This window comes from Pleurodeles waltl, chromosome 12 (assembly GCF_031143425.1).
Source record: "Pleurodeles waltl isolate 20211129_DDA chromosome 12, aPleWal1.hap1.20221129, whole genome shotgun sequence".
Taxonomy (NCBI): domain Eukaryota; kingdom Metazoa; phylum Chordata; class Amphibia; order Caudata; family Salamandridae; genus Pleurodeles; species Pleurodeles waltl.
The window spans coordinates 526,288,997-526,361,085 of NC_090451.1; the positions used below are offsets into that span (position 1 = coordinate 526,288,997).

The 72,089-nt window shown below is 43.3% G+C and overlaps 1 protein-coding gene and 1 long non-coding RNA gene across 2 annotated transcripts; one reads left to right on the plus strand and one right to left on the minus strand.

Moving 5' to 3' along the window:
• Window positions 1-26,700: 26,700 nt before the first annotated feature.
• Window positions 26,701-27,933, minus strand: LOC138268095 (uncharacterized). Its single transcript, XR_011199923.1, has 2 exons — window positions 27,802-27,933; window positions 26,701-27,652 (listed from the first exon to the last, which is right to left on the minus strand). It is a non-coding gene; the product is annotated as an uncharacterized lncRNA (long non-coding RNA).
• On the plus strand, window positions 27,776-55,683 carry CMTR2 (cap methyltransferase 2). The gene is made up of 2 exons (XM_069217469.1): window positions 27,776-27,908; window positions 49,804-55,683. Exon 2 carries the CDS (start codon window positions 49,818-49,820, stop codon window positions 52,104-52,106), a length of 2,289 nt encoding a protein of 762 aa, XP_069073570.1. The 5' UTR covers window positions 27,776-27,908; window positions 49,804-49,817; the 3' UTR covers window positions 52,107-55,683.
• Window positions 55,684-72,089: the final 16,406 nt, after the last annotated feature.

The following is a 72,089-nucleotide window of genomic DNA, read 5'->3' on the forward strand; positions in this document are numbered from 1 at the left end:
TCTGTAGGCCTCACTCCAGTAACACAGGTAAAAAGGAACTGTTCACTCCTAATGATCACTACACTGTATGGTGTCAGCACATCACTTGTGCTGCTTTACTTTTGGCAAAGGCAGTAGCCTTTCACTGCTATGAGGGTAGCTGTTTGGGCACCCTTACCGGTCCAAAAAGGCCGTGTGACAGGCCCATGTCATAAAGCACACGCATGATCATTGTTTGCCAAGGACAACAAAAATCAGCATGGGAGATCCCAGTGTTAGTACAGTTGGGGCACTCAGGGCAGGAGCGCACTCCTATCACCATGCAAGGGACATTTCCGTCCAACAAATTATATGATATTAATGTACATTTATTATGCTAAAGTTCATGAGCCAGACACGCACTGTTGCATCACTTTGAAGGTAGATAGCTGTAGTAAGCAACACACAGTATCTAAGATTATCATAAGCATGCTATAAACGTTCTAGTTAGGTTTAAGGTCTATGTAGACACAGCTTTATTCAACCATAGAGACTTGGAAATATATAGTTTGTCAAAAGCTATATCATACCCTACGTCAGATTTTGATGTTGTAACTATGTTCCAGCAGGTGGCTAGTTTAGTGAAGTCTGAGAATGAGGCTCAACATTCAGAATTAACTGCAGTGGCACAATTGGACAACGGCGATTTACAATCGCTGGTCCTGCCCGGAAGCCCTGCTCGCAAACGGCAACTGCCTTTGCTGTTGCAGAATGCGCTGTGGTATTGGCGCTTAGACTAACCAAGACTGTGGTGCCATATGCGCCCAATATCCCTTTAAGCGTTTTCCCACCTCATCTGGAATTCTTTCCATGGCATGGCTGAGGCACTGGGAGGAGAATGTTTTTTCCACCCTGAGGGAACTATTTGAGGAGGGCCACCTATTGTTCCACAGAGGATTTATAGCCCAGATTCAGCTCCCAGGTATCCGATTTCTAACGCATGCCAATATATTGCATTTCATATGCCGACAATGGACTCCGACTGACGAGGAGCCCCAGACACATGCTCTAGTACAGGCACTTTATGATATGGAGTTAGGGAGGCATCTTGTTAAATGGCTGTACACAGCGCAGCGCTCACATTATCGTGTATCTTTGACACCTCTCCGGGACAAATGAGAAACAGACTTGGCACACCCATTACACGATAAAGAGTAGAAATTCCTGTTGGAACATGCATCACATATACCACGCAATGCACAGCTTGCAATATTCCACAAAGCCTACTTGACTCCTCAAAGAGTACACTCTCTTTTCCCAACCACTAAATCTACATGTCCCCGTTGCCATGCTGAGGAGGCCGACGTCCTTCACATGCTGTGGGCCTGTCTGCCCGAGACAATATTGGACTGGCATCTGTAACACACTTCGCATATTCACCGGATCCTCCGGTTGGGACATGGCAGATCACTGCATTCTAGACCTTTATCCCAGACAGAGAAGGCTGTAGTAGCTCCTAGATTTGTAGACCTAGTACTTATACTAGCCAAGCGACTAAAAACCATCCGCTGGAAGTCCCCGACTCCACCATCAGATCTAACATGGAAAACGAACTTGCTCCAGTGGGGGGAGGCTGAAGGTGTGGCCCTACGTAAGGCAGAATATAAGGGACTACAGAAACGTCCCATATCAACAGAATGGGGGGTGTTGCTGGAGCACCTTTGACAACCTGGTTCAAATGACACTCGGGAAATTGCAGATATCAATAGGACTGGCTGAAATGCAGTCCCCTGATTTTCACAACTCACGAACCCTATCCTAACACATTATTATACCTATTCACAATACTGGGGGGCGGAGCTAGATTGTTGGGGTCCCCCTCCCTTCCCACACAATGCTACGTTTACTTAAGCAGACCCATGAGGAGCAGAGAGCAGGTTAAAAATTGTTTTTGGGGGGAGTGGGGGAAATGGGTTTACTACTTCGTCCTCAGTTGGCTGCAGGCACTGTGAGAAGCCCATGTGTCAGGGATTAGAGTGCACCTAGACAGCAAGGAGAATATAAGTGACAAATATTCCACTCTACTTCACGGATGGGTTGATGAATTGTTCGGCGAGTCTAGCCTGCAAAAATACTGTGACAACATGGCGGGCCCACTTGCTGGCAGCTAATTGTTTACTACAATATTTGATAACGTTTGTTTTGGCTCCACACTGGTAAGATATGCAACGAATGTTATGAAAATGGGATTGCGTTAATTACTGCTGTCTCTACTTACCTTAGGTTCACAATTGTGCTTGGCAATCCTACACTGCCATCCAGGTGGTTATCAGTTGTCTCCGCTAGTTTACCTGGTATAAAGTTTCTAACGCCATTCGAGCCATAAAGCTGAGACAAGACTGTAATATCTGTTTTAAAAATGCTAACAAAAAATGTTAAACAAAATAAAAAAGTATTAACTGCAGTGGATCAGGAGATAGAGATTATGTTTAAAACAGATATGAGACTCCTGTCAAGTGTCTTTGCCCACAGATTCAAAGAACATTGTTTCGTGGGCATTAATGCCTCCTTTAGGAGGCATCAGGTTTTTTCCACATCTTAGTTTTATGGTGACTCCAATCGGACCCTTAGGACCCCCAGAAAGATTTTCTAGAGACCAAAGTCTGCCCTGTTTCTTAAACAACATCAGTTGTGTAAGCCTATGTGAAACAAATAGAAGGATGGTTGGCCCAAGTGGTAAATCCTCTTACTCACTGAGCTCATAGAGTTTTTGGTTTAGTTAGATCATCATTTATCTGAACAATGTATGGAAAAAATAAAATGATTAGTTGTCCAGCTTAAGCTAGAGGCTAATGAAGTGACAGAAACTACAGAACCTATGCAATTAGACAGCCTAAGTGGATGTTTATCTAAGAGAGAAAGAGAAAATATGTAATGTTCAGATTGTGGCAAGACAGGTACATTTTTTTAAAGATTTCTGTGAGGAAATGGGGTATATTATGTGTTGTGGTTGTGAGACCTCACCAGGTAATATACTTACCAACCTCTTTAGGACCCTTAGGTTGCATTTGTCAAACCTTCTGCTCAGCCCTGGGGAGCTGTGGCTCAGGGCAGCAAGGGTTACATGCAGGAGCATGTGTAAAACACCGAAACAGTGCCAAAACAATTGAAAAAGAAATCGAAAAGACACCAATTCATAAAAATAGACTGTATTTTGAAGTATTTTAGACACCACAATGAAAAAGATCCACCGGAGAGCTCCGGAGACACAGAATTTTTATGATATAGTAAATCAAAGCATTTCACGCAACCGTGAACAAGCAATGACGAATTCAACTAATTTGACACTAATAAACTTTTTCACTAAAAACTTGGGGCTGTTGTAATGCGGTCACTTGGGGTCACTTTAGGTGACCAACTCCAGTAGGGAGCCAGTCAGGGGGACCACAAAGGTTACCTCAGCAGGTAAAGCAGTCTTCAGTCAGTTACAGGCACTTTTATCCTTTGTAGGGCATTCCTACGGAAGTGGTCCTGAGCAAGAGATGAAGGATGCTCAAGATGCTTACATGATGCCATGGATAGCGATGCGGTCGATGAGGGGGTTTTGTTCCGACTACTCCTCTGTTCATGAAGGGTCACAGGGCCGATGTCCCTTTAGGTCCTCTTGGTGCTGGCAGAAGTCTAGTCACCACTAGGCTACCAGTCTCCCAGTATTCTGGTCATGGGCCAATCCTATCTGGGTTGATGACTCGTCTTCTGGTGGTCCCAACTGCACTCTTGACAACTCTCCCAGGTTCAGCAAACTTGAGTGTAACTTTGTGCATTGGGTCCTGCTGCCTGGTACTGCACGGTGGCAGTGGGCTGAGGATTCTGGCCTACCAACTTGCTCAGCAGGCTTCTTAGCTGTTGTGTCCCTGTGAGTGTCTCTTGCCTTTGGCTGGCCTCTGGAGACAACTTCTCCTCAAGCAGGATACAGCAGGCACAGTCCTTCTCCATTGCTAGCCACCAGGTTCAGTAGGTGCAGCCTCTGCCGGTTCCAGGGTACAGCAGGGCAGACGTTCTTTGGTCTTTCTTCTAGTCCAATCGATATTTGATTTTGAAGTGCCAGGGATGCCCTAATTATGCTCAGAAAATTTCCTCAGGACAGGATATGGTTGGTAGCCTATGGGCAGGGCCACCATAATTATGCGCCATGGGAAGGCCAAATTGTGCGACAGGGTTGACTAAATTATGAAGCAAGAAAAGGAAAAATATGCAGCCTAATGTGTCACATTTTGTGATAGCATTGTTAAATTATTTTGTCATTTTTATACCTGCTAATAGTGTCTGGGCATAGGTTGTACCACATTGGTACCAGTTTAACAACTAAATATAACATTAGGTAACAGAAAGGTGACTGGTCAACCTTTTGAAAGAGCCTTCCAGTGTGCCTCAACACGTGAAGCTTTGTTTTTAGTAGTTTTTGAACTGTTTAAGCTAGAAACAATTTTTTTGTTAAAATCTGTAGACTATGCAGAAATAATGGATTACATGGCAAGCACAGCAAATCCATACTTAAGGTAAATACTCCACTGCCGCACAATCACGTAATTCCAGTGGCCCTGCCTATGGGCTACCAGGTTCCATCCCACCTGATGACCACTTATTGTGAAGTGTTGCACCTGGGCATCCCTGGATGCACCATTCTGACACTTTCAAGATGGCAGGTGCCAGGAGCTCCCTAGCGCAACTCAGAAGTGTAACTGCCAAGGGGCTACACACCCCTGGAAAACCGGTTTGACAACAGGCTTCCCCTTCCCTGTGTCTAGTGCCAGTCTCTTTAACTAAACAATACAGAAGCCCCTCTCCAAATTGTTCCCCATTTGCCCTTCAAAGGTGGCATCACCTTTGAAGCGCATCTTTTGGGCTAACGCCTATGTGGTTTTCAGCCTGGGAAAGGCAAAACCTCCTCCAGTGGCAGGCATCTATTGTCACAGTTCCTGCAAGTTGTCAACACATCTATCTGCCTGTGAGAGAAGAAACCTGATTCGGTGACCGGGCCCAGTGTAAAATGAGTGTGGGCACTGGAAACCTTGGCCAACTAAAGTGGCAACTTCTAGACTTGCACTTTGCCCACTGGTGAGATTAAATTTGATTTAACCATTAAATCAGATTTATTACACTGATTCTTTTGATACCTTACAATACCAACTTTATTAGTCCCATCCAGAAGTTACAAGGCAGGTATGGGACTAAAGTAAGTGAGGGAACTGTAAAGGGAAAAACAAACAGGGAGTGCGAACTAAAGCAAGAACTGAAAAGCCTATGCGACACTTCACCAGGCACAGGACTAAGATAACTAAATAGGGTTTTAACCCCCGTGACACATAAATGACCACACTTCAGATACTGTGTGCATGAGAATCACTAACAGTAAGTGGTCTAGTGTCCCTTCTCAGTTTCCATCAAACCATTCACCAGCACCACCAACCTCTGTGGGTCTGTCATCTTGCCTGAATCCTGACGGTTGAGAATAAACATGTCAATTTGTGTTCAGATTTAGGAGTGCTGACAGTATGCCTGTTCAGACATTTGCCAGTTCCTCCTGTACCTTAGAATACTGGTGAATGGATTTTATTGTAGAGTTATCCAAAATTCAGGGTTGCACAGTAATTCTAGTAGTGATGGTGAAGCATTTGGCTAAGATGGATCATTTTACATCTTTGCCTGGCTTGCTGATGTCTGACAAGTCGACACACGTTTTTGCCTAACAAATTCAATTGCATGATGATCCAGACTACAGAAAGAGAGTCTGTCTTAATTTAATTAAAAATATTGATCTGCCTTGTGTGAAAGCCTAGACATGGAAGTCTGTCTGTCCACCAGTTATCACCCTCACCTTGACAAACAGACTAAAAGGTAAAACTAATGTGTTTAGTATTTAAGATGTCAAGCTATGAAACAAGAGAACCAGAGTAAGACATTGTGGATAGCAAAGTTAACATACAGTAATACTGAACATTTACCTTTTGAAATCTCGCCTTCCATTTGTATCTACGGTCGCTATCACTGCATAATTCATTTGGATAAGCCCCTATATCAGCTTTTTCAGTGCAAGAACACTTAACTGAGTTAGAGTGTATTTAGAAATCTGTTCGAAAAGTCCTAGAAAAAACTAATGATAAATATAAATTATATTCTGATTGCAAGGGAAGTCCAGCACCCTAATAGGCCATCAGTGAGAAAGTACTGTTACTAACAACAAATCTATACTGAAGAGGTCTTCTAAATCAAAACCAAAGTTTGTGATTTAATTTTATTTTTAAAATTGTGATTGCAGAGATGAAATTGCCTCAGTCTATGAAAATTCATCTGGTACTTCATGTTTCCTCACTTACGCCTCCTCAAAAGCCCATTGTGCTTGATGTCCTGTATATATTCTGGTTAATGATGTGAGTATGACATAGATAACATTTTAGAAGCAAGACTGTAAGAAAACCACCGCAATATGTAGTGGACTGAAAGTTGTTTGGCCTCGAGGAGCGATCGTGGGAACCAGCTTTAATGTTCGTGGCCCAAGTTTGGCACACGCATTTTATGCAAGACATCCTGACAAACGAGGAGCTCCACTGCTGAGACCAAGGCCTTTAAAGGGGACACTCTTGGGAGTCATGTTAGGAGGCCTGGCTTACTGAACAGAGGTACAATACTCAAAACGTATTTGCATCGAGTTCACTGCAGTGAAAGAATTGCTGTTGATCTTCACCAAGTGACTCAGCTGTCTCGTGTGGAAAATGCACAACGTGACAGCACCTTAACGAGGAACTACATTTCCCAGCTGCCCTTTAACTCCCACCTTGTTTGGTGTCAGTGGCACCCATCTTGGACCATCAAGGATAACTTCCTTCACGTTTAACAGAACCTTTGCTAGGCAATTGTGCTACAGTATCGCTTCAGCCAGGATCCTAATATGCAGATTCCGTAGTTCTTTTTGCAAACTAGCATTTGCAATGCCACAGGTCTCGCATTTGCTTGAGTTAGAGCTACTGGCATTGTAAATTCATCACTGGACTTTTCTTGCCACATAAATTGGTCAACCCTGCCTCATAATTTTGTTTTATCCTGCCACATAATTCCTGTGGCCCAGCATATAACTAAAGAACTTCCATTTACCTTCTTCCCCTATCTGCAGCCAAAAATGAAAATGTTGCCATTTAGCATCCTAATTTGAATCTGCCATGCTAATTCCAACAGAATACCACTTTCACCACCTCACCATCAGATTTGTTGGCTGGCTAACACAATTCCCAAAACAAGACAGTTATGGAGGAGTAAGGAGAGAAATAAACTAGAAGGGTCACCCAAACATACCAAGGGTGTTCAAACAGTCATAGTGTAATAAGGATGTTAAGTTGGCCTGAATCATGGCCATAATGCAATAAGGAGAGATTAATAAAACATATTCAGTTATCATATAAACCCAATAAAAACCTTTATCAGAAATAAAAAATTTGCATTAGGCTGCAATGCTCAGAACACCCCCTAGAGAACACCCCCATAGGGCATAGCCACAAGAAAAGAAAATGACTGAAAATATTGCAGTGTATCCATATATTTAGTCCCCAGAGGATGTAAGGCATTACACATTTTCAGGGCTAGCAGGCCTACTGTAAAGATATTACAAACAAGACACTTAAAATACAAACTACTCTCAGCTGTAAAACAAAAGTTCCAGCCATGATAGTGGTTAAACAGACACTGAATGGAGGGAGGGGTTATTATTTTGGGGTCCCCACTAACCTAGTGTGAGGACCCAGAGATTATCTAGACATAAAGAGCGGGTTGTGGTGAACGTTTTGAAGGTGGTCCCGTTGTCCTAGGACCACCACAGGCTGAGGTATGAGCAAAAATGCTTGGTAAAAGAATGCCCTGCAAAGCATTATGGGATGACCGAGTGCAGCAAATATTGTAGTATGTTGACTGCAATGCTCAAAACAGCCCCTGGAGCCCCTAAAGAATGCTTGCAAAGCATTATGGGGCTACTTTTCCTAAATGCAGTGAATATTGTAGTATTGACTCTCTTGCTGTGCTGGGAGAGCCTCGTTGCAGATTTCTGTGTTTTTTAGTAAAGCATTTATCAATTATAAGTGTTTTTGGGAAAGCTATGGAGTGTGAAGGGGAGAGCCAAAAAGAAATGACTATGATTATGTAACGGTGTGAACATGACCAGCGCTACAATACGGCTGATGGAGTTTGCGCTGCAAGGGCCATAGCTGCCATAGAGCATGAAGGAAAGAGACAAAAGAAAAAAATAATTCGCCCACGCTGAAGTATATCGGTGTCGCGTGGGCTCTCATTATCCTAAATGAGACTACTGGATTTCTAGGCAGCAGGATCGATAACGGTGTGGGGGACTGAGTCTGACCCACGTGTAAAGAACTCTGCCACCCTAAATCCGTTTTTTGCTCCGGCTAACTAGCAGTGCCTCATTTCTCCCACGGGGAAGAGATGATTGGGCAGCCGAGCGCATGACATCTTTGGAACTTCTCAGGGAAGTCGTGGTCACTCAGATCCAAATCAACTCTCTCATTTACAGTATGATCTCATATACAAATGACAAAGGTAGTATAGGTTTTATATAATGTTTTAATAAAACGACTGCATTTTAGATAATAAGTCATGAGCCGCAATAACCAGAACCATACAACACAGTAGGATTGAAATAGTCACCAGGAAAGTAAAACATAAGAACAAAGCTATCATAGTGTCTAATAGTTTCTACTCTCCCTCTGCCTGGTCTATTTCGAGCACAGTATGTTAAGCTTCTAACTTGCCTTTCTGAATCCCTGGGGAGACATCAGCCCTCATACCTGAGCAAAGGCCGGTGATCTTGGTTCAGCATCTGCAACGAGGCAGTCAGCGTCTAGTTGTGGTTCCCTGGTCGGAATCTCCCTCTTGCGTGTATTGGGACAAGGAAGTGTTTTTATAACTAACATGTCAGCGTGATAACAAAATGTCCCTACGCAGAAATGCCAACGACTAAACTCCTACCACGTCTATCGGCAATGTACCAGACTGTATCCTTGACTGAAGCACAGAGTGAATGTGTTATGGAGAACTCCAGTGCTGAAGTAGGCTAAACAGTGTGATATGAATATAAAACAAGACCGTAGAACTGGCTATTTGGAAAATAACAGTAGGAAGCCTAATAAAAAGTATTTAGAGCAAAGTGCACAGAGGCTCTAAGCTGCAAGCAAATGAATAAAATATATCCAGGGCAAAGTGCACAAAGGCCTAAAGCCTGAAAGCTAATGCGCAAAGGATACGTAAAACTAACCACACTACACCCTCCCCTTGTCGGTAGCAAGTGGTTCCAATAACATAAAAGTATGCCCCAGATATAAACAATACCTAAAATATATATTTCGACAAGGTCAGAGGACAACAAAGTCATAAATTTGGGAAGCATGTGACGACAAAGCCAAATAAAAAAAAATTACATTTTTGAAAATAAAAAAAAAATCCAATCGTCAGGCAGAAGCAATAGAAAGCTGGAGCTCCTCCACTTCGATATATGTCAATATCGGAAGATCCACGCCAAAAAGTACCATGGAGCAGGTGTGTTCCAAAGCCCCAAAACCATTTTGGGCGGCACCCCGTGCAGGGCCTATAAATGAGACAATACCATCTTCCTCCAGGAAGGGAATCTCATAAACTGCCTCACGAAGCAAACGCAACCGTAGTACACAAGCCTGGGAATGAGCCCTAATCGGGAACATCAACAGATCAGTATCAACCACCGGAGGGCGCTGCAGTGAGAGACAGAGAGCCAGTGCATGTTCAAACGAGCACCAAAGGCACCGAAACACGGGTTGCACACAATCCAAAACTGGTCGGAATGACAGAGACCAGTCACACTCCAAATGTCCCAGGAGTGTTGCTCCAAAATGCTGCATCATGCGTTCACGACACAGCTGCGCTGACGGGAGCAGCAACATAGGATCTCGTCGTGGCGGGACAGCCATTGCGGAAGAATAGCAGCAATAACAAGACTCCAGCCAATAACGCCAAAGTAATCGGGAAACCCCCAAAAATGCTTCCGAAAATAGAGTCTATAGCCGAAGGTATTAAACCGAATATGGAAGAGAAGGTGTGAGCAAAACCAACACCAACGGCTTTGAAAAAATGTGCACTTCCAGCAGTGCTGGACGCATTAAATATACGTCCCACAAGTTCACCAAAGTGACTCGGAAAGTTAGTATTCAAAAGGGACTGTATTTCCGCTGATGACCTTGCCACCTGTAGTGCGTAGGTCTCGCTAGCAGATGTAAGGGCCACATGCTTTTGAAACAATAAAGCCTTCAGTCGACTCAACTTGTCGAAATTAACCTTGGAAGTAGCAATATGAGGCCAGATGTCCGCTACCTCCCTAATTTGAGTGGGGGGAAACAACACATTCCCGCAGCATGTAACGGCCTTGGGGACAACGACAACGTAATCTATTCCGGCACGCATGCCACAGCAGCGTTCGCTTTTAAGAACAATGTAACTGCCGTTAGAAAGCACCTGGAAAGTGTTTTTAATAACCGGGACTGGAACTCCCTTCAGATAACAAGCTAAGTTAGCAATCGAAGCGTTACACGCTCCGTGCAAGGACAGCTGTTTACAAACCATGGAATGGCTGACAGAAGTTTCGCATTCACTACCGCTAAGAAAAACCTCCCTCAAACCATTAATACATCTGTATAGAAAGGGAAGCTCCCACACCTCGTGTATGTAACTGTCTCCCAACCGTTCATATCTACCCACCGGAATGTGTTTCAAACAAGAAGTAAACTGCAGAGTGGAGATAGGCAGATTAATTACCCCATGAATCAACCACTCAGCTGACGGAATCTCAGCAACCGTGAAAGGCAGTTTTTCCAATTTTTCAATATTCAACATGACATACGTCGCTTCCTTTTTAGCCATCAGCTGTTGTTGACGAGTTAAATTAAAGGAGACAAAGATCTCTCAGGCACGAATGTGCTGCCACGGAACGCGACCTGCCTTCAAGGTCTGAAGAGTCCAACCCAGCTGCATGATGGACCGCGTCTGACTCTGCCCATGATATAAAGAAGACATATCTGATTTAATAATGTCTATAGCAGAGGAAACAATGCTGTCAATTGTGTAAACACGGTCAGAAAGGGTATGCATGCCATTATCTACAACAGACAAAGCCTGCATCAGGTTTTCCTGATCAATTTGCCTCAACCGGGCCGCTGCCTCCTGCTGTGAAAGCTTCCAAATCTCATTATATACTTCATATAAAAAACGTTTCTTCCGTGGTACCTTAGGTCCTGACAAAAAATCTTGTAAGTCAGTATCATTAGACAGTAACGTGAGATGTGATTTAACTGCATCCAGCGTGGACGACTTCAACCATTGCTGACAAAGCTTTCCCACTTTGTATGTAGTTATGATATCAGCATGTCCTGGTGAAATGTAACGAGGGTCTGCCCTACTAGTCCTGAACCCCCCCGAAGAGGTGACAAAACGTTGATGACACTTATTAGTGTCTACAGGCCATAATGACCACCCGCCCGGATGTACCAATGAAGTGTTAAGCGTACCATTCTGGACCCAGTGTGTAAACTCACTAAACGTAGCATTAACATATCACTGCCAATTGTTCAATTTGGAAGGGACAGGTATACTTGGCAAATTTAACTCTCTAATCGTTGCCAAGCCCAAACAGCTAGTCTGTTGTACCGTGTCATTGAGGAAAATCATCTGCACAGGGATAATACATGCTCTAAATAATGTGTCCCTGCCCTGCATTTGCCAATTTTTCGTTCCCCAGACACTTTTCAAATCAACAGTCTTAAACCAATATTCATATCCCTCAACCGAAAGTTTAGACACAAACAAATTTGAATACAGTAATTTAGTATCGGTCAATAACATTTGCTTATTAGCATAAGGAGTAACTTTAAAATAGTAAGACCCAGCATTTTGTTGATTATGCCCAGAAAAGTATGCAAATTTATCATAATACGTTTTTGAACTCCCTTGTGGAGGAGTTGGGCAATGTTCCCATTGCACATAATCAAATATGGACTTAGGGCTACTTGCCTTATGAATAAAGTGGTGTCCATAATAGTTGTAGCAAAACATGTCACGATTATCTCTAAATAGGTAAACTTCTTCATCGTCATAGACAGTATAATATTGCAAATCTGTCAGCATAGAATCTACTGTCTTCACATCCCAATCATCAGAAACAATGCCTGGTATAACAATATCATTCATTGATAACTTGAGGACATACGGTATTTGAATCAATTCAGTGGGACCATATATATCAAACATTACTTTATCCCACACAATCCTATCCGGAATCGGTATTGCAGAAATGTTTACATTGGACAAGTCTCTTCGAACCATATGAGACGAAAAATGTGGTTTTAACACAGTCTCCATGTGCTCAATGTCAGATCGTTCAGGAAGAAAATGACCATGTATTACTAGAAAAAAAGTAACCACAAATCCCAACCACAAAAAAAGAGTCATTACAGCCATAAAAAGCCACAAATAGTTCCAAGGAAAAACAAAATATGTGCGTTTAAGCCAACACAGCAGCTTACATGGACCTCGGACTGAAGACATCGAGGACGAGGAGCCGGACACTGCATCATCAGTGTCGTTGAAGCAGCCAGAGGCAGTTCTTGCAAAAGGTGCAACTGTGAACAAAGAAGCAGATGGAGGCTCTCGCCTTGGCACACTATAAACCACATGTTCAGAAACATCAGTAGAACGTACAGCAACTTGATCAAAAGATTCCAAATTAATCGTTGTCTGTGGAACAATCGCAAGATCATCTTCCACCCTCCCCAAGCCCGCAGAGGAAACAGCGTTGATGTAAATCACCTTCAGCGGGACTTCTTCCCCAGTAGTGAGAGGGATTCCGGAACTACTTGGTGTCCCTCTTGGTCTGCTGTGCAGAATCGGCCACATGTTGTAACTTGACATTATCAATGGAAACAAAGCGATTTCCTTTGGCCCCTTGCAGCGGCGGTAAAATCACAGTTCTCGTGCAGCTAACCCCTAACACAGGGACAGGTGCTCGATAAGAAGGACCAAATTCTTTCTTTACTGCGACCTTTTCACGCACTAGATCCCCAATCCTGGGTATCCAACCAGTAGGAGTCACTGGCTCATCCTTAATTCCTGAGGAGGCAGCACTTGCAGAAGAGTTATCTTCACGGAATTGTTGTAAATCCTGCAAAACAGTGACACAATCATTTATGTCACAGGGTGTATCTGCCGCCTCCACACCAGGACCATCTAGATCAGGAACATACATTCGTGTTCCAAACAGGCACTCATATGAAGTACGACCCCCCAGTGACCTTCTAGGCAAGTTATTAAGTGCTCTCTGTACTCCATACAGGTGGGCTAGCTAACTACGACCCGTACCTATAACTCTGGCTGTTAAGGATTGCTTTAAATCACGATTTCAACGCTCCACGACAGAATTTCCCTCGGGATGAAATGGAGACGAGAATTGGAGTTGGACCCCCAACGAAGCCATGGTGTCCCTGAATGCCTTAGAGGCAAAAGCAGGGCCCTGGTCCGAATGAAAAGCCGCAACCTCAAATGTATCGACAAAGATGCGCAAATCTTTAATAACAGACCGAGCGTCAGCCGAGCGCTGTGGCCAGACCCACACAAATCTGGAGCACGAATCTACAGCAACCAAGATATATTTGTATGCACTGTCTGGGGTCAACGGACCACAATGATCCAAGTACACACACTGTAAAGGTTTGTTTGAAATTAGAAGGGGCGTCTGCTGCGGGCGTCTAGCCGATGAAGCTTTAATTTGTTGACAAACATCGCAACAAAGGACATATTGCTTTGTCTCTTTATAGAGACCAGGCCACCAGTAACGAGCCTGTAAAAGCGAAATAGTGGCAGCCACACCAGCATGTGCAGATGCCGCCCCCTCATGTGCTGCAGAAATTAATCGAGGTCTCTCAATTTTATTTGGTAAATCACGTACACAAATGCCTGGAATATTAACAACAGCATTGAATGCACTACTCAAGCAGTAACGATACTTAGAAGGAAATCCTTTAGGAAATGGCGTGCTATCAGCCGTAGCTTTTATGGCAGCCGAAATCTCTGTGTCTGGTTTGGAACTCGAACGAGTCACTGCGGCCACAGTGGCAACAGCCACTGCCGATTTCCCGGCTTCATCAGCCAAATTATTCCCAGCAACGTGTATCCCAACGCGCTGGTGTCCAAGTGTATGCACAACATGGACCTTAGGAAGCGTCTTTTTCAGATCCGCAACCTTACCCCACAACAATTCGTGTTTAATGGTGTTGCCCTTAGAATCTCTGAACCCATTCAACTTCAAATAGTGTAGATATTCATTGAAAGACTGAACACAGTAGTAGGAGTCACAGACCAGCAAGGTTAAAATCGCCGGATCCGCGTGCTCCAACGCTAACAATAGAGCTTTGAGCTCAGCCAGCTGTGCCGTGCAATCTCCCAAAGTTTTAGTATAAGTATGTCGGGGGCAGAACACTTCCCCCTCCATATTACCGCTCACCACCGCACATGCAGCAGAATACTGTTGTTTAGGCCCAACCGCTGGTTGCGCAGAGCCATCGGTATACATGACCATCTGATATTGGTCAATAGGCAATGTGCCAGCAGGAACTGGGTACTCCATTTCATATTGAAGAAATTCTTGAGTCTGCAGTTTAGGGTCAAATATGTAGTCTACATCAGTAGCTGTCAAAGACGTAGCCCATTGTATCCATCTCGGGTGTAAAGCTTTCGAATTAGGAACACTCGCTTTTGTAACAGCCTCTAAGGCCGGAATCAGGGAAACGACAATAATGCGCTGGCCCTGGGCAAGCGGTCTTTCTTTAATCACAGCCATCTGTACTGCAGTGAGTATTTTCTCAGTCTGTGCAAATCGTTGTTCTGCAGCAGAATACAAGTGGGACTTGTATGCAATCGGGACTGTCTCACCCTCATTAAAGGTGACATATATAAACCCAACAGCCCCAGGTATCACCCTGATGACTAAATGTGTCCTATTGTCCCGTGTGTGTAAGTGTTTAACTGCTAAGAGATCAGTCTGCAGATCCCGTAGGATATGTGTATGCTCAATCGTCCAAAATCTACTCGAAAAATTCAGGCGAATCAACTCGTATAAGGGTTTTATACGCGTAGCATAATCAGGAATGTAAGTTCTGCCAAAATTCAGAAACCCCAACAATGACTGGAGCTTCCGAACCGTATTAGGAGGCTGCAATAAAGCACATTTCTCCAAAAAATGTGGCGCTAAGCTCTTGCCCTCACTCGACAACTCATATCCCAGGAAAATGACGCTGAGGAAGGCAATCTTCGATTTCTCAAAATTAAACTTATAGCCAATTTCAGCAAACCCCACAACAATGCGCGATACACGTCTTAGATGTTGCAGAATCTCATCGTCTATCAGATATATGTCATCAACATATGATAACGCTTCAGGGTCCAACTCGTGCAGAATTTCAGTCACACGAGCCGAAAACAGTCCTGGGCTATTCTTATACCCCTGAGGCAAACAACAAAACTTTTTCTAAGAGCCAAACGCACTGAAACTGGTATAGTCCCGACTTTCGGGCGCTATATTTTGGCATAAAAATCCATTTGAGATATCTAACGTCGTTTTGTATTTCTTACGCACTATATTATTCATAAGCGCTGCGCTATGTGAATTCTGTATTGCATATGTGCGTGTATGACCATTTAAATGTCTGTAATCCACCACTATTCTATATGAATGGTCCGGTTTAGCAACCGGAAATAAGGGATTATTCATCGGCGAGACACAGGGCTCAATTACACCCTGGTACTCCAATTGTGTAAGAATTTTCCTAACTGATGCCCTAGCCTCAAATTTGATAGGATACTGCGGCTGTGGCTGAGGTTCGCCCTTTATTGGAATTACATGATAAGGTGATTGTCTATCCCACCCCACGTTATTTCTATATAGGGAGGGAGCCTGTGCTAGAGCCCATGTTTTACTATAGGACTCCGCTAGTTCTCTCGGAACAAGTGGTGAGAAGGAAAGTGTAATAACCTCCTCTCCAACCGGACAGTCGCGAACAAAGTCAGGTGGCCAATCCTGTTCGGCCAGCAGAACATCATATGATTTTACCACGTGGTCCCAAAAGATGGAGTGTACAATGCGGTCAATGTCCCCTTCTAATCGTAGAGTCACTTTATATACTCTATCAGGATCAGAGACTCGCATATCCGCCGTTTCGACTTGTATGAAGTCATCAGTTGCTTTCACCTCCAGATGCTCTAGAAGACTCCAGCTAACTATTGTGACCTCTGCCGCGCTGTCTAACAGTGCCAACGCCCATGTCTTGTTCGTCAAGAGAACTCTCTTCTTGAGCGGCATGTCGAACTGAGACTGCTGCCACTTTCTTCTTTTTAAATTGCTGCTTTTGTTGCAGAGGTTTCTCTTCTTGTTTAATAGAAACCTCCGTTGAGCGTTGTGAATCCTGTCTTGGTTTCACGTACTCCGTTCTCCGCTCTGACCGCCCACCTCTCTCACTTCTCTTCTCTGAGGAGTCCTGAAAGGAACGAGATTGGCGTGTATCAGTATATTGATATCTTTCAGGCGTCTTCAAATTATCCCTATTCCTGAGATTATACCTATTCTGCGGGGTCTCCGGTTGCGGAGACTGTCCCCCATCTTTCTTAGGTGTTTGCTGTTTCTTTTCCAAGCGCTTTTTAGTACCCTCAGGTTGCTGTTGTTTAGCATTGTCTTTATTATTTTTACCCTGTAATTGGGGGTTTTGCGGTCTAGCCCCTAAGCTATCGCGACCAATACTGGAATATGTCTCTGCTATTATTCTCAGAAGTTCCCGCTCCTGATTAATCTGCGGAACGTCCCGAAGACGCATTCGCACTGCTAGTGCTACTGCCTCTCCCTTGAGATTACTCAAAATAATTGAAGAAACTGCGGCAAAATTACCCATTAACTGCATGCCCAAATCTAAGGCAGGGGCAGCCCAATATTCATCTTGAATTTGTTTAAGCACTGCCGGTAAATTAGCTAATGTCGGTGTACCGTGTGCCGTAGTGTAGAGCGCGGCAAACACCGTGCCCCAGGTATTACAAAGGTCCACCGGAGGAACCATCCCATACGGCAAACACATCGTCAATATTCTATATATATCCTGAGGTCCCGTATGGGGAAATACTGCTTCCAGCGTATTAATTTTTTGCGCCAGCCAAAATGGAGTTTCCTCACGTTTAGCCGGTACCCTACCCATAACTGAGTGTACAGTGGCCGGATTGATACCCGGAACCACCGCCTGTGGGTGCGCCGGAGCAGCACGCGATGCGTTTGTTTTTAGTGTCTGCATGACAAACTGAACTAATCGTCTATATGTAGCCGTTAAGTCTGTATATAAACGACGAACTTCAACCACTGTCAATTGAGCAGCCAAAGGATGAGGTGTATATGTAGCCAATAAAGGCCAGGTAGGACCATCATTACTCAGTGGACCTAACCTAACTTGTGCTACTGTGTGTGGGAGGGCACCATCAAGCCAATTATGGTGTTCTTGATAAGATAAAGGTATCTCTAAGTATGCATAAGCCCTGTATTGTCCAGGGACATTCGCAACAGTGTATTCGTGAAAAGTGTTTGTACCCCCATCAACTTCTGGAAATACGACCCAAGAATAAAAAAGTTCTGTTCTATAGGCTATATGGGCGTCCACCACAAAAGTGACCGGACCCCCCTGGACCGTCAGGCCATGTGCTATCAGATGTCCTGTGAGCGGTTGTCGCATATTGATTGATATATTCACTACATTAGGATTCGCCATTTGTAAAAAATAGTACTAGGTCAGAGAAGGAACACCAATATCTGGGTTTTCCTTTTAAAGTTCAAGCTCGAACAACCAACCACTAAGTAACAGGATGTACCTATCCCGTGGTGGCGGAAACCCTCAGCCCCACGGACGTCTCCGCTTACGGAACCGAGGAGTCAAAATATATATGAGACCGAGAGAGTCAGTCGGACCTAAATATTAGAGCCAGACCAATCGTTGGCGGCGCCATGTCGCGTGGGCTCTCATTATCCTAAATGAGACTACTGGATTTCTAGGCAGCAGGATCGATAACGGTGTGGGGGACTGAGTCTGACCCACGTGTAAGGAACTCTGTCACCCTAAATCCGGTTTTTGGTCTGGCTAACTAGCAGTGCCTCATTTCTCCCACAGGGAAGAGATGATTGGGCAGCCGAGCGCATGACATCTTTGGAACTTCTCAGGGAAGTCGTGGTCACTCAGATCCAAACCAACCCTCTCATTTACAGTATGATCTCATATACAAATGACAAAGGCAGTATAAGTTTTATATAATGTTTTAATAAAATGACTGCATTTTAGATAATAAGGCTTGAGCCGCAATAACCAGAACCATACAACACAGTAGGATTGAAATAGTCACCAGGAGAGTAAAACATAAGAACAAAGCTATCATGGTGTCTAATAGTTTCTACTCTCCCTCTCCTTGGTCTATTTCGAGCACAGCATGTTAAGCTTCTAACTTGCCTTTCTGAGCAAAGGCCTGTGATCTTGGTTCAGCATCTGCAACAAGGCAGTCAGCGTCTAGTTGTGGTTCCCTGGTCGGAATCTCCCTCTTGCGTGTATTGGGACAAGGAAGTGTTTTTATAACTAACATGTCAGCGTGATCACAAAATGTCCCTACGCAGAAATGCCAAAGACTAAACTCCTACCACGTCTATCGGCAATGTACCAGACTGTATCCTTGACTGAAGCACAGAGTGAATGTGTTATGGAGAACTCCAGTGCTGAAGTAGGCTAAACAGTGTGATATGAATATAAAACAAGACCGTAGAACTGGCTATTTGAAAAATAACAGTACAAAGCCTAATAAAAAGTATTTAGAGCAAAGTGCACAGAGGCTCTAAGCTGCAAGCAAATGCATAAAATATATCCAGGGCAAAGTGCACAAAGGCCTAAAGCCTGAAAGCTAATGCGCAAAGGATATGTAAAACTAACCACACTATATCGGCAATCGTGCAATTATTGGTGTAACAGGGTCAGTCTGCAAGGCAAGAACAAAACCGCCCCAAGGCAGGATAACATCAAGGAATTTTTGAAAGGCAAGCCCACGAAAGAGTGAAAGTGATGGGCGTTGTTAGAAGCCCACAATACTAACAACAGGTCAAAGCTCTTGCGCACTCGAACTAAAAATGGCTGCTTCCTCGAGGACATTTGTGAATACACAGAAGAGTTCTGAAAATCAAGTTGTGTTGAGAAACAAAAAGTTTGAACTATTTTAAACATTTGACTTTGTGCATTACTAAGGCTAAGAATTGTTTTCATTTAAACGTATTGTTAATCCTGTGATGGAACAAAAGGCATTCTCTTATTAAGACAGTCTTCCACCTGAGATGCATATATGATTATGGATAAGGTATTAAGAGTTCTCGATAAGTGATATTTGAAATTCTGTTAGGAACCACAGGATGATGTTTTCTAATTCTTTCTCCACTGGCACAAGGAATTAACTAGAAACTAAAATTATACTGAGCAGAGAAAACATGGTAAAGAATCTAAAGGTATTTATCTGACTAATATGAATAAAGTATTTAAGAATGCATATAAAATGCGTGGGGCTTGGCCACTTTCTCCATTATGCTGGCTTGACGGAGTTTGCCCGGCAGACCTAGATTGCAAACCCTGCGGCACTCGCTGCGTCAGGTATGCTGGCGGCCAATATGTACTGTGGGTCAGGGCGGCATTTAGTGTCATTGCTTTATGAAGCCATGGTGGTAGATGTTTCCACAGGCTTTTGTGGGCTCGATTGCCATGGGACACTGATCTTGGGAACCCGCTTTTGGATAAGGACTGGAACGGGTGTGTGCCCTGACACAGTCTCTAGCAATGCTAGATTTAAGTTGATTAATTTTAATTTTCTCCACCATACCTACATGACCCCCCTGGCTTTGAGCCCTATATCTCTGTATCGCGCCGATGGTTGTCCCTGTTGTGGAAGTGTGGAGGCGGACTTTTAGCATCTGGCCTGGGGCTGCCCACAGGTGAGGGCTTATTGGACTATAGTGTTAGATAGATTTGTGCTTACCACAGCTCTACAGGGTGATCCTAAAATGCAGTTTTGTCTGCTGGGGAATATTGCTAGGTCCAAGGGGTGAAAAATGGCTTATACGTTCTTGCAGCTGGCCTTGGTGTTGGCCAGCAGGCAGGTGGCTATCTCCTGGATGGGGAAGGGGGCCCCTTCGGTGGACCTCAGGGATAGGGATGTGGTAGAGTGGTCATTGGCGGAGGAGCTGCATGTGAAGCATAGTAGAAAGATAAGGAGCTTCAGCATGAGTTGGACGTATGGGTGGCCTTGTGTGAGTGCTTTGTGAACCCTGATGGCACGTGCTTAAGTGGTGAAGGTACTGACTCGGATTCATAGAAGCATAGTAGTCTCTATTGGAATTGTCACTGATAGCATTGCTTAGCTGTGCCATAAATAGTCTTTGCAGATACTTGTCTCCTGAACAAGGTTATGCTAATGTAACAGAAGATATGTACATTCCCAATATTAATCATGCTGCATGGTTGTTTCATGATATGACACGGAACAAATACAGTTTTTTTATGTATATAAAGATACATATCTCAGTCTCAAGCGATGAGGAAAACAAAAAAGCAATGTGTGCACTGCATGAAGTAACCTACGCCACTGTAATTACTCTAGGCCACAATACAGCCCCATCATTTTTGCCCAATAGTACATCGGACATGAATCAGCCACGATCCTGCTCCACTAGGAACAGTCCAGCTGCTCACACTGTCAAGCCAGGTCCCCTATGAACGGGAACGGGAACAAAATCAACCCAGGCTTGTTTCAGCCTATTTGGGCCTGTCGATAAGGTGCAGCGACAGTCCTATGAGCACAGATCACTTTAGGCTTACCCACTGCACTTAATGCATCACACTAAGAAAAACATAAAAGTGATGAGTGGATAGCTTGAACTAATCTCAGCCCCTGGAAATCACTTGCAGCCAAATTCCAGTCCATCGCTTTTTTCCCACCATGCCTTCTCAAACATGTATGATACTGTCAAACAAACATTGCAGACTGCTTTAATAACATCTGTGTAGTGGGTATTTATAAAGGGTGATCCTAGTCGAAAATATCAGGATGCTGTAAATGGAAATACACTTGGCAAATGAGTTGGTCAAATTAGTTGACATGTTCCAGGCTAAATTAAGTCTCTGACTGGTTCGCTGTCATTTCCTTATTATAAAACATTTCACATATTCATGGCTTGATAAATGCCATGTCAATGCTCAGGTTTGTACGGGTGACTGAGGAACTGTAACATTTTCTTAACTCTTCTCTATGCATAAGTACTATGTAAAATACACAGAAGATCTTGGAGGTTTTGTATTTAATCTGGTGAACAAATGTACAGTATAGTATGAAAAGTATAAGTTAGCCTTTTGCACATCTGTAATAATTTTTAATGGTTGATCCCTATTCTTATTTTATAAATGTTTATACACTATGAATGTTTATATAATTATGCTGTACTCTTATGTTCTGCGCATTTTACCATTTTTATAACCAAACAATAAAGATTATCATTCATTCACTCACTACCCCATTAACCATCTGGTGTCAGATATGAGGACGTGTAAGGCAGTCTGCTTTTTCCTTCCGTCTTCCTGGCACGGTGTTTTTGGGGATATCAAACTTTTAGTTTTCCATTCAAGGTAAAAAAACATATCCGGAATCTAGCCAATGGAAACCTGAAATCTTTAGGGTAAACAGATCATCAATTCTTTCCTTTTTACCTAGCATTCTGTTATTTGTATTTCTAACAATTCTAATAGGAAAGGGAGAAAAAACATCACAATGCAAGCAAAAAAACGTGATCGGCTGGTATGCTCCCTCCTGTAAGCAAAGACTTCAGATCCATACTTTTAACATTCTGTGACAGAAAGAAGTAAGATTTATGCAGATTTCGAGGATGGTAAATAGCATAATGATAACATCACAATAATTATATCACAGGACACTGCATCATGGGACACACAATTAGCATCTGATTGAAAGAGGAAATTGTTTAATCCACATCCCATAATGAGAAAGGGAACGACGAGGCAGATTGCTTCTTCACATGGCAAGTGTGGACCTGCACATCTGGACCTAGGGCCCCTTCAAGGAATCCCGTGAGATTTTTACTTTCAAATGAGGGCAGTTCTGACAGTGTCTATGGTCCCAAGCTAAGGCATCACTAATTTACGAAGTACTCAAAGCCGGCATCCAAGGTCCCACACTTCGGCGGATTTGCTATTTCCTAACAGGCTGCACCCAGTCGGTCAGCCTGGCCCCTCCCTTCATCAGTGATGCTGTCAACCACATCTCTGGAGTTCCGCAAGGAACAACACTAAGTCCTGCTTTGTTCAATACCTACATACCCCACTTGCAAGCATCATTCACACCCATGGAATCATCATCATAACCTATGCTGATAACACCCAGTTCATACTTTCCTGCTCCGAAAGACACCAAACAACCTGACCAACTTCTCCACTTGCATTCCCGAAGTTGCCAGTTGGATTAAAATCAACAGCCTCAAGCTCAACACTAGATGGAAGCATTAAACTTCTACAAAGACACCTCACTCCGGAATTCCACCTGGTGGCCTGCTAAACTCTGACCCACACTCCTGCCAGCAACCCACACAATGAACCTCAGAACAATAATCAACAACCAACTCACCATGACCGGCCAAGTGAATGCAGTCTTTGTCTCCTGCTTCCTTACTCTCAAGATGCTCAAGAAGATCTTCATACAGCTCTGCACCAACACTCGCACAAGTGTTGCCTAAGCCCTCATCAATAGCAAGCTGCTTACCGCAAGGCACTCAATGCTAGAATTAACACTGAACTGACGAGCAGACTCTAGATCATACAAAACTCAGCAGCCAAGCTCTCCCTCAACCTCCCATCCCACATTCACATCATCCTGTACCTCAAAGAGCTCCGCGAGCTCCCAGTCCATAAACTAGCACTCTTCAAACTCCTCACGCACACATACAAAGCCTTACACACCACTAGTCCCACGTTCCTCAACAACTGCATAACCTTCCACAAACCTACCAGGAACTTCCGTTCAGCCGGACTTGCAATCACACACAACCTCACATACACAGAACCACATCAAGTGGACGTGCTTTCTGCTATCCCACTCCTAAATCCTGGAACAACATGCTCCTGCACCTCAGAGCCACTTTCTCACTTCTTAAATTGCACAATAAACTGAAGACCTAGCTCTCCCCCTTGCCCTGACCCAGGCTTAAGCCAATACAGCTTTTGCTTCAGCGCCAGGACACCCTCCTGTGTGCGCTATACAAATACACATAACAGCAAACAGAGTAATAACTGCCATTTTACTAAAGAATACTGAGAATTTTACAGTCGCTATTTTTTCTGGCTCCTGGCACTGCCAGGAGATCAAAATGTAAATAAAAGGAAAGCATCAGTTTTTTCTGAGAATGGTGGTAACCTTAGACTGTTCTATTATAATCCACCTCCTGCAGCATTTGGGGATGTATGGATACTTAATTAAAAAGAAACGTTGATAATAATCCATGGGCACTGATTGCACGTCATGCACAAATAAAACAAAGTACTGCTCTGATCTACTTATTATATAAGTTACAAACCGAGGTCGAAGTGGGCTGGAACTACTGGGAATCAGCATTACCATACTTTTTCACAAAAGCAAATTTATACCTACACCTTGTGAGAAAGAAAAACGCTTTCTCGAATGGAAGCAGGCTCCTATAAGTGAAACCTGTAACTTTCCTGGAAAGCCTGTACTCAGACAGGAAATAAGTGTCAGCAAAGATCAACATATCTTTTCGGACATATACTGCTTATCCTGAGACTTTATCACAGGAAACGTAGAGTGGATACTTAGGATAGGGGCGGGTCCCTGGGTTTTCATGTGCTACGCAATGCAATTTGTGAGCAGGCCTCTTTGTTCTAGATGAAAGTAAATGTTCGACCATCAGTATTTTGATGTGCACATCAGCACTTGTAAAACCATCTCTGCAATCTCCTGTACTACTCTGAATCAACTGTAGCTCCAAGTACTTGATCTTCCATATGACAAATTGTCACTTCTTGTTTCACATACAAAGCTGCAGGAAAGTCCATGTCGTGTGATGTATTATTCCAGGTCTGTTTTTCTGCTAACTGGATGTATTCTGGTACTTGTAGTTTTTGTTTTTATGGTCTACACACCTGTCAGTCATTAATACGTTAGGCTCATGGCTCTTTGTAGCCATGCCACACATGCTGACCCTGCCCCCTTTGTCATAACTCCCCCGCTCCCACGGCTGTGCTTTCTGTATCACAGTTCCCATACTTTTTACGTCCCAAAAGAGGTAACTGAAGACCTTACCAGTTGAAGTTGGTCTCTGAGGTGATAGTTACATCACTATCACTACATATTTTTTGAGGTACATGAACTAATGTAAAAATCACCTAAAGAAAAATCAAGAATGCAGTTCTTTAATTTTCGATGTACATTCCTTGTAAGGAATACATGTTTATGTAAAACATACGTACAGTTCATTTAGAATTGTGCAATCATATAACATACCACACAAACTTTTATATTGTCGAGTGCAAATTCTTTTCGTCACTGCTTCATAAGAAATTACTGTTTCTATCTGATTTCTTTCTGATTACAATTGAGTCTAACATAGGAAGTAAAACTAATATTGAATAGTAGGGTTAGACGTCACAGTTGAGCCTCCCCAAGGATACTCGAAGTGTTAAATCTAGCCTTAGCATGTTCCTTTTTGAGCTCTTCCAGTTTGAATTACAAAACAATAAGAAACATGAGCAACCACAATGGGTACTATATAACCTTACGGAATTACTGGAGGCATTAAACTATAATGGCTTTAGTTCTTCTGTTAGCTTTATTTATCATTTTATAGTGTGATAAAATATCCTTTATTTTTGTTTTTGTTTTAACAGCCTTGAAAAAGTGACAGGCATCGCAAAACACATGTTGGCTGGTTTGTGGTTTGAAAGAGTCACTAATGTATTCATTGTACTAATAAAATACTTTGAATCTTCTACATATGTTATTGATTGTGTAAATTACTTTGTAATCTGACAAAAATTGAACAGAAACAATGACTGTTTTATGAATGTGATGAAAATAATTCGCTCTCAATATAAAAGGTTGTGCGTTCTATTACACATCTGTACAAGCCTAAATTAACTATAGTGGGTTGTACATAAATATGTAATCCTTACAACAAATGTACATTAGAAAATAAGGAACTGCATTGTGGATTATTTACTTTTGGTACCTCTTACATTTGTTAATTTACTGAAAAAAATGTTAGTGATAGCACGGTAACTATCACCTTAGAGAGCACTTTGGGCTGAATATAAACTCTGTGATTACGTCTTCTGTTAACTAAGTGTAAAATAAGCTTAGGGTAGGCACAGAACAAATTTGTTAACCTAATTTGGTCACCATGAACTAATTTATCAGTACACGGGGAGAGCTTGCTACAAACGCCTTCAGTAATATTTTTGATTCTCTGAATCAAGAAAAGACAGAGAAAAAATTCAATCGGAAGGTTTGAGAGAATTATTTTACAAATTGAAAAATCTAGTGAAGAATCGTCCAAATGGTTTAATGAACCAATCCCTCACGGATTACACATCACCATCTTTGCATCTATAGAAGATATTAATCAACACACAAGCTGAAAATGAGAGCATGTTATGAAGGAGGCCTCTCGTAATCTGGTTAAAGAATTTATAGAACGAGCTGAGTACAAGATGAAACAATTTAAATTTAAATTGATGAAACTAAAGAATATGTGATCTAAAACTTATGAATGGCACCATAAACAAATTGTAAAACACTGAAAGAAGTTCTTTCAAAATATTGAGAGGTCATCAAACCCAGAAAATTTAGATGAGATGAATGTGATTGTTGTAAGGTATGAGTTTATTCTCATGAGCAAAAAATGTGATCAGCCACCTAGAACTGTGGTTCCCAACCTTTTAACTTCTGGGGATGGCAATTTGTCATCACTGGCACCCAGGGACCGCCAATGAATCATTATTGGAATCGGGACTCCCCCCCCCCCCCCCCTTCCCCCCCCCATACACAGGTAACAACATATTTTATTTCATTTGTAAATAAAGAAAATTAAAAAATTAATAGGACGGCTGGAGCTCTTCTAAATTCAACGGAAGCCACACATTGTCCATTTTATATTCTAGGTGACATACATGAACTGCTCCCACGAATCAATCTGAGGATACTAGTTAATTTTTAAGCCACCAATTCAAAATTCCTTGACAGTTGCAGTATGTTTTTAAAATGTAAATGTAGCCACTTTATGTATATACACTTTATTAACTTGTTAATGTTAGTTAATTTTATAAGCGGTCATGGACTGCATGAGGAGGGCCCCCAGACCACAGGTTGGGAACCACTAACCTAGAACAATACCTTCAACTAATGTTAGTCCTGTGACCTTCAGTGACCTGGAAACCAGTGGCTCAGAGACTGACATAAATAGTGAATGATGAGAAAAGTTTACAGTAAGACCAGGTTCTTTTTCCAGCCAAACTAAAACAAACGAGACCAACACAAAGATTGGAGTAAACAAAACATGGAAACAGAATTTATCAAGAGAGGAGAAAGAGGATGACAGAGAAGAAACACGCAAACAAAACAGGATGGAGAAAAAAGTGAAAACGAGGTCCCAAACAAAGCATGTGGACAAGGATCTGAGAAAACAGTGATCAATCAATTTATACTCCTGAGCTTTTCATTAGATTAAACTGAAGTCCCTAGTAAGGGTCCATCCTTTTGTCCGAGCCGACACAGAGACAAGTTTAGGACTAAATTTGATGCTTTGCACCTCACTCGTAATTAAAATCCTAAAATTGTTTTGTCAATTTGCATGGTGGGCATTAACATTTAGGGCCTGATTACGATCTTGGCAGATGGGACACTCTGTCACAAACATGACAGATATACCGCTGCCCGTATTACAACTTCCATAGGATACAGTAATTGACGTTATATATTTATCGCATTTTATAAAATCCAACTGGCTTAGTCTGGATTTCAATTGATCGGGTGCCACAAATAGCACCCAATTATTAGTTTTTTGGGGAATAACCTGGATTTTGGCTCGTATTCCTGTACATGCCGGGCGTTGTACCCCCAATAAATAACGACAGGCCTGACCTGCCACTATTTATCACAAACTCACAATTGCGGTAAGTGTAGGAAAAGCAGTTATGGCAGATAGCACAATCGGACCGCACTTTTTGAGGGTCTTGTGAGCGCGTCTGACCTTGTTAGTCTTTGATAATTCACAGTCTCAAGCAACTGGTTTTAAAAAGGTTGTGATGTACTTTTGCAAGAAATATGTCACAACTTCAACGAAATGTGCGTCTCATAAAAAGCAAGGTAATCTTGGACTAGGCGAGATCTTGAAGTTTCCAGTGGCCCCACGTCTGGTATGACGAACTTCAGCCAAGTTATTTTCGTTTTTCTTTTCATTGACGTTCTACAATTATTTTGACGTTTTGTGGCTCTGAAAGCAAGAAAGGTAATAATGACAATCCTATCTTTTGCATTAAAGCAACACATGGAAAAAAGCACATATAACAGCGAATGTGTTATACAGAGTCGGCGAACCGTATCACTGATTTGCCCGCTCAGCACACTATCCTAGTCTTTTACCGGCGCCATGATGGCAGCTTCCGCGATCTTCATAGCCACGTGACTAACAGCGTGGTGACGTATTACGCGGAGAGACGTTTGGAAAACGTCTGGAGTTGGACCAGCAGGTGAGTAGGGGGAAGTCAGTGTATGGAGAGGGTGTGCAGTTTACACAACGTGCTCAACTGCATTGAGTACATCCCAGTTGGATGCCCCATGAAGCGATTGAACCCTGCTTCTTTTCGCTACCTCTGCACTTGCGTCCGTACCCTAGTCTGCACCTCACCCTCGCTCCCAGTGTGCTTCCTCCGCGCTCTCTACCCAAGGCTCCGAACGCTAAGCCACCTCCCCTTGACCTTTCACCCGACGCTGTGCCCCATGCATTTATTGCAAGTCCTGTCTTTAAATTTAACTTGCATTTATAGCGCATACTACAGTTGACTAGGCGTTTATCTAATGAAACCCTGCACGTTGTGGTTGAAAAGTAGCAATCTGTTCCCATAGCTGCCCAGTGGGTGATTGGTGAGGTTATACCATATGACAAGAGCCTACTTGCGTGTTTAGCTACGTCGCTTTGCATTCTGGCACTTGCAGTTTCGGTGTTTCCCCATTTGAGGTCCTTTTTTAAACCTAGATAAGATAGCCAAGTACTACCAGTTAAACAAGTATTGGGACGCCAATAGGTCTCGCCTTTGAACGGTAAATGCTGATGTATTTTTTTTTTATTGACAGTATTGGTGCCGCAAGGCGGTTGCATGCATCACAATGCATGTGCACATATGTGTGCACGCAGTTGCCTTCTTTGAAAGGTAATTTTAAAAAAACTGTCTGAAGTTGTTGTGGGTCCATAGCCAACAATGTAAAATGGTGCCCTTCGTAGGATGAGGACATCTTTTGGAATTTATTAAAAATGCCCAGTAGGGAAAAAGAAAAAGACATAGATTAAAAACTTCAAATATGGCAGCACAAAGGCAAGGTCCACAAAAACTGCACGCCTGGGTAACAATGCTCCCTCTGTCCCACTTACTCACTGGCCTGCTGTTTTCACACTGCCAGTGCTTAATCTGAGCAGGTGTTTGCAGGTGGGGCCCATAGGCTCTCGTTTTTGGGGACCAGCACCAATTATGTTTTATCGTCAGACTTTGTCTCTGAGCAAAAGAGTCTAAAACACAAAAAGGGGAACAAGGCGGGAGAGAAAGACAGAAAAGCAGGGACAAAGGGAGCAAGCGGGGATGAAAAGAACCTACAAGAGTGAGATAAAAGGATAGAGGGTGTCTGTTGGTAGATGGAAGAGCTATGAGGTTGAATCAAGACTATGCAGCTTTAGTGTTTCCCATCCCCTATATTCAGCAGCCTTGCCAGGTACCACGCATAAGGTGTTAGACTAATGCATTTCAGTGTGGTGGTCCACATCCCCGCACTGAAATGCAAAATCACACATTACAGCATCTCCTCAGCTGTCAAGCCAGAGCACTACTTATAATACACGATAATGAGCTGCAGTAGGAGAGCACAGTGGCTGCTCCTGGCAGGCTTTGGGGCTGGCTCATGACGTGCTTGTAGCTCTGCCAGAACTCTGCTACAATGTATTTTAATAACAGACACAAACCAAGGCCCAACACCATACTGCATAACTGACATCATAGGAGTCGGTTCCTAATGGCTTGGCTACTAAGATACTTGCAGTGTGAACTTTGAGACACACTAACTTTAATGTGTGGGGGTGAGTTACCGTCCAGTCCTGCTGCAGCCCACGGAGCTAGCGGGTGGGATTTCATAAAGTTTTATACCAGCAGTTGTGTGGGCAAGTGAGCGCAGCTCCTCTCGCTGCTTGTGGCTTGGAATACACTGAACAAGGCGCTGTGCTGTGTCTGTGCTTTAGCGAGACGGTACAATGAGAGGCAGAAGGTAACTGTGGACAAGGGGTTCCCCACCTTGAGGGTCCACCTGACAAGCTCTGCAGTGCTGGGTGGTTCCAGCCAACGTTCATAATTTGAGATATTTTAATTGTTGATTGCCTGTTATGTATAGCACGTAGAGACCATGCAAGTGTGGCAGGAAGCACTACTGTTTATTGTGACATTATTATAAACAACAGATTAAAAAAAGAACGCAATTAAAGACTATAGCAAAACTCACCAGAATGGAGCAAATGTGCTGTTGGAGGTGACGGGGTTGATGATTATTTATTTTCAAACATAAAAAAGTATCTGGAAACACTAGAAATATTTAACTCAGATGCTTGGCCATCAGATCATCTTTTGTGTGCCTCCAAATGAATCTCAGTGCGCGCAATGGGCTCCAGTGAATATTTATCGCACTCGGGAGAAGAAATGAGGCATTTGGGGCAGGCAAAGCCAGTCCGCACCTTCCTCCCATTTTATCTAAAACTAGAGCAGTGGTTACTTTAATATGCTCAGGAGTTGGTTGAACACAAATGACAGACAAGAAAGACTTCTGCATGCTTTCATTCCCACCCGGTCCCAGCGAGGGCTATGGGGACGCCGAGCACGTGTGTCCGTGGACAGTGGGAACGCGCTGTCTGCTCACTGTCTACTTCAGAAACTGAAAGCACTATTAAATCGTCAAGAGAAAAGATGGACCTGAATCTGCTTGTTTTTAATTTACAAGATGTGGATTAAGCAACCTTTCACCCCTCTCAACCCAGCCCACACACAAGTACACAAACCCTGACATACACACACAATGATAGACGTTATCACGCATATTTACCCATGCACACACTCACAAAATGCACGCATAAAGGCACACGGCCATATACATGCGAAAAAACCCTTGTACCCACACATGTATACACATATTAACGCACATGCACATATGCCTGCAGTTCCGCTCACAAATACATGCTGACAGTTGCATAAGTGCACTCACAGGCTGGGCACTCACACAAAGCTTGTACCCGTACACACACGCATACAGACACAAATTCTTGCATAGACACAAATACCCACATACACACCAACATGCTCACACATATATACACATGCGTTCACACATACACCCACATGCACATTCACACACAAGAGCGTGCAAATATAGCACATAAACATGTACTTAAACCATCTGTGTCTAGTCTGACAATCTAATGTGGGCAGACAGGCCACAAACTGTTCATCTGTCTTTTAATAGTCTTACTAGCACTGCCCCAGCAAAGACCCCTGCCTCTACGCCACAATATTGATAAAACATCAATGGCCAGGCTTGTCTCTGTCTACAAACTGACTGCTCACTAGAATAGCATTGGTTTTCCCTCCATGCCTATCTTAATTGCATTAGAGATGCCACGCATCCCTCTGAATTTAAAAGTTTCGCTTATATTGGGAAGAGTTCAGGAGTGCAGACACTGCTGTGAGGGTTCCTTAGAAGCAGAATGATTGCACCCCAACCTAGGTGGTAGGGTCTGACCTACATTGCTCCTCCTAAAGACCACACACCATGGAAGAAGTGCAATTCTTTCTCTCAAGAGCTCATGGAAGTAGAGTCCTGTTGTGTGTTTTTAGCCCCTTGTGCCATCAACACCCCTGTATGTTTGTTCCCACTTGAGGACCAGGCTTCTGGATCACCCCTCGCCCCACTATTAAGGGAGCTTTTTGGAGTGCTGATCAACGTGAGATGGGGCCATTGTGGTCTGAAGGAGGTTACCACCACAGCGCTGGGAACTGTTAGGGACACACTTTTGGCTGGGATGGTTGCCACTGTAAATGCATAGCGATTTTAAATGCAGGCTACTCCCGGCCTTAGCAGCCTTGTGCCACATTCTTTTAAGGATGGGCTGAAAATGCAATGTTATAACAGCTAATAGTCTCATAAAGAAGAAGTAGTGCCTCAATCACAGCGCTGGCAGCGAGGGACACTAATAAAGTTACATCAATCTGTACTTGGTCCAAACTCCACACAAAAAGCAGGAAGTGGTGCATGAATTGACATGTCGCAAGTTCTGCTGAATTAAAAGGCAGCAACGATTATGATGGCAACAAATGCTAAGTAATGGGTGGGCTAAAATACCCTTTCTTATTTAGGAGAGTTATTTTCTTAAACACAAGTGTTCAACACCATAGCGACAGCACTTGCGCACTGCCAGAAGGCTCGACCTAAAAAAGAACGGCTAAAATTACCCAATACTACCAACATTTTGAAGTGGGAGGTTTTTCAAAAATAAATTATGGAATTAATTTTCCCCATTAATTTAATTAACAATTGAATAACTTCAGGATAGAAGGCATTTTTGACTTTAAAAATTGATTTTCCAGCTTGAATCAGATGTGTTGGCATATATGGTAGTCTCCTCTCTTTAATGTCGGTAACCTTATGCACTCGGCTAACCAATCCCTCCCTATGTTGACCCACCTCTGCAAAGACTGGACTATCTCACTTGTGCCTTGCACTGGCTAACCACCGCAAGGGCTTACAAGTCAATATTTTTCTGGAGGGGGTGACACCAGGTCCTGCGAATTGTGCTTGTCACAAGCATTTCTGGTTAAACACCTGCAAATGTAGGTTTTCGCTGCAGAGGCACACACGCTTTCCTTTCAGATATATTGGAGTAAGAGCTAATCTTCTCCCACCAGTACTCTATAGTTTGAGAAGATTCATAATTGCAGATAAGTTACAACAGCAAATTTGACTGCATTTCATAGTCACAGTGATTTGCAGAAGAATCACTTGCCACACTCTGGCCAAGTACCAGGAAGAAGCAGTAAAACCTGCATGTGCATTACCACCAGGGTTTTTGAGGGAGGGCGACTGTCGTGAAAAGCTTGGCTGTTTTCTGCCTCGTAATACGTCTGGCAGTCTTAAACATTCCGCCAGCCTGGATAAGCTTACCGCCGGCCACGCTGCTCCGACTGCACTGGCAGTAATGGCAGCGTTGTGGCAGTTTGGCTTCGGCAAACCGCCGAACTCGTAATGTGGCAGTCTTTACCACCGGGACTAAAGTGAAGCGGCAAGCATTAATAAGAATCCCAGCACTTTATTGTAAATCTGGGCAGTAAAAGTCGACCTAGAAATATTTTCTAGTCCAAATGCTGCTGGAAACATAAAAGTCTGGGGATCATGTGGGAAATTAATGTTCACTTATAATGTGAATTATTACCACATTAGCATGACTCTCTCCTCACAGCCTACCTATTAAGCACCAAATCAAGTGTGCAAAGTGAGGCCAAGCCAATACTCCAGGCTTGAGGACAGCACTGGACCGGACTAGCATTGTTCTTGTCAAAATGGATGGTTTTAGGATTCTTTGGGACCTGGGCAGAAAGGGAATGTGAATGCCACACTAATTTGCATGCAACAGGTTAGGGCTGCCTGGAGAGATACAGGGATCTTGTTCCAGGTCATTGACGCATACATAGAGAATTTATTTCACTTTGTTTTTCCTTTTTTGCACTTCTTGATCTGCTTACTGAAGGGTGTCCTGGTTGCAGTAGTTTGGAGAGCCACCAGAGATAGTGAGCTGGTCATCCAAGTAGGCAGGGACGACAATCACAATGGGTTTGTAGATGATGAAGCTGGATTTGAAGGTGATACTGGCCTGCAAGGGGCATATGGATTTCCAACAAGGTGGAGTGATGTCATATATATCTTCAGGCCCTAACGAGGCGTGGCGTAGCATTTTGGATGAGCATAAAAGAAGGATTACAATTCCTAGCTGGTTTCCCAGATAGCATTCTGGGATTTTTGATCCCAAACTTATATTGTTTAATGCGAAACAACCAGAATGCAACAATATGTGGGTTAAATGTGTTTAATTGTATTTGCCCTAATCCACGACTACAAGGCACTATCAACCCCCCTCTGCAACCTTTAAATGTTTTGACACTAGACTGTTCCAGAGTACATTTTGATTTATAAATTAGCATGATGCAGATACACATTAACATTTTTGAGATGTATATCCTTTCATCTGCATGCAATGATTTCTTCCAGTTTTGCAGCACACCTTGAAGGCATGCACTTACATAATGCTGCTACCCTTTCCTTGGGACTCACAGTGCCAGACTACGTCTGCAAAGCCCAGGTGAGGGAGGCCAGTCCTCAGGGGTTGCAACCAGAGCAGTATGTACTACCATGACATGTTCATGTCTAAACCAGAAGAAAATTTGGATAAAGGAACAAAAGCTGTTATTTTGCTCCAGAAACACCAAGGCAGATTTGCAGATGGCGGGTCCTCTGTAGCACATCAAGCAAAGCAACAATGGCCTGGAACTCTTACTATCATATTTACCATCAGCTGAAATTAATTAAAGCATTCCATCCTACACCTTTTTCTTCTTCTCAGTGAAATTTTTGAAGTGCAGTGGGTAAACCCAGATCTGGGCCTCTTTGCTCTCTGGGCCATAAAGGGCAATCTGTACCCTATTGAAGAGGCCTAACACAGCTGAGGCCAGTCTGGAGTTGCTTGCGTCTCTGCTAAGAATAGACATGAAATGGCATTGCTGTTTCTACTATCTGAGCAGGTACACAAAAAAGAGGGAAAGGAAGGAATTTCGGTCCAGCACAGGTCCTCAGGAAGAACTACTCATAGCAAAAAGATGTGCAGTTTTGTGAAAAGGGGTACTTGTGGTGCAATTTTGAGCTAAGTGACCTTTCAGGCCATAGGGAGCATCCTTTTATAATGAACAGACCTTCACCTACTGAAGTGGCATGCTTCATCATGGTGTCATGCTCCTCGTTGGGTGGGCACTGTAATGCTCAATGGTCCCCGAAAGGGTACTGTTTTCCAGAGAGCTTTTGCTCTGCTGTTCAGTCCAGAAAGTATCCTCACAATTGGCATTCCCTTGGAGAACTACTGGGCCAGTAGAAATATTAAAATTGGAATGAGTGGTATTAAACTAAAATTAAATAGGGGTGTCCAGATGTCACTTATTCTGAAAGGAAGCCCTTGTGAAGATTTAAAACTGTGAGGAACTCAAGAGGTGATAATGATCTCTGAGTTCATCAAATGGTCAACATGTTTCTCACCTCACCTCTCCTGAAATGCTCTGATCTCTCGGCCATGCGCTTTTGTCAACACATGTTTTAAAATGCGTAGTGTCCTTTCAACCTCTAGTATTGCTTTCAAACTCTCACTTAGTCCCACTTGAGCCTGGTATGCATCGCACAGAGCTGCGCACAGTTCTTGGTTCCTTCATGTTGATGTGATTGTAGGCAGTTGTTTGTCATGAGGTTCTCTTTTCTGATCCGAGTTTCTGTGAGGTGTCCTCGCATTTCCATGGCTTTTTCATCCTCTGGCTGGTGGAACTATGATATGTCACTGCTCCTAACAATCACTATCCCCTGTCTCTCCATGCCTTACACAAGCCCAGAGTCCTCTGCAAGTAATGTGGGCTATTCAGGAGGAATGGTCACCATCTTCTCATTTGAGCCTGGAACTACCACCCTGGGAGCAACCATATGAGTACCTTTGCAAGTGGAGGGTTCTTCTCCTTCGGGTGTCAGCATCAAGGTAAGGGGATTCATTGCATCTGTCATCCCAATCACACCAAAGGCATCCCCAAACCTTGAAAAGAAAAAAGTGTGTAAACAGAAACAAATAACGACAATCACTGCAAGCACTGGTTTAACATTATGAACAATCACACGGGGTGTACCCTCAGAGGGACACCTAGAGTCCAAGTGACATTCCCAATAAATGAGGGTGGCCGTCGTTTGGTATCGACTTCTTGAGTCACAGTGCCTGAAGCAGTCAGCCAGCTGTTATTCACGCTGTTTGTTTCTCCAGTTTGGTGGTCAGGCTGTCCATGCATTTGTTCACGCTGTCACTTTTACCATCAATTGATTGTAAGCTCTGTTGCGTGGCAAGGAGCATGGCTTCTAGCACCAGATGAGTTGGACTCAGCACTTCTGTTTCAGTCAGCAGATCCATTATGTGGGATTCTGGTTGTGTGGTGTGCTTCAAACTTGAGACGCGATTGATCTTGTCCACTTTCCCCTCGGGAGGGCCAAGCATTGCACAGTATTCACAGAAATCTCAGCAGACTCCCCTGCCGTCTACAGTTGTTCCCTGGTAGCTGCTGATGTAACATTGTCAGGTGAGATTCTTACCTCCAGGTCCTCGGCATTCCCACATAACATAGGGTGTACTGCCAGAGTAGAGAGATCTAGGGTAAAGTGCTGGCAGAAGTTCTAAAAGTGAGGAAGGTCTTTGGCACCTGCTCCCAGGCAGTGGCGCAGAAAAAGTAATCAGCAGTGTGGCACCACAGGTGTGTTTTCCCTCCAGGGGGCTGAGTGTAGGATAGTTCTTGTGGTCACAAGGCGTCACCTACCCTGTGGAGTCAACAGAGCTGATTGTTGTGAGATTGTTATGGCTTCTTGCTAGCGTACTGCCGGAATCAGATATTCCTGTGGTGGTGCTGGGTCACGTTATATTGGGCTGTCAGGAGCCCCTCATAGGCAGTTAGTCTCTATTTATGGCACAGGCGGCTTGCTCAGCTTTGGCAGGAGTAATGTCAGGAAGGGCGCCTTCAGCCAGCATCAGCGGTAGTGTCACCTGCAGAGGCGGCAGTCACTCACACCCACAGTGGGTCTTCCTACATCAAGGTCTAACCCCGCGGTCCTCTACATACGTACTAAGAGGGGTGATTGATGCGTTACCACATTCCAAAAGTGTCCTGATCTGCTATGACCCTCACTAGTCTGTGCCTAGGTAAGTATCCTTAGATATCATTTTGTGTGGGATTGGGCAGCAGGGGCAGTGCGGTCTACCTTCATTGTCTGGGCTATGTGTCCGCCGAGTGCCGTTCTGCTGTCCTCCAGGGGCCACAAGTGAAACCAGTCATCGGAGGCGCTCACCTGGCCAAGTCGGGCGCAAGCCCGTGTGCGCTCCAGCAGTCTTCAGTATGCATTCACATTCCTGGGCTCATCTGCGGCGAGCGACCCCAGGCAGAGGACCGCACCCAAAGGTGTCTTTCAGGGGCTGAGGCGCTGACATGGTTCAGTGTCTGCTCTTTACACTCACTTCCCAAGCAGTCGTCCCGATCCAAGCCCTACCACAGGGTCGAGCAGTGTCGGCTGGATGCTGCAATTTATGATTACTGGTCTCCTTGGCCGCCGAGTGTGTCTGCAAAATCTTGTGCAACCACCATTTTGAGCGCAGCCGAGCAGGAGCCGTCTGTTAACTAGTTGCCAGTGATCACTCCAGATTCTTACTGAGTTGGAAATTTAGAGAGCAAGATTAGAGGATAATGGTCGGATCGTGGCCCTCGGCCAGTGGAGCTGCACTTCAGTGCAGTTGTCTTACTTGAACTCTCTGTCGCCCCCTCAGGAACAACAAATGTTGAATGAAAATTATTCTTAACACTTTTAGGGCCATATGTACCAAAGCATTTTCCCATTGACACAGAATGGGTAAAACCCTTTGCTACATCTGGCCCTTAGTGTTGTAATAGTGACCACGCCAGAAAAGATTACATTGGTGGCCCTTATATGCAGGATTGCTGGCAGTGATCACCTCAGTGCATCAGGCATGGGTGCCAAGAGTACTGTAAAAAAAAATGCTTTATCTATTTTGAATGGCTCTATGTGGGTAATGCATGTAACACCCATAGCTGCATTGTCCCTGGCACCAAACTAATAATGTTAGGTATAAGTGTCCACAGTGCCACATGATTGATCACTCAAATATTTTTAAATATGTTTTGAAAATATAGGCATTTTTCATCAAACTTCAGTCTATGAGTTCCTAAAATACACACGTTTTTGGCCTCAAATACACCCCCTCCGTTTTGGTGTACATATTATTTCAAACAAGGAAATGCTTGGTAGGGTGGGCTGCACACAGGAGAGCTACTTACATGTAGCTGAAGAGCTATTAGTAGCTCACAAGATACTCAATGGAGAAACATGATCTGGATTGCTCCCTTATTATTTCATAATGCTGTATACAGTAATTCATTTCTTAATGAAAACATTTCACACAGTACTGCTTTACTCCTCTCAGTGTTCTCTTATGGTGTACTGCTTCGTTTCATGACTCCTATGACTTAATGCTTAACACTGGGATTGTCCCTCTTCTGTGTCAAGTCTTGTCCATCCTATTATTTGTTTGACTAGTCAAGTGATTATCTAGAGCCTATTTTCTTTACCAGCTTTTTTTTTTTTTTTAGCCTTTTCTATTTCTTCAGCTTAGTACATAGATTGTCCTTACCTTTGTTACTTCTTGAAGTTTTAGTCTGTAAAAACATTTAATGTAGTCAGTCGTTTACATTTTCAATCTGCTTTTAGTCTGTTTTTCTTTTCTACAGTACTGTGTTTACGAAAAAAAAGCTTACTTCTAGTGCGTAATTAAGACCATTTGGCTCTGCTGTTTTCAACAATTCTAAGAAATGCAATAAAAGACTACTGATTCTTTTCCCCCAGACATGTTGGTTTGGTAGATGAAAGTTCATTAAATTAGAAAGTATTTGATGTGTGTATCAAAGGGAATTTAAAACCAGTGATGCTGGAATCCTTAAACCATTATTTAAACAGCTTTACACAAGAGACTAATCTCGAGACTGGAGACCTAATATGAATTTGTGCGAGATAAACCATTATTGCCTATGTTTTGTAAGGGTTTAAGGGAATTTAGAAGGTATCAGTGAGTGGTGCTATATCTAGAACAAGAAATAACAACAAAGAAGTATAGACGGGAAAAGATCAGAGAGAGTCTTTTTCTGCCTACTTGAGAGCACGGTTTTATGTATATTAACGGGACTGCAGGTCAAGATGGTTCTTATTTCTTTCGTTTATATTCAAGGATTTGATGATTGCTGGCTTTACTGGTTTTTGCTCAACATATGGCCTACTAAGGCAAGAGAAATTGAAGAGTGAATGCTATGCTATCTTAATTACATGTCATCAAAAGGCCAGGTCCACAGAGGTGTCCTAAATGAACCTATATGGTAACAAGAAATACAGCTGCAGTAAAATACCTGTCAGGAGGTAGAGCCCCCGAGCCACATGCCACATGTTCTAACATGAATTCTGCAAGTGCTGTGTGGCCTTGATAATGTCTCCCAGTTGTCATTGCGAAACTGTTAAAAGAGATATAAAGCCCCTTCCATCCAAAATAGTTCAGAATATGCTGTTGTAAAGAGGTAAACCAGGATACGCATATTCTTCACACCATCGTCTAACTCTAATCAGTCTAGATGGCAGCAATGTTAACAAGGTTCTAGCTTCTTTATTTTTCTCTCCTTCTCCCACAACAAGGTGGATGACTGACAATATTATGTTTATTGCATCAGATGGATGCACATCTAAAGACTTTCCCTGCTGTGCTATATAGAGGGAAGGCTTTTTACTTAGGCTAGCAACCATTCCGATATGAAGTAAACCAAAGAGTTGATGCCTGATTTAGATATTGACGGACGGGTTACTTCATCACAATGATTATAGATATGCCGTCCACCAAAATCGAAATCCCATTGGAAATAATGGGATTAAGATTTCAGCAGACTGGATACCCATCACCATTGTGATGGAGTTACCCATTCACCAATATCTAAATCCGGCCTTTGGTCTCATGAGCTCTCCCTTATTGTTGATTAAGCTGTTCCCTGCCAATCTGCAGGCGAGAGTATGCATCTCCAGGTGTTTTGCCGAACGATTCAGCATTCACAGGGGTTCTTTACAGGGATGTCCAATTTTTTTATCACTCATTTTTGCTGTGGACATAAAGCCTTTGGTATGCAAAATCTATGCTAAATCTACAGAGAAGATACTTGTACGTTATGACATTAACATATTCCCCTGTTTTATAACAATCCTCTTCATTAAGATCCTTTTGTGAATTCTGGCAGTAGTTAGGGCAGAGTCTGAGGTCTTAATGGAATTATATGGTGACTAGCTGGAGTAAATCTGAATTTTTCCTTATAACCAATGACACAAAAAAGTGGGAGCTATCCTTGGCTTTCACTGGTACTAGGAATTGATTAATTAAATTCAGGCTAGCAATTAGTATGGATGTTAATGATTTCATCTGAACTCACTCTGAAGTTATTTTGGGTGATATTGCCTGCAAAGTGGTTGTTGTACAAATAGCCCAGTAATTATAACTGTAAGGGCCTCACTTATTAAAATAACATTTTTACCTAAATTATTATTTCGCTTTAATAGCCTGAGTCTACTGCCAAATACATTATTTACTAAACAGAACATCCTATTCATGAAGCTAACATGGATGGAAGATCTTGGTGTTCTGTTCTTAGTGTACCTCCCTCAGGTACCTAAGTATTGAATGTGCTTAAAAAAACAACAGACTATCCAGGTTGTCTGAGTTCAGTGGTTGGAGTAAATGGGGAACACAAAATGTTCTACAAATCAAATTTGCGTATTCATATGTACCAATGAGACTTGGAGGTATTGGCTTGTACAGTGTGGTTGCAGTATCCATAATCCGTATTGCTTCCTGCCTTGCACATTCAAGAATTTCCTATTCTGTTAGCTATGCACTATATAGAAACAATCCCAAGCATGCATTTGCTTACTCTAAGGTTTAAAATATACTATTTTAAAAGGACATGGAGTTCCTCAATTTACCCGGTCTGGAAGATCTAATATGTTTTCTGGAGCAAGGTAACTCCAAGGTAACTTGTGCCACTGCTCTCTTGACCAGTGCTATAAATGATTGTGACATGTTACACACTGGCTTAGGGCAAGACTGTGTTGTATATTTTGGGACCACCCAAAGGTGACCATTGCTATCCCCAAATCCAGGCTTTGATACTACTAATGGTTGGTAATGTGTTAGATGGTCCCTTGTATATATCTGTCTCCTACAGTTGTAGGATGCACCAAATGGTTAGAGGTAGATAAGGATGTTTTCTTCTCCCTTTCCAGGGCATTCACTGCACTGCTCCTGTATTTTATTTCTTATGAAGCTGGTTGTTCTTGATATCCTTTTAAATTAATTGTTCTGACTTAGTAAGCACATGTGCTTGTCCTTCAAACTATTGTAATAAAGATTCTGCTTTCCATAGGAATTCACTGTAATGCCATGCACACTGGCTGGCTTTCAATGCATATTTTCAGCAAGGACCTTTCATGCACTAGCTGAAACTACAAACTAGTTCCTGCAGGTAAAGCTTTGGCCTGAGAGCAACACTGAAGCAAAGATTATGGTCGGGTGGCAAGGTGGTAGTGTCATCCCTGAATATTTGCAAAGGAGATTTGGCTACCTGAAAGAGAAATGCACTATTCAAGGTTTGGTTTTTCATTATGTTTGGGTCAATCAGATTGGACTTGAGGAAACACCAGCTGTCTTCCTTTAAAGATTTAGAACCAAGTCTCTAGGAATGTAGAGAAGTTGCTGAGGCAGTAGATTGCCTTGTGTGCTTAGAACTTAACTTGTATCTCTGGCCAGTCCATGCTGCTGTGAAGTGCTTAGTTGTACTATGTCCAACCGAGACGACGATCAACGTTTGTCCTGACTCGTAGATGAACACTCAAGGAGCTGCTCATCAAAGCCCTGCAGCTGCAAGGTTGGCATGTGACTCTGCAACAGGTATGCTGTGAAGTATCCTGTTGTTGTTGATCCCCTGCACTTTGCGCTATGAGATCAATGATTAATTCTGTGAGAGGTACTCAGTGAGGTAACCCTTCACTGCTTTGAGATACTGCATCCCTTCAGAGGTATGGGACCATCTTGTACCACTTGTGGTGGGCAATGAGCTCAATGTGACCGGAATTTCACAGGGAGGCGATATACCTGCACATGAGATGCCACATTTAGTTTAAGTTTACAGTTATTTTGTACTTCTGCAAAGGCCAAAGGCGTATCCATATTAAATAAATTGTCTATTGCTGATAACCAATCCTCCGAAAAGACGCTGTTAAAATTCTATTCAATCATTGTTCCACAAGGACAGTAGAGGGGAATTGTGTATTTTTTTATGTTTCAGTTTTTTGTTTAATTTAATGGGTACTTGTCATGGGTCTCTACCCTAAGAACAATTAAGTATTGAGCTGTTGCTTGGGTTTTTGAAGTCAAAATAGGCAACATATCAATGAGTGATAACTGTTCCAATTCAGTTGTTAATCATTCTGGAGTACTGAGTGAAGCTGGTCTAAGCCATTGCGCTCCCGAAATCATATATACCATTTGGTACTGGAAGAAGTTGTCTAAGTTAACTTGACTTGTTATTTGCTTAGTTTTCTTAATAGAAATTCTTGGTCTTTTATCGGAAATGAACTTGTTCAGCTCCTCGAAGAAGCAGGATGATGATCTAATTAGGATTGGGTTAAATAAGTAATTTCCATGCGGAAGACCCTCACTTTTGAATCCTCATCAAAAAATACATTTAGAATAGCAGGAGTCCACAAGGAAGGTTATCTTTGATAGTAAAGTACACTTGTTGTGTTTAGTTGAGACTCGAATATCATCATTGAACCAGGCACCTAGATGTTTCATGGAAGAAGGCAGTTTTTAAAGATTTCTGATTGGAAACCAGTGACCGAGTCTTGTACTGGAGGCTCACACACTTGAGATGGAGCCATCATCAGGTGACATAACTATCCCTATAAAATCCTGACCCAATCTGAGCTGTGACAGTACTAGGAGAAAGACATACAAAACTTTGCCAAACACTGTTTTTCCATTTAATGCACTAGCCACTGGATTGAATAAGGCAGTTTTGCCTGTTGCTCGTTTTGTACAGTATAACCACTTGTTTCCACTAGAATATCTTCAATAAAACCAGTCTGAGAAGGATGTAGGGTGACTGGTAGTTATAATGCTCCCCAGGCAGTTCAAGCGGGAGGGAGGGCAGGACATTGGAAGGGGGAGGCATTAACCTCGAGTCCTGGTTAAAGGCCCATGCAATGTCGAAACTGATGTTGTGGTTAGAATTTATTGTGGTAATGTGGAAATAGTTGTTTTTTCTTTTCTGTTTAAAAAAAACAAACAAATATAATTAAAAAATAATAATTCTAATGGCAGTTAGCAAACAGTTTGGCATAGATTTTACAACCCAAATATATTGGCAAAATTGGACTGTAGTTTTTGGTACCAATGGGTCTTTATCATCTTTGTGTATTACAGCAAGCGTGGATTTTTCTGCAGTGCCCCCAATTTTACCTTTCTGAGAGAAATACCAAAATAGGTACACTAGTTCGTCAATGTTTATAGCACAATCTGTAGAAGGGAGCTGAAAACACATCCGGGCCTAGCATTTGGGGAGAGAGTGGACGTCTTGGTTTGTCTAATACAGCCAATGCTTCACCATATAATCCAGGAAGTCCGTATGACCCATCTATGACTCTTAATTGTGCAGTACCTCTATTTTTTTAATTAGGATATGCATAGAAATGACGAAAACACTGAAGCAATGTCAGTAGCTTTTGTAAGAATCTTAACAAGCTTATGCTTAGGAGCAGCTATTTGGGTTTTCTTTAAATTTTAAGTCATACGCCAAAACCTTCCCAACTTTGTTGAGCTCGCAAAGGTTTTTTAGCTTTTTTACTTCTGCAGTTAAGTTCCAATCTATCTCCTGAGAATCCCTTGTATTTCTGTAGTTTTTGTTCAGTGGCGTTGTCTTTCATGCACAGTTGTTCTGTATCCAAATATTTAATTTCCATATCTAAAGTCTAAAGGCTTGCATGTTGAGCTTTATTTTCCCCACCACAATATTCATCTTTGCACTTCTAATTATGGCCTTGAGTGCATCCCACAGCATTTGTGTAGATAAGAAAGACTGTTTATTTTATGCACTAAATAGTTCAATAGATTTTATTTTAATGGTTTAGAGGGATCCCAGTCTGACACTAGCTCTTCGTTCAGTTATACTATGTGGCAGAGGTCTGCCCAATCTATAAGACACCCATACAAAAGCATAGTCCGACAAATATCATTTTTTGTTATCCTTGATCCGTCTGTCAACACCACAGATGCTCCAGTTATCCAAATTCTTGAATGACTTTGGTGGAGAGCTGAATAAAACATGAATCCCTTTCCTCTTAGTTTAACATTCTAATGTCTTTCAAATTATGTTGGAAGCATCCACTTTTTTGTACGGTTACCTGGCAAACCTAGAAGCTCGATTTTCTTTTCAGAAGGCCCTCCATTGGTAGATTGAAGTCTTTCCAGGATGACGTTAGCATCTGTTGGTAACTCTGTTAAGATTTTATTAAGTGATGTCCAAAAATCTTAGGATTACGAGCATACACATTTAATACAGAAAGTATTGATTGACCTTTCTGTGGATTTGATTTTTACAATATTTTAATCACCTATTTTGTTTTATTCGCCATCTGTCGGCAAGCAGTGGCAGAGTTAATCTTTAAATGTGACCCTGGGCTATTGTGGTAATACAACCCCCTGCCCCAACATGCTGCAATATTCCAATGTTACCTTCCTTTTTGTCAGATGGCTCAAGCCCTTAAAGATAAGAGATAAAATATATAGAAAAGCCAACAAATTTGAGATGGTAATAATCCTGTTGGGATAAGGGTCAGTGAGCTAAGAAGAAGGGTAAGGGTCAGTGAGCTCAGAAGAGTAATCTTAACCAGTCTCTTGTCTACCCAGTACAAAAATGTATGGACTATATTATAAACTTGTTGGACATGTAAGCAAGCGCCTCTCAAAAGAGGTCTTCATCCTTCATGTAGGAATTGTATGGTGCATGCTTGCGAAAAAGAGAGAACCATGCAACACAGTTTAAGAAAATCAGACCTTAAATTCCAACCAACCCCACCCCAGAAATGAACTGCAAAAACCCTGGAGTCCTCAAGGAACATTTCCCTTCTGCCCTATGCCACCCACCCCCCCAATCATTTATAGAAGATGAGCTAAAATATACAGGAGAAAAATGTATGGGCTACATTATACTCCTCTCTGGTGTGTAAGTGGGTGTCTCTCAAATGAGGTCTTTAGTCTTCATTCGCCACATAAGTGTACGGTGCATGCATGATAAAAAGAGTTAACCATGCAACACAAATAATGGGAATCAGGCTTCACATCCCAACCAAACCCACTCCAATCCACCCCACACCAGAAGTGAACTGCAGAACTCTGACGTCCTCACAGAACAGTTCCCCCTCCAGCCTAAGCCACTCCCCGAATAAGTTATCGAAGATGAGCTATAATATATAGGAGATCTTGTAGGTGTAATGGGAATGAGATTTTTTTGAATGACTATAATCTTTGACTGGAAAAAAATCTGCAACCAAAAACCTCAGTTGAGTGTAAATATCTTATCTTGTTGTGCAGCAACGCTTGCCTTGCCCCACGCTGGAGCTGCAGATATGGACACTCTCCATCAGAGTCCAGATACAGGCTAATTCTCACCACCTCTCTCTCTGGCACGTTTACTCCTAGACTGCCCTTCTGGAATCCCAGAGGCAAAAAGGGCTTTGTTTGCTGGATGTGTTGTCCAGTTCCAAGATGGCAGCTATCATTTGAGCTTCTGTGTGATTCAGCCCAACTCATGGTGGAGAGTTGAGGTGTATGGCATAGCGTCCTGTTTGGTCACTAAAAAAAGGAGGAGCTTCTGAACATTTCACTTCGCTGCAACATATTTGGTAAGTATTTCTTCATTGCTTTCTTCACTTGCTGGTTCTATTCTTGCTGCAGGTTTTTTCTCACTCATTCCTGGAATTTTACTCTCAGGATGTTCTTGCTCCTGTTTTAGTCAGCTTGCTGCAAGTTCTATCCTCCGTTCCAGTCGTCGCCATCAGAACTAGAAGACATTCATCCTTCGTGCCATCTTCCAAGAGGTTCTTTACCTATTGGCCTTTCGCCCCTTTGGGGCTCCTTCTTTGAGGCTTTTGTTGCTTGGTGTGTTATTAGGAGACTGTTGACATTGTGGCAGCTTGAAGTAGTCTCCCTTACCTCTGGCAGATGAAGACAAGGAAGCTGAGCCAGGCTAGGTGCCCAGCTATTGACAGGTTTCAGGGCCCACAAATCAGACTACACAACCAGATTATGGATCACTTACTGGGGCTGCTGCTAGATCAGTCAGAGGGTTTTGTGGAATCCATATAACAAGTCGCGGAAGACCTAGCAATTGAGGAGTGGAAATTTGGCCTTAAGAGACAGGCCTTATGTGGGTTACCCAATTGGTGCCTAGACCAGACCAGCATTGGTTTAGGCCACACTGCTGGTTACATCTGAAGATCCCAATCTGACTAACTATTCTAAGTTTTGGACAAATTGAAAAGAATGTTAGAGGCTGGACTTAGGGTTCTCTTCTTTTTCAGGGCTCAGATAAGATTGTGGTGTAACGGCCAGAGCTGCTGATTTTGGTACTGGAGAACCAGTTTCGAGTCTTGGCGTTGGCTCAACATTCTGTGATTCTGGACAAATCACTTAATCTTCCTATGCCTAACAAAAAATGAATGTGTCAATGTTTAACGTAACTGATGCTCATGAAAAAGTGGCCAAATACCCTTGGGTCGAGTTAACGGTATATAAAACTCCAACAAGAAAAAGGAATATATTCTGCAAAGGAATCGATAAGTGATGGCTTCCAGTGGAATCATGCAATCTAACTTCCAGTGAGAAGGCAAAGATAATTCCTTAGGTTCCTCTAAAATTTCAGAAAATTATTGATATTAGACCTGCAAGGATTGAAGGACATTTACTATATTAGAATTGTGTGATTTTATTCCATGAGCCCTGGCTTGTGAGACCAGCAGTCCTCAGAGGAATACAAGTGCTTATGACAGTATTGGAGGAAAGGCAGATTGTCCTTGTTATCCAGTTGATATAAGAATCGTATTGGGCAAGCCAGGAACTCCCAATACTGGAGCTTAACTGGGTGAAGTAATGATATCAAAATAAACTAACTCTTTGTGATCTCCAAAAGTCAGTATCAAGGGGACTAACAGCTCCTTAGCTTGGCTAGAGACCAGCAGCAAAGTATCCACAGTTTGGAAATGTTTCTAGAGAGGATTGTGTTTCCTTTACAGTAACTGTGGTTGGCCACTCAACTTTTGCTCTCATTTGTCTGAGAATCCATGGAAACTCCTTGTGCACTCAATGTGAAGCCTAAATATTTCACTTAGGTCTTGTTAAATTGATATTTCTATGGCTTGCAGTAAAGATGGCTCTGCCTTAACTTGGATACGACTTGGAATACATATAGAGAAATCACAATCTTCTCTCAGGGGTTAGGAATTTTATGAAATATCTGCTTGTTAATGGGATACATGGCTTGATATATTTATTTGCCCTGTGAAAGATACACCTGTCCCTTTGGTACCATGTAATTCAGTGACAAATTATGGCAGCAATCTTATTATACAAGAGCGCTGATAATTGCCTCCCTGAATATGCCAGGGCTCATACTATGGTAAGGTTTGAAAAAGGGTAAGCAATAGTTTCAGGGTTGGAATGCCCTTTTGAGTCTGTGCAAACATTATTTTAAGTATAGGTTGTATTTGCATTTACCATCATCAAGACATAACAGTACCACCGGCCAGCATGATGACATAATTCAGGCATAGCACTGTACGTTCCTCAACAGAAAAAGGATCCCCACCCAAAGCCCACAAAATATTCCCAGTGAGACAGTGCAAACTAACTAACTTGCATGTTTTAGGTGTTTCACCAGCTCTTCTCTAATCTTTTCCCATACAGAGAAAGGCTGGAAATTAACTCCTGACAAGGGCAGAAGTAAAACTTTGGTTGGGAAAAAGTGGTTGGAGGGAAGGGCAACTTGTAAACGCTCAACAGATTTTTGCATGAGCAAAGCTATACATGCATATTTGATCAGGCTTAAATACAGTTCACAAATATTTTCTACGACTACAAATTCCTGGCCTACATCTCTAAATTCTTGTGAATTCATGAAAGCCGTAAATCTCCATTAATGCATGGACTTATACCATGGGTGCACCTTTGTGATCTTCTTTAAGAATTGGGACCTTTTGTTTTTATTTCAATTCTGTTTCTCTATTTATTAGCTGGCTTTATTGTGAGTGGCAGCATTCTGCTCTTTCATAAGAAGCTTATTGCACATAGAGTAATTTTATTCAGTGCCCTGAACTACTGTGGCAAGTCGTGATTTTTTAGTTCAAAAATATTTTTGCCAATGTTAGTTATGATGGTGAGGACCCAGCAGCTCCCACAACAATAACGTTTTACAAAAAATGTGTCAAAACAAGGCACACACATTGACAAAACCAGAAGGCTGACCACCAATGTCAGACCTATTGGCTTTGCCAGTGCTTGTTTATATTCATGTTTCCCATAATCGTGTTGGAACTGGTAACGCTGTTTTTCCCATTATGAATATTGTTTTGGAAATTTCAAAATCTCTCTGTAGTCCATATGCACTAATTTGAGCATTTACTTCTCCATTAACAGTGCACTCATTGCAGCTCTTCACTCTCTTCACTCTATCCTGTGATATGTTGCTTCACTACATTTGATTTGATCATTTCCAAATGTATATCCTATTAGAAAACCCTGCTCTTTTCTGTGCTTAATGTGCATCCTATTGCAGTGTCCTTCTTCATAAAATGGCCCTTGTGCTTTAATAAAATGTACATATTTGTATAACTTTTTTCTCCATCAACTCTGCCTTCTTCAGCGAATGTATATTTTATTACAGCATCCATTTTATCAAATGTGACCCCTGGTGCACCAAACGTGTCACTAAACATGTCACTAAACATACCTGCCCCGAACCTATTCTTCGCATAACTGTGCACGACTGAAAGTGAGTTATTCAGTATTCGCATTGAGGCAACACGATTACCATCTTACGTCAGACGGCTCTTTGACTAAATGTGATGTAGGCTTAGGAGACATCAACTCTACCCTGCTCCAAATGCTCGTTCTCTTTTAGTCCTACTCCTGCTGCACCAAATGTGCTGCTTCCTCTGTCTCTCTCCTGAACCAAATACGTTTTCACAACTTGTCCCTCTCGAGCACCAAATGTGCCTTTAATTCAGCACTAAATGGGCCTACATTGTCTGCACGAAACCTTCCCTTGTCAGTTATCCCCTACACAAAATATGCCCTCGCTGCCCCCATCAAAACAGCCTTTAATATCTTTCGCTCTAGTGCACCATGTGTACCTTTGCCACACCACATCTTCGTTCCTCGCACTTTCCGTGCATCCGTTTTATTCGTCATTACTTTCCTGACGACCCTATAATCTCTTTCAAAGCACAGGTCTTGCTATACCTCAGCTGCGCTTGTGATATATTAACAATGATCAGAAACCCCAGGTGTTGATTCATTACAGTATTGTCTGCCAGTCATTGGGGTGCATTCGGTGTGAGCGGCATGGGGGGAAATGAAAACTGCGAAGGAAGAAATGAATTAGTTATGTGCAGTGTTCGTCTCGTACAATTTTTTTTTTTTTTTTTCATGGCCGTCCGACAAATATGTGAGCAGCTGACAGAATACAAACATGTTTATACTGATTCCGCATTAGATGTGTTACGGTCCTTGAAGCCCATTTATTACGCATTATATATGTTACGGCCCTTGACGCCAAATGTGTGTAGTTTTTCCAAAACATTCTTAATGTTCACTCATCAATTCTCCTTTCTGGTTTTCCTGCCAATCTGTGACGTTAGACTTTGAACATGAAGCCTCTGTGTTTTGTTGTTGTTTTTGTTTAATGACTGACTGTTAACCTATTCTTGGGTCCCTTGGTTCGGTTTTCTTTGGCGTATCTATGATTTTAGTCCTTAAATGTTTTCTTAGTCAGTATTTCTTGGACAAGTTCAATGAAAATTATCCCAACGTTTGCTTATGTCAAATTGTGTCTTTGGATTTCTTTGTGTCTATAATTCTAATGCGTGATTGTTGAGTAATTCTCAAGTCTGCTTTCTTTGACTCTTCTGTATCCCTTCTCGGTTATTTATTCCTTCGTGTAAATTTGATTTTCATCTCTGCCCCTAGATTTAGGACATACCTCCCTATTCCATTTATATGTCTTTATGATGTTGACTGATTAAAGTCTCTGTTGATTCATTTGTCCTATTTGTGATTTGAAAAGATTAATGCTGAGTGATTCCTATATCGCTGTTCTAGTTGCTGACTTGAATTTTTGTTGTTTTGTCTTCCAGAGTCTTTATGGAGAATGAATCAGTGTAAAAAGCAGCGTCTTGATTATGCTGCTGGTCCCGAGATGTACAGCCCTGATGTCCATGTGGAAATAGAGGACCTCTTTGAGAAAAAGTTTACCTACCAGAAACCCAAGAATAATGAGTGGGCCCTCCCGGAACCAGATAAATTATGTAACACTGATCCCCAGGAATATGAAATGCTCCTTGCATTGAAGGAGTCCCTCAACCAGGTGAAGAACCTCCTAAGTGATAAGAAGCTCGATGAATGGCATCTCCACACCTCTTCCACCAACAAAGCTGGACGTATAATTTCTGAAGTTAGGAGAACAGTTAATGCGGAACTGTGCACCCAGGCTTGGTGCAAATTTCATGAGATATTGAGCAGCTTTCCTCTCCTTCCCCAAGAAGCCCTTTGGAATAGGGAGCTGAACTCCGTTCACCTGTGTGAAGCCCCCGGAGCTTTCATCACCAGCCTCAACCACTATCTGAAGTCTCATGAACTTAATTGTGATTGGAACTGGGTGGCTAATACTTTGAACCCGTATTATGAAGCCAATGATGGCCTACAGATGATTGCAGATGACCGATTTATTGCCAGCACTTTGACCTGGTGGTACTTTGGCCCTGATAACACTGGTGATATTATGAAGTCAAGTCATCTTACCGGGCTGCAACAGTTCATTGGCCACATGTCTTGTGTTCATTTGGTCACTGCAGATGGTAGCTTTGACTGTCAAGGAAATCCAGGAGAGCAAGAAGGCCTGGTGGCTCCGTTGCATTACTGCGAAGCCATTACTGCTTTGATGATCTTGGGCACTGGTGGTTCCTTTGTCTTAAAGACCTTCACATTGTTTGAACAAGCTTCTGTCAATCTGATTTACCTTCTAAACTGCTGCTTTGAAAAGGTGTGCATCTTCAAACCTGGTACTAGTAAGTCGGGTAACTCGGAAGTGTATATCATATGCCTGAATTACATGGGAAAGGCAGCTATTCAACCTTTGCTGGACAAGATTGCTTGCAATTTTGGGACTGGAATCCTTAATAAAGCCCTCTTTCCTCAACACGCCATTCCAGATTCCTTCATTCAAACCCACCTTGGCTGCTGTTCATTTTTTCACAAGCTCCAGACTAACACTATCCTGGAAAACCTCCGCTTGTTTCAGCATAAGACAAAGAAAGACCTTGCAAGGTTGACTGCCTTGCGAGACTATGCAGTTGAGTACTTCTTGCAGAAGTACAACATGAAGTACATTGCCAAAAAGCAGTGGATAGTGAAGAAGCCCAATGTTGGTTGCAGTCTTGGAAACCGATGGGTGGGAATGAGGAACCGGCGCAGTGACACTTTCAATGAGAGGAGGGAACTAGATATGCTGTCCTGGGAAAACAAGGTGCTGAAAGGCTTTTTCTTGCCTTGGGCAGAGAAACATTCTGAGTGTAACTATGGAAAAGGTATTGTCCTGGAAAAACCATCATTTCCTCTGAACTGTGATGAATGGTACATGGTGGAGGGGTTGAAGATAGCCAAAGTAAAGTGCTCACCCTTTTGTGATGGTGAGCTCCTAAAGAGCCTCAATGAAGCCATGGTGGGATCATCCATAAGTAGTACAGTCACAGAACTTCCCCTGCAGTCGTGCCCATCCTGCCATGCCCTGTCTGAAGAATTCATACTTGCTGAATTGTTAGACCTTTCCATTCAGCATCAAGAAGCCTCTGTCAATCGACTGAAGGGCCAAATTAAATGCTTCGTTGTGGGGATTCCTTCGCTGTGCAATTACCAAAGCCAAGACAACATAGAGGTGATCCTCCTGAAGGCACAAATAAACTACGAATATCGCTGTTCGTTGTTGCATGATGGTGATCCCAAATATCATCAGCACCTTCTGCAAGCTATCCTTTTCTCAATGCAGCAGCTGCAGCCGGAATCATCCTTGATCCTCCCCATCATGTCCTGCCTTACACGCTTCACAGCTGGCCTCCTTTATATTCTGCATCACTGCTTCCGGCATATCAGCTTTGTCTGCCCTATATCTGCTCAGTCGATGGGAATTGGTGCTGTACTGCTTTGTAGTGGGTACGAGGGTCTTCTGGCTCCCGTCCTCACCCACCTGCAGACTCTCAGCACTGAAGTGAATTCTATGCTGGACTTGCAAAAGCAAGTGTTGGAGTGTGTGCCAATTGAACACCTCCTTACGGGTCCACTGCTGGAGTTTCTGTGGGATCTCAACTCTGCTATCACCAAGCAGCGCCTGCATGTTATTGGACAAGTAGCTCACCAGAAGGAAAGCAATGTAAAAGCGGATTGAGAAGAACTGCACCGCATTGGTGTTGTTGGCAGTTGTCCTGGTTTTCACTCCTTGATTACTTTTTCAAGAGACCTCTTTCCCTGTCCAGATGTGCCTTACTAATGTACAGATTTTCCAAGTTTCTGTTGTTGGGGACAGCATTGTAATTGAAGAATTTGAGAGTTCCAAAATAAGAAAATGCTGTCATGTGGTTGAAAAATTAAGTTGTATTGTGGAATGGTTGGTTGTTGACCATGCTAAGTGCTCAGTTTCGGCGGTGGCTGTTTCAGCTACTCACTGCTCCCATCCTCTTGGTGGGACTTCCTATGCCTAGATGTGGAAGTCCCTCTTCAAATCCCCTAGGGTGTACTAATCACATTGAACTATGTTATTTGCCTACTGAGCAGGTGTTAAGTTTAGTTTGTGTTTTTTGTTCTTGATTAAGCAAACCCATGTTTGTTCAGCTTAATTTTACCACCTAATACTTTATAAATTCCATAAAGCTTTTTCACCCACCATAATCTGCTGATAGATTTTCTGAGTCCTATCCCATTATAGGAAAGTTAGTGTCTACTGTCCGCCTTGTAAGTTCAACTGTGGAAAAAGTCTCTTCCTGCCCATTGCACTTGAGACATCACCTTGTAGTGGAATGCAAGGGGAGGATGGCAGTAGTGTTCCTTTACACTCTAGTTTTTGACAGTTCTGGTTGGTTGCTTCTGCCACACTCTCCAACTCATTACTATACCACCTCAATACGTATTTGTTAGCCTGTTACCCAAACTGTTATCTACTGGTGGGGGACAGTTATGGCCAACCGCCTCCTTTAAAGTAGATCTTACTAACGTAGGTGCAGCTCTGCAAATTAACTGTCTTAACTTTTTAATTCTACATCCCCTGCTCCTGAACCTGGCATAGCTGCCAATTTTACTTTCTGGGACCTTGAGCCACTTTTGTATTTTAGCTGCATAAGCCACTGATGTAGCCTAGGACTCTGCATTTAACAGTTTTGCCTTGGCGCCTCCAGCCTTCTTCAAAGCTTTAAGTGTTGACCAGGGTAACTGCCTGGTACCTTCACTTTGTCTCTTAGTCTCATTCATAGAGCCTGTGGTGACACCCAGGGCTTGGATATCAGTTAGCACAAAGCCTAAACAGTGCGCCCATCCCTTAGTAGATATGTGGGTTCTTTTGTGTAGCACACACTGTATACTGGATAGCTACTAGAGCCCTGACATAATTTAAGTTGTGGTGCACATAAAAGTACTGATTTGAATAACTCAGAGTCTCACTCTTCAGTGTGAGTTTCACACTACTGTCTGAACTTCCATCATTGCCAACCAGTTCTCATTGACCTTGCTCAAGCTGTTGAAAGTAGAGCAGACTCCACGCTGACCTTTTCTAAAGAGACTGCCAACAGAGGTACCCAGTTTATGCCACCCTTGATGGTGATTTTGCTTGAAAAGTAACAGGAGACAAATAACATAATCGTCAGACTGCAGTAAAGCTGTGAATGCAAAGTTGTCGGAGATGTGATTGGGGGAAAAAGGGTATCGATTCAGAATTTGTCTTTCAGTGCCTATTAGTGCGATCCTCCTAATATCACTGTTGCCTGTAACTTGGCCAAAGCTAAATTTAGGGACGCAGTGGTTGGAGAATGGCAACACCTTAAACTCGATCAGAGACCTCTTAACATATTATGTTGTGGGCATCTTGTAAGTTTGGCTCCTAATTGCTTAAGTGGATTTGGGCATTTTTATTTTTAATATCCCCAAGCGGATGTTCAGTATGTATCATCCAAGTAAAGGGAAACTATTGGCCTAAGAGGGAGGTAAATTCCTAAAAGTACCTGTACTATAGAAAATTCTCTACCTAGCTCTCCTGTTCTGAGTTATGAAATCGATACCCTCTGAATAATTTCACAATGCAACTCAAAAGCTAGACCCCATGAAACAAAGGGACATTTTGGAATCCTTTATTTTGGGGAATGTTGGTGATGTGCTTGGGTAGAGAGAACAGCATTATTTCTTTTCACTATATGATCTCAAACATTTTTAATGACTGGTGACACGCTGCATACCTGGTCAACTGGGGGCAGAGTTTTTCTGTCTCTTAGCCAGTCTGATCAAACCATGGTGACTCAGTCTAGTCGACCATATGGCAAACAAGCTCCTCTGTAAATAAACCACAACTTTATTTTGGGTGCAGTGAAGTTTCCGCTCTCTCCTAATTCAGGTATGTTGGTGTCGTACAGTGACTCCTCACTTGGAAGTTAGCTAGGGTGGAGGCTCGTACTCATTAACAACCATACCAGGAGGCACTTAGTGAAACCGTGGTTCATAGATAATTGATCAGCGGCAGGCACTGGAGCGCAATTGTTGATGAGCATTTTGTCTGGCGTTCTAACATCTTAGCTTTGCTCTTACGGAGCTGGACTTTTCACCCCTCCCTTCTTAAATCTTCTAAGTGTTCAAGCTTTTGTCACTTGCTGAGGAGATGAAGTGGAGCCTGCAATCAGCTGCCTCTGCAAGTGCATGCCCAGCAAAACCATGAGCTGCTATGGTTAATGTCTCTCTGAGCTCATGAGCTGCAGACCACTCACTTTCCTTCAGGCCTATTTCATATTGTTATGTTTTTTATAAAGACATCTGTTATGCTCTGGTGAACCTGGCATGAGCGGAAGACCTATTATAAGTCACTGCCTCTCGGACATAAGTTCAGTGAGTAACAGGGAAGGCAGGAATTTAAAGCAAGTGTAGAATGCAACTTTCAGTCTTGTTTTGGACATTTTTCTTTTTGTGGGTCCTTGTATGCCATTCCTGATTTACCATGTCTTCTTAAATCAGTCACGTCTTTGTGACACATAAAGTTTGATACGGTCATTATTGTCATCTTTGAGCTGCTAATATCACATGCATGATAATGATAGAAAGGGGAGTCAGACAGCAGGAGTAAATGTGCAGTGAGGAGACAGTGTCAAGGGGCAAGGGGTACAGAGCTTTTATGACTTTACCATTATCATAGGGCCCAGATGAGACATGGAACATTAACTTTCCACGCTGGAATGGTCCAGTGATCAAGCAGAAACAGCTGGATGATAAAGTCTCTACCGAATTACGCCAACGAAGCGGGCTTTCACTGGATTACAGGAGGTAAAATAAATGTAAAGGAATATGGCAGGATGGCCAGGAGCAGCATACAGACGACAGACCTTTAATCATGGACTATGAATAAAGCACAAGTAGATGACGGCAATTTATGGGGCATGTGAAAGACTCAGGCCATGGCAGAACGAGAAGTAACACAACAATTGTTTGTACCGGGTAGTGTTTAGCCAGATATATGCTTTATCCAGAAATGATTCCAAGTTCAAAATAGGTTTGAGGTCCAGCAACCACCATCCAACACATTTGAATTAAACAAGGATCTGTTAAAGTTAATGATTTTGTTTTACTTTAGTTGAATTACTCGCTTCCAGTGAGTCAGAGAATTGGCAGCTGTGAAGCCACACTGGTGATGCATCGTTGTATCCATCAGATTTTATTTCAATGTTTATAATGTGTACATTGTGAGTTTCCTTTTACATAAAATGTATTTTCATTTTCTCATGTGTCCTTGTGTATTTTTTACTGTGTTTTTTTCCGGTGGTGATTCACATTATTCTCCATAATGTTGGTAGGAATACAACAGTGGTGGATGCATATTGTCCGACAAAAGGGTGGGCAAGCTGAAGGGAAGAGAAATAAGAAACTTGGAGCTGTATTGGCGTGATATTTGTTAGTTATCTTTCTTTCCATGCTCTTCCTGACAAAGTAATGTTCCCTTTTACTGCTCTTGCAAAGACGCAGCAGGACGTTTCATTGATTTTTAAAAAAATTCTCTGGGTTATTTACTTTTATTCATTGAGTACCTTTTAGTACCCCTCATAGTTTCTGTAAGTGTAATGATCTGAAGGTTTCATGTATAAATTGAATGTCGTCATTGGGCATTTAAAACTTTATCTGATAACGCACTCCATTCAGACATTCTCACTGTTTCTCCACTGGAGTGATGTTTTCTCAATTAGACAGAATTTAAAGGGAAATTGCAAGTGAGGAGGTGAGATCACACTCCGCTTATGCTAAGTACCATAACATCTCCTCACCCTGGGCTGCAGATCACTTTCTCCAGCTTGACACATTACAGCACATTTTTTACTGAGAGGTGCCATTGGTCCTAGAATAGCCTTTCCTAGACCAGCCACTGTTGGCATTCTGGTTTGACCTATTTAATTTGCTGTGTCTTAATCCAAGACTGTGTATGGCTGGAGTATTTTTTAGAAGATGAATTAGTTGTCCTTTGCGTTCTATCTGGTTTTCATAAGCTGTAGCCCGGCTCAGTACACGTGGAAGACTCTGGAAAGCATTTTTGTTAAATAGGTGAATTTCCACTGTTATTTATAAACGAAAATATACAACCAGTGCCAACAATTTTTTTTAACTGCCAATTAAACAATAACTCGCAATAAAGCACATTTGACTGAAATTGCCACTCCCTAAACATATTTTAAGCTGACAAAACAAGGAATAAACAAGTATTATTAAAAGATGTTATTGACTGAAAACATAATTATGCGAGCAGTGGCTTAATCTCTACCCAGCCTCTTAAGGTGATGGCTTGTTTTTCCATTGATACTTAAAAGTAAGAGAAGTTATTGATAATTAAGGTAAGGTGTTTACTGGCCACAGCTTTTCCAGTCTCCATGTGCCTGTGTATGTTGCCTTCTGGGCTCTCACACCTTTAAAGGTTTGGACTGCTGCCAGGAGATTAATTTTTTTATTTTTACAAAAGGTTGACGGTTGCCTGAAAGTCAAACAGGTCTGCAGCAGATGCATGACAGGAAGAGTGGCTTAAGGAATGAACAGGACTAGCTCCTGCCCCCACCTTTTGACAGCTCCACTGGAACACTGCCATTGATTGTTTCTGGTTGAGTTTATAATTTATCCTCAATTTCTAGAATCTATCCCATAGTCAAAATCTCCTTTAAATGTCATTATTGGATTTCACAATGTTACACTGACAAGAATTGATTATAGAAACCATCACTCCTGTAGTTCAGGATTCAGTCACGTTAGAGATCTCTAATCCAGGCTGCATGCCCTGGCCTTCCTATGCCCGCAGTGATCCGGATCTTGAACCTTGTTGTAGTCTAGTGAAATTATGATGGGAAAATAAATTTGATACATCCTATTTGTACCATAGATTTTTTAGAGGAACCCCGACCCATGAACTATGTGGTGCAACTTCAAATAAAGAATACAACCTCATCAGCCCCTCTAGAAAAAGAGAGCTGGTGGATCCAAAGTTTAGAGAGGGCAATCGTTGAAACTACACCAATTATGAAAGCTGAAAGCTCCTCTTACCGCTTTGATTGCTGCTTCCACTGTTCACAGGAATGTATGGAGCAATTTACTGAACATTTCCTTTGAGAGAATTAGAAGACTCTAAAGATCTCATTGAGAAGATGATGTTCCCGTTGGACCAGTTTATCAGCTGCACTTTCCGGTGGCACTTTAATCCATATCTCATTAGGTTGACCAAAAAGATAATGACCTGCATTTCACCAGGTCCCCACTGTATGTTGCCACGTGGGTCAAGAGAACCTAAAGATGAAGATGGCAGCTGAAAAGTCTGGGTTAAAATTGAAGAAAGACTATCCAAGTTATAGTTCAAGAACTACAACAGGGGCTAACACAAGCAGGTTAATACACTCGTCTGGTTAGATAAAGAGGAAACCAGCAGACTTTGGTCACCTAAGTCAAATCGTCTCCTAAAGCAAGATGAGAACTCAGTTATTCTCCCCTCATTGGTGGTGGGTGACAGCTTTCCCACCATTTCCTACATTGGCAGATAATGAACAGACCCAAACGGTTGCTACGCGTTATACAGAATGGATGCATATTGAGATTTTAACGTTCTCTACCTGAAATTCTACCACTGCTGTCAGTCTTTTCTCATAGACTAGCTTGTATAGGATACAGATAATCAGAAAGTGTTACAAGTAAGTTTTCCTAGTACTCGAAGCACAGAGGCATTCCTGCTACTATTTAGCTGTGGGAAGTTGACCAAAATGTAAGTTTATACCGATTTTTTCAATCAAAGAATAGTGAATAAATCTGTCAAGATGAAAAAATTCAGTATGCTAGCACTCCTGTTTTTTTTTATGACCAAAATGTATGGAGCTTGGACAAGCGCCATACAATTGCAGGACCTGCGGGCTCGTATCCCACTACGACTAAAACACAGGCCTTTCCATGAATGTCTAAATCAATAACAACTACTGCCAATATGTGGCGTTTCTTACTACAATGACTAGCTGTTCAGAATCAGCTTACAGGAAAAGGTACAGCACATTTAACAATCGTCAAACATTCTTCAAGATCTAGGTCTTTCTATCTCTCAAATCCTATTTATTCAGTTCTTAAAAGCAGTTTTGGACACATGGATTGCAGAAGAAGGGACTGATTGTTTTTATACAGAGTGATTGTCCCCTAATGATACCTACACTAACAAACACGTCTCTTTCTCCTGGGCTCCATTACCTTGTGTATCTTCCTAATACCAGAGGTTGGATTACAAATAAGACCCCTTATGGAATGCCTGAAACACCAATAGTACGCGAGGCAGGGGACTGGTCCTACAATTCATAGTGTGTTTGTGTCAGAAGAAAAATATATTAGCACATCCAGTTTCAGCATCCATCAGTAGATAAAACCTTTGTAATATGGCTTTCAGGATGATGGGTGTAGGAAATCCATCATTTCTCTGAGGTCATCCCAGATATTTCACCTTTTGCTGGACCCTATGCTTTTGCTGGCTATATAAGTTTGTGCACTCACTATACCCCTGCTAACCAGGAGTAGAGCATCTGTGCTTCCCCTTTCAATATGGCTGAATTGGCTTATTTTAGACTTTTCACCATTTTGAAAATGCCCTGACACATGGCATGTTGGGACTGTTTGCAATAAGGCAACCAAGACCTACTGCAAAAGTAGGTCGGTCAGGGCTTCGGTACTTTTATTCCATTGCTGAGAACAGAGCTAAGAGTCACCACCACCCAATAGCTAGTTGCAGGCATAAATGTTGCATCACCAGACACACTCTTCAGAACGCTTACTGGATCAGCGAAAGATTAGAAGAGGACTGGATGTGTTCTCTGTGACTGAAGAGGAGCCCTAAAGGACCAAATCTTCTTTCTCCTCCTCCTCCTCCCCCTCCTCCTTCTCTTCCTCATCCTCCCCCACCCCCACCCCCCTCCCAGGGCAAAGATGTGGACTATAAGTGGCCAGCTGACTAGTGGCAACTGGACTGGGAATAGATGCCATTGTTAACCTTTTTGTGGCACCCTGTGAGTCTAAGTGCCTCCCATGGGATGGGGGGTCTTATAAGTATACTCCAGTGCTTGACTGGAATTTACCAAACTAGGTCAAAAGGCAAAATCTTTGACTAGATTGAAACTGGTTGGTGTAACCAACCAGCGGTCTATTGCGCTTGGCCTCAAATTCCACCTAGGTCCTGGTCTACTGCAAGCATTGATTATCATTGCACTTTTTTCTTTTTGGCACGCTTTCTTCTTAAAATGGATTGTTGTCATTTTTGTATCATTTTGTTGATTCAGTTTTACTCTGTTTTTTGGTATCAGATATTTATTGATGGTGTTTTCACTTTAATACTATTTTGGTGTTGCATAAATACTTTACACATTATCCTAAATTAACCCTGTCTGCTGTATGCCATATTTTCTAGGGGCTTGAGCTCAGGTTAATTTAATGACTTTGAGGGTTAACCTCAACAACAGTTGACAGTAATCCTTGTGATAGGTAGTTATCCTCCCCAAATATAAACACACCTTCTTACCATGAGGTACTCATGCGCATGTTTACAGTGCAAGGGAAGTGGTCATTTAGGGAACAGGAGTATGATGTCAACCAGCTGAAGGGTAGAGTTATCCAAGTGCCTGTCAAACAATTTTCTCCTGCAAGCGCTTCCAACAATAATTCTTTTACAAACCGACACCACCGCCATGTATTATCTCAACAAATAAGTGCACACCAAGTCAATAAACCTTTTGAGTGGACTAGAAGAACAAATTATGTGTCTCTCACTTCGGTTGGGGAACAGCCCTATCACTACAGTGCACCTGCTGGGCTTTTATAACTGTAATGTGCACAAGCTCAGCAGACAACTGATGGGTGTAGGAGGCTGGCCTGGTTTGTAGTGAGTACCAAGGGGTACTTACACTCTGCACCAGGTCCAGGTATCCCTTATTAGTGTAGAAGAGGTGTCTAGCAGCTTTGGCTGATAGAAAAGGGTAGCTTAGCAGAGCAGCTTAGGCTGAACTAGGAGACGTGTAAAGCTCCTACTATACCACTGGTGTCATATGCACAATATCATAAGAAAACACAATACACAGATATACTAAAAATAAAGGTACTTTATTTTTATGACAATATGCCAAAAGTATCTCAGTGAGTACCCTAAGTATGAGGATAGCAAATATACACAAGATATATGTACACAATACCTAATTTATGCAGTAATAGCAATAGAAAGCAATGCAAGCAATGTACAGTCACAATAGCTTGCAATGAGAGCATATAGGTATAGGGGCAACACAAACCATATACTCCAAAAGTGGAATGCGAATAACGTATGGACCCCAAACCTATGTGAGCTTGTAGAGGGTCGCTGGGACTGTAAGAAAACAGTGAGGGTTAGAAAAATAGCCCACCCCAAGACCCTGAAAAGTGGGTGCAAAGTGCACCTTAGTTCCCCAGAGAGCACAGAAGTCGTGATAGGGGAATTCTCCAAGGAAGACCAACACCAGCAATGCAACAACGATGGATTTCCAGACGAGAGTACCTGTGGAACAAAGGGACCAAGTCCAAGAGTCACACTCAAGTCGTGAGTGGGCAGATGCCCAAGAAATGCCAGCTGAGGGTGCAAAGAAGCTGCCACCGGATGGTAGAAGCTGTGGATTCTGCAAGAACGAAGAGGACTAGGAACTTCCCCTTTGGAGGAAGGATGTCCCACGTCGTGAAGAAGCTTGCAGAGGTGTTTCCGTGCAGAAAGACCGCAAACAAGCCTTGCTAGCTGCAAGGGTCGCAGTTAGGGTTTTTGGATGCTGCTGTGGCCCAGGAGGGACCAGGATGTCGCCAATTGCATGAGGAGACAGAGGGGGCGCCCAGCAAGACAAGGAGCCCTCTTAGAAGCAGGCAGCACCCGCAGAAGTGCCGGAACAGGCACTACGAAGAAGAGTGAACCGGAGCTCACCCAAAGTCACAAAAGAATGTCCCACGACGCCGGAGGACAACTCAGGAGGTCGTGCACTGCAGGTTAGAGTGTCGGGGACCCAGGCTTGGCTGTGCACAAAGGAAATCCTGGAAGAGTGCACAGGAGCCGGAGCAGCTGCAAATCACGCGGTACCCAGCAATGCAGTCTAGCGTGGGGAGGCAAGGACTTACCTCCACCAAACTTGGACTGAAGAGTCACTGGACTGTGGGAGTCACTTGGACAGAGTTGCTGAGTTCCAGGGACCACTCTCGTCGTGCTGAGAGGGGACCCAGAGGACTGGTGATGCAGTCTTTTGGTGCCTGCGGTTGCAGGGGGAAGATTCCGTCGACCCACAGGAGATTTCTTCGGAGCTTCTTAGTGCAGAGAGGAGGCAGACTACCCCCACAGCATGCACCACCAGGAAAGCAGTCGAGAAGGCGGCTGGATCAGCGATACAAGGTTGCAGTAGTCGTCTTTGCTACTTTGTTATGGTTTGCAGGCGTCCAGGGCAGTCAGCGGTCGATTCCTTGGCAGAAGGTGAAGAGAGAGATGCAGAGGAACTCTGATGAGCTCTTGCATTCGTTATCTAAAGAATTCCCCAAAGCAGAGACCCTAAATAGCCAGAAAAGGAGGTTTGGCTACTTAGGAAGGAGGATAGGCTAGCAACACAGGTAAGAGCCTATCGGAAGGAGTCTCTGACGTCACCTGCTGGCCCTGGCCACTCAGAGCAGTCCAGTGTGCCAGCAGCACCTCTGTTTCCAAGATGGCAGAGGTCTGGAGCACACTGGAGGAGCTCTGGGCACCTCCCAGGGGAGGTGCAGGTCAGGGGAGTGTCAACTCCCCTTTCCTTTGTCAAGTTTCGCGCCAGAGCAGGGCTGGGAGATCCCTGAACCGGTGTAGACTGGCTTATGCAGAGATGGGCACCATCTGTGCCCATCAAAGCATTTCCAGAGGCTGGGGGAGGCTACTCCTCCCCAGGCCTGACACCTTTTTCCAAAGGGAGAGGGTGTAACACCCTCTCTCTGAGGAACTCCTTTGTTCTGCCTTCCTGGGCCAAGCCTGTCTGGACCCCAGGAGGGCAGAAACCTGTCTAAGGGGTTGGCAGCAGCAGCAGCTGCTGTGAAACCCCGGGAAAGGTAGTTTGGCAGTAACCGGGTCTGTGCTAGAGACTCGGGGGATCATGGAATTGTCTCCCCAATGCCAGAATGGCATTGGGGTGACAATTCCATGATCTTAGACATGTTACATGGCCATGTTCGGAGTTACCATTGTGACGCTATACATATGTAGTGACATATGTATAGTGCACGTGTGTAATGGTGTCCCCGCACTCACAAAGTCCGGGGAATTTGCCCTGAACAATGTGGGGGCACCTTGGCTAGTGCAAGGGTGCCCACACACTAAGTAACTTAGCACCCAACCTTTACCAGGTAAAGGTTAGACATATAGGTGACTTATAAGTTACTTAAGTGCAGTGGTAAAGGGCTGTGAAATAACGTGGACGTTATTTCACTCAGGCTGCAGTGGCAGGCCTGTGTAAGAATTGTCAGAGCTCCCTATGGGTGTCAAAAGAAATGCTGCAGCCCGTAGGGATCTCCTGGAACCCCAATACCCTGGGTACCTCGGTACCATATACTAGGGAATTATTAGGGTGTTCCAGTATGCCAATGTAAATTGGTGAAATTGGTCACTAGCCTGTTAGTGACAATTTGGAAAGAAATGAGAGAGCATAACCACTGAGGTTCTGGTTAGCAGAGCCTCAGTGAGACAGTTAGTCATCACACAGGGAACACATGCAGGGCACACTTATGAGCACTGGGGCCCTGGCTGGCAGGGTCCCACTGACACATACAACTAAAACAACATATATACAGTGAAATATGGGGGTAACATGCCAGGCAAGATGGTACTTTCCTACACAATCCCCCCCCCCACCCCACCCCCCAAACGAAGGACAATAAGACTAGCCATGACCTGATGAGTCTTCATTGTCTAAGTGGAAATATATGGAGAGTCCATCTGCATTGGAGTGGATACTCCCAGGTCTATGTTCCACTGTATAGTCCATTCCCTGTAGAGATATGGACCACCTCAACAATTTAGGGTTTTCACCTTTCATTTGTTTTAGCCAAAGTAGAGGTTTGTGGTCTGTCTGAACAATGAAGTGAGTGCCAAACAGGTATGGCCTCAACTTCTTCAGTTCCCAGACCACAGCAAAGGCCTCCCTCTCTATGGCAGACCAACGCTTTTCTCTAGGGGTCAACCTCCTGCTGATAAAAGCAACAGGTTGATCCTGGCCCTCAGAATTGAGTTGTGATAAGACTGCCCCTACCCCTAATTCAGATGCATCAGTTTGAACAATGAATTTCTTGGAGTAACAAGGGCTTTTTAGGACAGGTGCAGAGCACATGGCCTGTTTCAGCTCCTCAAAAGCTTTCTGACAGCCAGCTGTCCATAATACCTTTTTAGGCATTTTCTTAGATGTGAGGTCATTAAGAGGGGCTGCTATGGAGCCATAGTTCTTTATGAACCTCCTGTAGTACCCAGTGAGGCCTAAGAAGGCTCTCACCTGAGTCTGAGTTGTAGGGGGTACCCAATCTATAATAGTTTGGATTTTTCCCTGAAGTGGTGCAATCTGTTCTCCACCTACAAGGCCTCCAAAACTTTCCACAGGTGGACCAGGTGATCATCCCAGGTGGAGCTAAAGACAGCTATATCATCTAGATATGCTGCACTAAAAGACTCCAACCCTTGCAGGACTGTATTCACCAACCTCTGAAAAGTGGCAGGTGCATTTTTCAACCCAAAAGGCATTACTGCGAATTGGTAGTGCCCTCCAATGGTTGAAAATGCAGTTTTTGCTTTAGCATCCTCTGATAACTTGATCTGCCAATACCCTTCAGTCAAATCAAAGGTGCTTAGATACTTGGCAGATGCCAGTGTATCTATTAGCTCATCTGCCCTGGGTATAGGGTGAGCATCAGTTTTAGTTACCTGGTTGAGACCTCTATAATCTACACAAAATCTAATTTCCTTCTTTCCATCTTTGGAATGAGGTTTTGGTACAAGTACCACAGGAGAGGCCCATGGACTTTCAGAGTGCTCAACCACTCCCAGTTCAAGCATTTTCTGACATGGTCAGGCTGCCTATAGATCTTACTTTTGACAGGCAAGCCGTCTCCAGTATCTATAGTGTGCTCACACCAAGAAGTGGTGCCTGGCACAGTAGAAAAGAGTTCAGAAAACTGACCCAGGAGATTTATGCAGTGGTCTTTCTGCTCAGCAGTAAGACAATCTGCCAAAACTACACCTTCCACTAGGGCATCTGTGCCCATCAAAGCATTTCCAGAGGCTGGGGGAGGCTTTCAGAGTGCTCAACCACTCCCAGTTCAAGCATTTTCTGACATGGTCAGGCTGCCTATAGATCTTACTTTTGACAGACAAGCCGTCTCCAGTATCTGAAGTGTGCTCACACCAAGAAGTGGTGCCTGGCACAGTAGAAAAGAGTTCAGAAAACTGACCCAGGAGATTTATGCAGTGGTCTTTCTGCTCAGCAGTAAGACAATCTGCCAAAACTACACCTTCCACTAGAGCATCTTGTTCTGTGGAAGAGAAGAGATCAGGGAGAGGGTCACTCTCTTCTTCCTGTCCTTCATCTGTTGCCATGAGCAGGGTGGGATCAGCCCTGTCATAGTAGGGTTTCCAGCAATTGACATGGAGCACCCTAAGGGGACTCCTGGTAGTGCCTAAGTCAACCAAGTAGGTGACTTCTCCCTTTTTCTCAACAATAATGTGGGGACCACTCCATTTGTCTTGGAGTGCTCTTGGGGCCACAGGCTCCAAGACCCACACTTTCTGCCCTGGTTGGTACTGAATCAGAACAGCCTTCTGGTCATGCCATTGCTTTTGGAGCTCTTGGCTGGCCTGAAGGTTTTTACTGGCCTTTTTCATGTACTCAGCCATTCTGGATCTTAGGCCAAGTACATAGTCCATTATGTCTTGTTTAGGAGCTTTTAAAGGTTGTTCCCAACCCTCCTTCACAAGTGTTAGAGGACCTCTTACAGGGTGTCCAAATAGGAGTTCAAAGGGGCTGAAGCCCACTCCTTTTTGGGGTACCTCCCTGTAAGCAAAAAGGAGGCAAGGTAACAGGACATCCCATCTCCTGCGGAGTTTTTCAGGGAGTCCCATTATCATTCCTTTGAGAGTTTTATTAAACCTCTCAACCAGTCCATTTGTTTGTGGATGATAAGGTGTGGTGAATTTGTATGTTACACCACATTCCTTCCACATGGCCTTTAAGTAAGCAGACATAATGTTGCTACCCCTGTCTGATACCACCTCTTTTGGGAAGCCCACCCTGGAAAAGATTCCCAGGAGGGCCTTTGCCACTGCAGGAGCTGTAGTGGTCCTTGGAGGAATTGCTTCAGGATATCTGGTGGCATGGTCCACTAGCACCAAAATAAACCTATTGCCTGAAGCAGTAGGAGGGTCAAGGGGGCCAACTATGTCAACCCCTACCCTTTCAAAGGGGACCCCAACCACAGGTAGGGGAATAAGGGGAGCCTTTGGGGTGCCACATGTTTTGCCACTGGCTTGACAGGTTTCACAGGACTTACAAAATTCCTTTGTGTCCTCTGACATTCTAGGCCAATGAAACAAGGGAAAAAGTCTGTCCCATGTTTTCATCTGCCCTAAATGTCCAGCCAAGGGAATGTCATGGGCTAGAGTTAGGAGGAACTCTCTGTATTGCAGGGGAATCACCAATCTCCTGGCTGCTCCAGGTTTTGGATCCCTTGCTTCAGTATACAAGAGGTTGTCCTCCCAGTAAACTCTGTGAGAGTCACTGACATCCCCATTCTGCTGTTTGACAGCTTGCTGTCTTAGACCCTCTAGTGTGGGACAGGTCTGCTGTGCCACACTCAGCTCCTCCCTGGCAGGCCCCCCTCCACCCAAAAGCTCAGCAGTGTCTTCTTCCAGCTCCTCTGGTGTAGGTTCTGCACAGGGTGGAAATTCTTCTTCCTCAGAAGTAGAATCCACTGTAGATGGAGGGATAGTAGGTAGTGTTTTACCTTTACTAAACCTAGCTTTAGGGTGCACTTGGTCCATTGTTCCAGGATCCAAGTCACCCTGTCCTTTTTGCTTTTTGGCCTGAGCCCTTGTCAAAGCAAAAATATGCCCAGGAATGCCCAGCATTGCTGCATGAGCTTCCAACTCCACTTCTGCCCAAGCTGATGTCTCTAAATCGTTCCCTAGTAGACAGTCTACAGGTAAATCTGAGGCAACCACAACTTTCTTTGGATCAGTAACCCCCCCCCCCCCCCCCCCAGTTGAGATTCACAACAGCCATGAAGTGGCTAAGAGTGTTGTTATGAGCATCAGTCACTTGGTACTGGTGACCAAGTAGGTGTTGTTCAGGGTGGACCAGTTTCTCTATTACCATGGTAACACTGGCACCTGTGTCCCTGTAGGCCTGAACCTCAACACCATTTATTAGGGGAAGTTGCTTGTACTTATCCATATTAAGGGGACAAGCAACCAAGGTGGCCAAATCAATGGCACCTTCAGAGACTAACACAGCCTCTGTGGTCTCCCTAACAAGACCAACCCCAACTAAATTACCAAAAGTGAGCCCAGCTACTCCCTTGGATTGGCTATTAGTAGGTTTGCTCCCACCCCCACTGCTATTACTAGGGGCACTAGGTGTAGCAGTAGGGGTTGTGGTAGTGGGAGGCTTGGTGCTTTTCTTTGGACAACTGGGATCAGTTGTCCAATGGCCTTTTACTTTACATAAATAGCACCATGGTTTCTTTACTTGATTAGAAGAGGATTTGGGCCCACCACCCCTACCAGAGTGTTTTTGTGGGCCTGATAAAGACTCATTTTTAGATTTGTCCCCACCTTTGTCTGAAGACTTACCATCCTTCTTCTTGGCATCCTTGTCACCCCCTGTATGAACTTTTCTGTTCACTCTTGTTCTTACCCATTTGTCTGCCTTCTTTCCCAATTCTTGGGGAGAGGTCAGATCTGAGTCCACTAGATACTGGTGCAACAAATCAGACACACAATTATTAAGAATATGCTCTCTCAGGATTAAGTTATACAGGCTTTCATAGTCAGAAACTTTACTGCCATGTAACCACCCCTCCAAGGCCTTCACTGAATGGTCAACAAAGTCTACCCAGTCTTGTGAAGACTCCTTTTTGGTTTCTCTGAACTTGATCCTGTACTGTTCAGTGGTTAAGCCATAACCATCTAGGAGTGCATTCTTAAGAACTGTAAAATTATTGGCATCACTTTCCTTCACAGTAAGGAGCCTATCCCTACCCTTTCCACTGAAAGATAGCCATAGGATAGCAGCCCACTGCCTTTGAGGGACCCCCTGTACAACACAGGCCCTCTCAAGTGCAGCAAACCACTTGTTAATGTCATCCCCCTCCTTGTAAGGGGGAACTATCTTATGCAGATTCCTAGAATCATGCTCTTTCACAGGATTACTATCTGTAATACTGCTGCTGCCACCATGGGGTCCAAACCCCAACCTCTGCCTTTCTTTTTCTAAGTCAAATGCTTCCCTGTCTAGATCCAGCTGTTGCTTTTTAAGCTTCAGCCTAGATTCTTCCACTCTCATTCTATTGAGTTCCCTTTCTAACACTCTGTCATCAGGGTGGGTGGGTTGGGCATGCTTAGACACAGAAGAATGGTGTGAATGGAGAGAGGGAGACCTGTCCCTAACAGATGGCACTCTAACAACCTGGCCTAAAGGAGTAATCTCCCTACTGTGATGAGAACTCACATAAGTACCAGCCCTGCTAGGTGGCCTGCTAAGGGGCAGGTTGGGAAGGTTCCCATCTAACACTTTTACTGTGGCTACCCCAGAGTCAGAGTGTGAACCATCAGCTAATCTGTCACCTGATGTGCCAGCTATGGCCTTATCATGTTCAATGAGCATATTAACCAACAATTCTCTAGAGGGATTCTTCCCTACCCCTAAGCCTCTATCAATGCAGAGACTCCTTGCACCTTTCCAGCTAAGGTGGTCATAATCAGTGCTGGTCAGATCCAGAGTTTGACCTGTACCAGACATGATAGAAAAAGGTTTAAGGGACAGAAAAAGAAAGAAAAAGTTTCAGAACTTTTTAAGGAAACAGAAAAAAACGTTTTCAACTTTTAAGAACTTTTTGAAAGTATTTAGAGGTACTTTTCAGCACTTAGCAATAGAGTAAGAGGAGAAAAGCAAAACTTTTTGGTTAGGTGTACATACACTGAACTTGTTTTGTATATTTTTCTCTTATGAAAAGTACAAAATGACAAAGTGGTAAGTAGTTGCAAGTACTTATCCCACCGCTGCATGGCCAATGTAGGAGGCTGGCCTGGTTTGTAGTGAGTACCAAGGGGCACTTACACTCTGCACCAGGTCCAGGTATCCCTTATTAGTGTAGAAGAGGTGTCTAGCAGCTTTGGCTGATAGAAAAGGGTAGCTTAGCAGAGCAGGTTAGGCTGAACTAGGAGACGTGTAAAGCTCCTACTATACCACTGGTGTCATATGCACAATATCATAAGAAAACACAATACACAGATATACTAAAAATAAAGGTACTTTATTTTTATGACAATATGCCAAAAGTATCTCAGTGAGTACCCTCAGTATGGGGATAGCAAATATACACAAGATATATGTACACAATACCAAAAATATGCAGTAATAGCAATAGAAAGTAATGCAAGCAATGTACAGTCACAATAGATTGCAATTGGAGCACATAGGTATAGGGGCAACACAAACCATATACTCCAAAAGTGGAATGCGGATAACGTATGGACCCCAAACCTATGTGAGCTTGTAGAGGGTCGCTGGGACTGTAAGAAAACAGTGAGGGTTAGAAAAATAGCCCACCCCAAGACCCTGAAAAGTAGGTGTAAAGTGCACCTAAGTTCCCAGAGAGCACAGAAGTCGTGATAGGGGAATTCTCCAAGGAAGACCAACACATCAATGCAACAACGATGGATTTCCAGACGAGAGTACCTGTGGAACAAGGGGACCAAGTCCAAGAGTCACACTCAAGTCGTGAGTGGGCAGATGCCCAAGAAATGCCAGCTGAGGGTGCAAAGAAGCTGCCACCGGATGGTAGAAGCTGTGGATTCTGCAAGAACGAAGAGGACTAGGAACTTCCCCTTTGGAGGATGGATGTCCCACGTCGTGAAGAAGCTTGCAGAGGTGTTTCCGTGCAGAAAGACCGCAAACAAGCCTTGCTAGCTGCAAGGGTCGCGGTTAGGGTTTTTGGATGCTGCTGTGGCCCAGGAGGGACCAGGATGTCGCCAATTGCGTGAGGAGACAGAGGGTGCGCCCAGCAAGACCAGGAGCCCTCTTAGAAGCAGGCAGCACCCACAGAAGTGCCGGAACAGGCACTACGAAGAAGAGTGAACCGGAGCTCACCCGAAGTCACAAAAGAAGATTCCACGACGCTGGAGGACAACTCAGGAGGTCGTGCACTGCAGGTTAGAGTGTCGGGACCCAGGCTTGGCTGTGCACAAAGGAAATCCTGGAAGAGTGCACAGGAGCCGGAGCAGCTGCAAATCACGCGGTGTTCGGCGTTACCATTGTGACGCTATACATATGTAGTGACATATGTATAGTGCACGCGTGTAATGGTGTCCCCGCACTCACAAAGTCTGGGGAATTTGCCCTGAACAATGTGGGGGCACCTTGGCTAGTGCAAGGGTGCCCACACACTAAGTAACTTAGCACCCAACCTTTACCAGGTAAAGGTTAGACATATAGGTGACTTATAAGTTACTTAAGTGCAGTGGTAAATGGCTGTGAAATAACGTGGACGTTATTTCACTCAGGCTGCAGTGGCAGGCCTGTGTAAGAATTGTCGGAGCTCCCTATGGGTGGCAAAAGAAATGCTGCAGCCCATAGGGATCTCCTGGAACCCCAATACCCTGGGTACCTCAGTACCATATACTAGGGAATTATAAGGGTGTTCCAGTATGCCAATGTAAATTGGTGAAATTAGTCACTAGCCTGTTAGTGACAATTTGGAAAGAAATGAGAGAGCATAACCACTGAGGTTCTGGTTAGCAGAGCCTCAGTGAGACAGTTAGTCATCACACAGGGAACACATACAGGGCACACTTATGAGCACTGGGGCCCTGGCTGGCAGGGTCCCAGTGACACATACAACTAAAACAACATATATACAGTGAAATATGGGGGTAACATGCCAGGCAAGATGGTACTTTCCTACATACCTGTGCTCCAAACATTTGTGGCTCTACCCTGACGATTTCATCCACCATGACCCTCAACTCATCGTCAGTGAACTGTGGGTGCTTTTATGGGGACATGGTTGTGGTTGTGTTGAGGGTGGGGGGTGTTGTGTATGTATGTTTGTGTAGGGGTGCAGTGTAGGGTGGTTGAGGTGTGGGTGGTGCATTGTGAGTGATGGAAGCTTGTGGTGTGTGTGTGCTACTTATGTGTGTTTTGTGTTGGTAGTGCAGTTGTGTGGTGTGTGCTGAGTGAGACGTGTATGGTGTAATGGTCCTATATATGTGTATTTGCCTGCTCTCAGTGTCTGTGTAAATCAATTTTGTAGCAAAAGGATTGTGGGTTGTGTGGGGATGTTTTATATAGTGCAGTGAGTAGGTGTGTCTGGTGTGTGTATGTGTGTCAAGTGTGGGATATTCAAACTGTCCAATGTGGTGTTAGGTTCTGACAGTAGTGGGTTCTGAGCACAGCGGTTTGCACCACCGCAAAAGAACTGCTGTGGTGATATCTGGCTCATAATCTGGTGGGTGAAATTGTGTCGGGCTGGCGATGCTGGTGGTAGAACCGCCTCTTTCCCACCCTTCTGGCGGTGTCGGATTTGTGGCTGGTTTTTGGCGGTCTTCACAGTGTGAGTCATAGTACAGCAGTCGTATTACGGCCAACATAGTGGACTTTTGGCTGCCGCCACTGCAGCAGTCTTCCAAACAGACTGCCAACCCTAGGAATTATATTTATCACAAACATCGTTGCCAATTCCTTTGGACTGGTACCTTAACTTCTTTCCAGCATAGCTTGATTTAATTTCATTTTATCATATATAGTACTTTTATCGAAAGGTGGTACAGACTTCTTGAAACGGCGCAGTTAGTAAAGAAACAGCACTAGAAAAGCATCAAAACAGCTTGCAAGAAGAGACGAGTGACAGCGGGTTGTGTTTTAAGAGTAAGTAGAAAGAGTGCACATTAGGGGCTGACGGGAAAACAAGTAGTAGACACTTCCAATGTTTGTAGCAAGTATTGAAACTGAATGAAAGCTTAACTGGGCACAAGTAACGAAGAGAAGCAAAAAGAAATTGATAGTCTACATAATGATTGTGAGGGAGAACAAAAAATTAGATGGGAGGAAATACCGGGAGTAGCAAGACTTTCGGTATATTAGAAAGTTATGCAGGGAAAGCAAAGAAGGTTTAAGAGTGAAACAGAAGCCAGCAGAGAGAAGTAGATGAAGCAAAAACAGGAGCAGAGGGAGGAAAGCTAAAAAGAAGTTGACCTGAAAGCTGACTGGAAAGGCTCCAGGGAGCAGACATGTAGACCAACAAGTAAAAGCAATATTTGAGGCAAGTGAGGTGATAAACATGAAAAGAATCTTCATAGCAGGAAAGGGCATACTTTCTACAAGACATGAAGTTGCAAATACAAGAGTCTCACCAG

Excerpts from the sequence above, each read along its gene's own strand:
- CMTR2 (XM_069217469.1), top strand. The coding sequence starts at position 49,818 with ATGAATCAGTGTAAAAAGCAGCGTCTTGATTATGCTGCTGGTCCCGAG.